The following is a 63,034-nucleotide window of genomic DNA, read 5'->3' as shown; positions in this document are numbered from 1 at the left end:
TGTAAACAAATAGTTTTTAACAATAACCGACGTTATAAATCTGTAACACGATGATGTACTGACGTCACGTGTGGTATACTTAATTGACTTAGAATAAACAACCGATGCTACATATCGAAAATAATTTAAAAGTGAGGGAGAACGGGCGAACTTTAGATTTTATCAATAGCAAACTGATCTAGAGTCAAAACTTAATAGTCAACAAATTATTCCGACATATTGTCACTCGCTCTTGCACCAATTTATTTGAACAATTTGAAGGGCTGTACGGATATTATTTCTGCGTTGACAGTATTATAAGTTTAAAGTTCCTGTAGGGATTATTTCTCGGATACTACACAAGATCATATAATTTCATTTCATGTGGATACCAACGTAGTTGATTTATAACACTTTTATAGGGGAATTTGCTGTCAAATTCATGTTCACCGATTTGACTCAAATTCTCATATTTAACATTCTAAAACGCATAAAGTTTAGAATAAACAATTTATAAGAAAGATGGGCACGATAATATGTATTATTATTTCGTGTGTATATTAGTCTATACACCATCGAATTAACCATTGTGTTGACCTCAGAAGACTGTCGGCGGTCATATAACCCGATAATAATAGGAAGAAATTGTTGCGCCAAAAATGCGTCCTTTCGCGCCATACCTTTTTTTTCTCTAATGCTATACACTTGCGCCACTTGTTTTAAAATTACACAGTATCATTTGCGCCAAAAATAAAATATACGATTGCGCCAATTGATAAAAAAATTACTTCCTTCTTCCTTCATTTTAAGTCATTTAATAGAATACTTTTCACAGTCGGACAACATATACATTAAAGGCTGGAACTTGTAACTTATTGCACACACAACGTCTATGCAGCTGAGTTCTCCTACATATTGTGAAACTTTTGAACGGCAAATGTTTCCTTTACGAAACGCCCTCTTCTAACGGCTGCTGCATGGGTACTGTATTTTATTATGTAGTAGCTTGTAGCTTCAATAGTTTGTCAAAAAACATATGCGCTGAAGGATGGGATGTATAAAACAGTTCATTGTAAATTTTTTTGGAATGCCTTTGCTCCATTATTTATTGGTATTTATATGTATGATAGATATGTCTACAGGTAAATTGGCGCAAATGAGTTCCCGAATATTGGCGCAATTGATACACTTGATGATATCTGACCGTTTAATTTTTAATTGTCAATTTTAGCACAGGAGAATATTTTTATATTAAAAAAAATCCCTAAAATTGAGTTTGTTCATTATGGTTGCTTAGGACATTTTTCGGTTGCTAAGGAATATTTTTTGGGCAAAAACAATTGACAACACTTGTATATGACCAGCTTAAATAATTAATATTGAGTCCATTTATATGCATTTTGACTAATACATTGAATACATTTGTTACAATTTGATTTTTAGCTTTTTTGCTATAGGGTTAACTTTGTTGTTATGGTTACTCAATTTTGGGAAAATTCCCCCGAGCTTTTATGAAATAATGAAAATATGACTCCTTCGAGTTCCATAATTACCGAGTAACACCATTTATGTGCTGTTCTGGTAATAGGAAATATTTGAACTTGATGTTTTGCCTTTTATGGCCTTTTTTCGGACATAATGGTCCATGGAGACTATCCTTGCCCAAAAATTTCTAGAATTAAATAGAATTTCATCAATACAATTGTTCTTGAAGAATATTTCATAGTTGAAAAAGTACAATGATGAAATACTACATTTTATAATAACAGCAGTTTTCATGGGACTAAAATAGTGAAAAACTGTTACTTTTGTTCTAATCTCAATAACTTGTTCAATGGAAAAATCAAATGGCTCCGTTTCCATAGCAGCCATATGTTATTCAGATGATTTATGCAAATTTTCATGAAAATCTGAGTCTATCATGTTTTTGTCACTGTCTGATCCTTAGGAAGACTGGCACTTAATTACTGAACACGCCAAATCTGGTCGCAATGATCAATGATCGAAGTCGAAATATTTACTTGCAAGTGAATAATTCACCTGCACTGTTTCTTAGATTATTTTAACAAAATTGAAAAAAACTGGCTTCTAAAAGTAACGAGTTTTTATTTGAGTATTTCACATTCATTAATAATTGAACCCCAAAAGATACATATTTTTTATATCTCGTAGCTAACCTAAATTCAATAGTAATTTGCAGACGTTTAAATTCAACGATAGTTACTTGGACATTTACTTATTGCATTCACCTCGAAGTTTGGTTATATAACTCACACTCTAACAGCTAAAACTGAAACTTCTATAAGACTTATATTAGTATTCTCAGGCTAAAATTAACCTTAATAACTATTTCTATTAGTTTATTGACATCTGTATCAGTCAAATCACAATTCTATATTGCCATTCTTAGCGAAAGGTCAATGTATCAAATTTATACAATAGGAGTTGGTTAATTTGGTTTCGTGTCATTTACCTTGCCTGAAATATAGGACACACTGCGGCATTGTTATTCTGTGACCAAACTGACAGAGACCTCGACAGAGACAAGGTTCATTCACACTGAAATGTATAATGATTGCCCCATTCCGCCAGTGTCCAACAATCTACCTACCCGACACAGAGAGGTATAAAAATTGCACCCTTCTGCCAATGTCCAACAATCTACCTGCCCGGCACAGAAATGTACGAAAATTGCTGTCTTCTGCCTTTGTCCAACAATCTACATAACACTGTGGCCGCATTTCTTTCTAACACAAGTTTTGTAAACGTTGTGTCGCGTTTGTTGCTATTTTCTAAACGCTGTATACTTAAAAGTAGCAACACATACAACGTTTAATAAGTCTTTAATGACCCTGTTTGAACTTTCAATAAAGCATGCACATGCTGGTGGTAAACAGACATTTTAACAAACGTAGAAACAAATACTTCGTTTAATCAGGTTGAAGTCGGAAACAAATACAGCGTTTGTACTAACGAACGACAAACGACAAACGACAAACAACAAACTGCAAACGCATTTTGAGCGTTTGCATAGACTAAGTGTGTCAAAGTCATAAACTTTGCAAACGTATTTTTGAAAGAAATGATCAAAACACGTGCATGCGCGCTTAGCCGTTTGCATCGTTTGTGTTAGAAAGAAATGCACCCTGTGTTTGTTCGAAATAAGTTGACAAAGTAACGTTACAAACCAATTAGTTTCGTATCTCGTACCAGAGACATAAATATGTTGTGTTCAAAGTTATCATTTTGTACAAACGGTATTTGTACAAAAAAATTGTACAAATTATAATTTGTATTTTGACTTTGTACAAATTATAATTTGTACAAAAAGTGCCTGTACAAATTAATTACAATTTGTACAATATTTGTCGAAAATTCACTTATAACTTGTACAATCATTCTTAATATGGATTTTGATGAAAAAAGCATTGATACACACCATTGGTATTAAATGACCATACAGTACATCTTATTTACAAAATATATAAAATTGTTCTTTATGATTCGTTTGGGCAGGTGATTGAATTCTGGCATCAGAAATTGCATCATTTGACTTTCACATTTATCTCTTCTTAAACACTTTGCAACAGCTTACTTCTTATGGAGTCAATTGTTTCAATAAGTTGCTAAAGCTCTATATCCTAGAATTTATCATTTACACTATTTTACATGTTCAATCATTCACTCAATTGATGAAATAGTGTAAACATGGATGGCATTGTTGATCACAGGCAGAAATTTGTGTGAAACGTTCAAACCTAACAGGGAATGATAGAAAAAAGAACAATTCCAGCTTACATCAAGGATAAGCAAAATGGACTCAGTTAAATTGTAAACGATACTGATATTGATACACCGATCATTCTTGCAAGAAATGTGAACTGTGTGGACAATAGATCCAAGACTAATATCTTACCATGAAAACAACCAGTAACTATCACAACTTGTAGTTTGGGGTTAATGTCATTATGCATATTCAGCCTTTAAAAGATAGATTGTCAGGGATTTCTTTCATATAAATGCATAGGCGGGAACTTTTAAATGTAAAAATGTGAAAGTCAAAAGATATTGTGATGCATTCCTGATGCCATCTCACACGAAAGATACATAATTATTTTAGTATTTGATAAGTATGGTGAATTATGTAGTCAGCAATTCTGTCATTGTGTGTATCTATGCCTTTTTCATCAAAATATATATCATAAAATACTGTTCAAGTTATAAGTGATTTTCATCAAATTTTGTACAAATTGTTATTTGTACAGAACTTTTTTTTTACAATAGGCAATATATATAGGCAATAGTCATGATTTTTGCTTACATATAGTAATGGCATAAAAAACACGTAAGAAAATTTACAGCATTTTATAATTCTATTGGTGTTGTCACGGAATAGAAGTTCCTTCATAATGAAAGTTCCAAATGGAAAAAATATTGTGGAATATTATTTCCACAAAAATAAATATTACAGTAGATGTTCCTAACGGAATAAATAGTATAGAATATTTGTTCCAACAGGTACTGAGGTATTATGACATTGTTTATAATAAAGTTTCCACTGGAACTTCTGTTAGGTGGAACAAATATATGTTGACATAGTGACATTTATGAAACGTCTGTATATTCAGAAGTCAACAATAATCTTTTTTGATTATATGTTGGATCGTTACATGTACACAATTTTTACGTACGTTTCATTGTGGACTGAAAACTTTCTTCGGTATTTGGTTGTACCATGTTTGACTCTTCACTTTAAAAAACACGTAATTGAAAATCAGCGGGTAATTTTCACGTGTTAAATTTTGTTTTCCTTAAAAAGTAGTATCATACTATAAATGTTTTGAGATAAGATCAGGTAACATATATTTTTGGTTAAACATTTTTCTAGTCGACGTTTGCCTTCACATATTTCGGTAAGTCTGTCATGGCTGTTGATGTGGTAAAACAAAAAACAAAATCAAAAACAAAAATCTCCGACACTCTCTGCACTCAGCAAGGGACACATAGAACAATAACAAACCTGCTTTAACTTTCATCTCATTTAATTAGAATGCGTGATTAAAAAAGTCCTCAACGGAAGCAAGACTAATCGCCCGCTGGCAATAGCCTCCAACTTTAAAAAAAAATGAATGCTATAGTCGTTTTGTAACATGGTCGCTTTGTATCTGGTCGATTCGTAACTACGCTGTGTGTCTGTGATCATAACTTTTACATTCTAATTAAAATATGTGTATAGTATAACGAAATCGGGGACCAATATTTTAATTAGATTTTACTTTTACTGCTTACAATTACCTCATACCCAACCGTGACAACGTAAACCATTTAATTAATCTAAAGTTTTAATGAATGAAAATTATTTGAAAGTTATAATGACAAGCAATCTGTTCTATTCACATGTGTTCAAAACTGTACTTGTAAAGTGTAAACTAATATGCATGTCCTTAAAATAAACTATCGGATTGTACATGTTAAACACGTGCTCAATATCCATGCTTTTTTGTTGATTGTTGATCATGACAAACAGGTGACAATCGTAAAACTTCGGCTTCAAATCTTTAATAACCTGCCATATTTTCACAACGACACTGACCGATTTAATGAAATTTATGCCAAAAAAATGATAAAATCATGCACAGAAGACTAAGTTTATGATGTTTGTATGCATTGGTTCAAGAATTGGAAAAACATTTTTTTACTGGTCACATTTTTCATATGACTTTAACTTAAAGTTTTACAAAAAAAATCAAACCCTATTTTGTTTATTTTAGATTGGAGAATGGTTGTAGTGAAGTATTACAGAGAATCACCATGTACAGGACGTTTCTACCATGTGGCTCAAACAAAAATACAAAACATCTTGAGAGAAAATCTAAAGGACTTAAAAATGGAGCAGTGTTTCTATGTGGATATTGACGAAGATGATGGTAAAGTATATACATAAACACAAATACAAATATATACACAAATGAGGCCACACTTAAAAATATTTTGGTTTGCCCAAAACCCTACTCAAAGGTTGTGACAGTGGGTAAGGCATTTTCTTTTTTTTTTTTTTCAAAAAAAGAAATTGAAGTATCAGATGTTTATTAGTCTTCATGCCTATTTGATTAAAAAAAAACTTCAAATCAGGGCAATACAAGAGTTTGAGTAGGGAGCTTTTTTCTGGGTAGGTAGCGTTTGGGCAAACAAACTTATTATTTATTATGGCCTGATATACAGTGTAACCTGCTTAATCTGACACCTGAGTATCCAATAACCTGCTTTAACCAACACATTTGCATAGTCCCCAAATATGCATATTCTTGCAAAATAAACCTTAGTATTCAGACACCCTGCTTAATCCAACTTTATCTGGTCCCCAAGTGTGTTGGATAAGACGGGTTACGCTGTAGATATATTTTAAATTATTTTTCCAGCAAAAAAATTGTATGGACTGAATTTTTTTTTGAAACCATAGCCAGTGCCATTTTCCCCCATATACATGATATTATAGAAATGACCATTGTCTATAGATTAATATGTACAAGCCATAATGGGTAAGTCAGAGCAGACCTGCTATTTAGAAAAGCAAGTAAAATCTACCTTAATGTATTGAAGCAGTTGAAGACTGTTGCAGACTGTTGCAGACTGTTGCAGACTCTATTTACTTCTATATCATTTCTATTTACTACTTGGAACCTTCAACTAGAAGCTAACTTATAGGTCTATAAATTAAAGGATGCATACAATCATATCATTTGTAAGTTTGTGCTTACTTTCTGAGAAGTGCTGGAATAACAAAATGGTTTTAATATGCAAACATGACAAAATGAAACTAAAATATCTTTGAACAGTCATAATTCTAATAAATACTTGGAGAATGCATATCAAAACTCACTGTGCCAAATGTCAGTTTAACATCGATTTTGAATGCCCTTTATTCAAACTCTCTAGTACAACTGTATCACATTGGCATATGGTAATGTCTTTAGCACAAGTCAAGGTGATTGTGGAAGGTCAATAAGTATGTCAAGGATTGAATCAGAGAAATGTTGATAGTACTGGTCAGTGGAAAGTTTACAAAGTCAGATAAATTGATGGCCATATATAAGACATTTATGTAAATGATAAACTCTCAAACAGTCAGAACAAAATTATAAAATGTAGTTTGTGAGTCAGCTCTAGAAAAATGTGTCTAATCCTTCATTCTCAATCAAAACATTTACTATTTCTGATTTTTATTAAGATTTTCATTGAACCCAAGGATTCCATTAAAGCATGGCGATATGACAGGACAATAAACAATTAAATAAAGGCTTAAAAAGCAGAAAAGGAGAACATAGTCTATCAAAGTTAAAATTTCTGCATTTCTCTTTATACAATTTGTTTTTCTAGACTTGGTAAATAGTAAAGAGGTTTTACTATTTTTCCTAAGACCTCCTTAATAATAGCTTGTTTTCTATAACACAGAGTATAATATTGTAAGTACGAAGGAATTAACATTATCTTTCTTGCTACTGAACATATAAACATTGAATGTTTGAAAACTTAATGATAAATATATATTAATAACAGGTTTGGAATTTGAAGAAGAAAGTAAACTAATGTGGATTTTAGAGACACCATTTCAAAAGACGTCACTTTCAAGGAAGCCATATCTTAAAACAGAAGATTCAACCAAATGTTTACTTGTAGAGATTGGTCCAAGGTAAGGTATTAAAGACAAAAAAATATATATGGATGTTAACTTTCACAGATATTTATATAAAAATATGATCGTTTATCAAACAATTTTTATTATATTTTTGAAAATAGCATAAAAAAATCTTCATTTTGGAAAAGAAAGAGAAAATTCTATCTCAAAATATATAAACCTATCATCTACCTAAAAAAATTGCTTTTGTTGTTCTGGAATAAAAACCAATAAACAAAAGTAGAAATGCATAAAGGCAAGAATGTATCTTTGAAAACCAATGTTTAATTCTTGTGTTTTAGTCTAAGGTTGAAACGAATGCTCAGAAAATGATTTTCATCTAGGAATCATTCACCATTGGTTTAAAAGTACATCTCTGATTGAAAAAAAATATTAAAACATCATTCAAATGGCAAAATATATACCCCATCAAATAGAATACATGTTCAACTCTAGGGATAATTGTAGCCTGTTTGATATAAGTAACATTTAGGAGGCTGGAAATTATACCTCCGGTTTGATGTCTCCCCACATGTGACTGAGAAACAACAACTTCATAAACTGCATTGTATATATATATATATAAATAAAATAAATAGAATTACTGAATAGGAGTTAATATAAAGATCAGACTTAAGTAATGAAAGTTAATATTAGTGGCTTGATAGTTAAACACACACAAATTAATAGTTATTGCAGACTTGTTGTAGCAGCCAGAATAATGTTTCTGGGTATAGTGACGCATCTTCCTACAAAATTATACATTGTCAGACAGTAATCAAGATAATTTTTTCTGCAGATTGAATTTCTCGACCCCTTTCTCAACAAATGCTGTTTCAATGTGTAAGTCAGCTGGTTTAAAGATGGTAACTAGATTAGAATACTCCACACGCTACCTTCTTCAGTTTGAATCAACCTTTGACCTGAATGCTGATTCTGAGAGTGCTATTGTAAACACATTACACGATAGAATGACAGAATGCAGATACAGCAGTCCTGTAGATGGCTTTAATTTAGAACACAAAACAGAGGACATCTATGAAGTTGATGTGATGAAGGAGGGAAGAGAAGCTTTAGAAAAAGCTAATATAGAAATGGGTAGGTTATATGGTGTGAAGAGAGGTTTGAGGGAGCCAATATAGAAATGGGTCTGTTATATGGTGTGAAGATAGGTTTTAGGGAGCCAGTGTAGAAATTGGTAGGTAATACAGTGTGAAGAGAGGTTTTAGGGAGCCAATATAGAAATGGTGTGAAGAGAGGTTTTAGGGAGCCAAGTTAGAAATGGGTAGGTTATGATGTGAAGAGAGGTTTTAGGGAGCCAATATAGAAAGGGGTAGGTTATATGGTGTGAAGAGAGGTTTTAGGGAGCCAATATAGAAATGGGTAGGTTGTATGGCATGTATGGTGTGAAGAGAGGTTTAAGGGAGCCAATATAGTGTGAAGAGAAGTTTTAGGGAGCCAATATAGAAATGGGTAGGTTATATGGTGTGAAGAGAGGTTTTAGGGAGCCAATATAGAAATGGGTAGGTTATATGGTGGGAAGAGAGGTTTTAGGGAGTCAATATAGAAACGGGTAGGTTGAATGGTGTGAAGAGAAGCTTTAGAAAAAGCTAATATAGAAATGGGTAGGTTATATGGTGTGAAGAGAGGTTTTAGGGAGCCGATATAGAAATGGGTAGGTTATATGGTGTAAAGAGAGGCTATAGGGAGCAGATATAGAAATGGGTAGGTTATATGGTGGGAAGAGAGGTTTTAGGGAGTCAAGTTAAAAATGGGTAGGTTATGATGTGAAGAGAAGCTTTAGAAAAAGCTAATATAGAAATGGGTAGGTTATATGGTGTGAAGAGAGGGTTTAGGGAGCCAGTATATAAATGGGTAGGTTATATGGTGGGAAGAGAGGTTTTTGGGAGCCAGTATATAAATGGGTAAGTTATATGGTGTGAAGAGAGGTTTAAGGGAGTCAATATAGAAATGGTTAGGTTATATGGTGTGAAGAAAGGTTTTAGGGAGCCAGTATAGAAATGGGTAGGTTATATGGTGTAAAGAGAGGCTATATGGTGTGTAGATAGGTTATATGGTGTGAAGAGAGGTTTAAGCTAGCCAATACACCTAATCGCTATTTAGTCCATTCCAGATAAGTTTTAAAATTACACAACTTTTTCATCCAGTCGAAGCTATCTGGGACCCTGTTTAAACAATTCACCATGCATAATTCTTTTTCATGAGACCTGTTTAAACTACCGTAAATACTTCAAACAGAATATTTTTTTACTTCAATTTTAATTTTGAAAAAAGTGGATCATACTATATCAAAGTTTCTTGATGATCACTTTCTAAAGTTTTTCCTCCCTGAGCTCACTGCTGATGATCTCCATTTTTGGCCCGCATGACCTAAACAGGAAGTTGTATAAATGACTGTTTTTCCAGGAATGGACTAAATAGCGATAAGGTGTATGTAGAAATGGGTAGGTTATATGGTGTGAAGAGAAGGTGTAGGGAGCCAATGTAGATATGGGTAGGTTATATGGTGTGTAGAGAGGTAATATGGTGTGTAGAGAGGTTATATGGTGTGTAGAGAGGTTATATGGTGTGTAGAGAGGTTATATGGTGTGTAGAGAGGTTATATGGTGTGTAGATAGGTTATATGATAACAAGAGAGGTTTAAGGGAGCCAGTATAGAAATGGGTAGGTGATATGGTGTAAAAAGAGGTTTTAGAGAGCCAATATAGAAATATATATATGGTGTGAAGAGAGATTTTAGGGAGCCAATATAGAAAAATATGGTGTTAAGAGAGGTTTTAGGGAGCCAATGTAGGTGGGAAGATATGGGAGCTGATGTAGAAATGAGTAGTTTATATGTTGTGGTCAGTTGAGCTTTTGCCATCTCTTGGCTTACGCTGTAGTCCATTATTTGGCATACCCAGTAGCCATCACTTGGCATACAATTGAATAAATATCCTTTTCTAAAACTAGAGGTAATCTTACTTATATGATCCATAGAGAATCTACTTTATTGAATTAAATATCTGTGGTGATCAGTAATTATGTTATAGCAGACAAAAAGAAATAACAAGTTTCAATATAGCAATATTGTCCCAAAATGTTTGTAACTAATCCATATGTTCTTGGTCAGTGACATAAAGTGATTCAAATTGGATATTTATTTCAGATTTATTTACAAAAATTGATTTTCAGGTGTCTTTTTATTTTGATATTCATAAGTTAGTATCAGAGGTGGATTTTGGTCCTCCTTTGTTTGGGCCTCATTTATGATAAATTCCTAGACTTTTTACAAGTATTTTAAAATCCCAAAATTGGCTTGTAATGTCCCCCCTTCCCTGTTTTTCAAAATCCTGGATCTGCAACTGAATATTCATCACCTGAATATTCATGTCTTTAACCTCAAGTTTATAAACTGTGAAAAATTAAGTTCTAATTCACAAACACCTATTGCCTTAACCATCACTTACATTTGTCATGTTTGTAATATATCTTTTAAAGAATTTGAACATCATTTGTGATTTTCAAAAAATTATTTGAAAGGAGGGGTATGTAAATGTAGTTTCTTTATTTGTTAAACTTGTTAAACTTGTACTTCATTTTAAAACGGGTATGGAATACTTTTTAAAGGCAGTGCTTTAAGGCCTGACTTTTAAGTCATGAGGTTCATCTTTTCATACGCAATCTTTGCAGGGGGTCTTTTGGCCAGAAATAGATCCGGAAATGTTCGAATTTTTCCTCTTCTTTTTATGGTATGATATGGTTTTTATTTCTTTCATTTACATTGGGGACTAAAGAAACGATCAGTGTGTTTTGTTTGTTTTATAGAACTTGTTATGAGTGTGTATTTTGCATTATAAGCAGTCAACCTGACTACAAACTATCATTATGTGTATTCCGTGCGGAAAGAGGTCGGGTCAATTTCGAGTGTTATCTGACATCTTTTAAAGATTCTTTAATTAGTTCAGACGTTGATATAACAATGAAAAGTCGACTGAACATGATTAATATTGCATCTTCTATAATTCAAAGCGGAATTCGGTTTATGAACGAGAAACTGTAAAGCGTTTTCAATTTCGGTATTAGTTATGTATGTTGTCTACGTATTATCCTGGTTCCCGGTACTACGTTCCGTGTACTAGCTTTTTGTGTATGTGATGTGTAACATTACGATCGGGTACCAGCCAATCTACGTGTGTATGTGTACATGATTTCCCGCCAAAATGACCGTTTTACAGCTATGGAAAAAATAGTCCACAAACGTTCCGTATAATGATATCAAATTCATAATTAATCGTAACTTTTTTTTATCTTTGTATAATAAATATAACAAAATGGATTCCACAAAATTGAAAATAGCATTATTTTACGAGGATTTCTCATATTTTTCTCACTTCCGGCGCAGTAATACGTATGTTTCGAAGAAGCTCGAAGAATTTGACAAAGTGAATTGAGAAGGAAACGGATAGAATTACGTCCTTGCTATCAGGTAAAACAATTTAAATGTACAGAACAAACACATTTACTTCACACAAATAGTACAGGCTTAAGCTTTTTGTTGTCTTATACACGACTGTAGTCTAGTCGACGGCGGTGACCTACAAGGTACGGGTCATACTGGGTCAAGTCTAAATATGTAAACATATCCACGTGCTATTAGGTAGAAAGCATCGTAATGCAATATCTACAATTTTTCCTCCTTTATACATCGTTTAACCAGATATATTTCTCCTTTATAAATCGTTTAACCCGATATATTTCTCTCAAATACACTTAAACACGGGTTGTATGTACGTATCTTTTCTAGTGTTTTCTTGTCCTTATTAAAGTTCATTTGTTGATGTTTAAATATTTTTGAACGACTGAACACAGGAGTGAATGAATGCAACAATTATATATACTGAAGACTTGGGATGTACAATGATAGTGTACGTATATCATACTGATAATTATTCTAGCTAGCTAGCAGTAATTATGTTAATTTAGGATGTAATGACAGGAATTCATGAGCTATGCCTCAGGCTTTCTGAAAAAAATATCAATGACAATGTAAACAGGAACAAAACTAGTCCAAATAATTATGACGTCTGGCAAGGCTATTTTAATTTTTTTCTGGGACGCCTTCCTACGACGTCATAACGCCGAAGCCATTTTTTACGTCTGGAGTTTGAGAGCAAATTTTGGGGGGAACTTTGAAACCTAATTTTGACAAGAAATTTTTATTGCTTGTAGGAAGGCGTCCCAGAAAAAAAATAAAAATAGCCTTGCCAAACGTCATAATTATTTGGACTAGAACAAAACATCGGACACGAATGCTGCTCTCTTCTATATTATAGTTATTTAGGTATGTGTGTTGCACAAGTTTCAAAAAAATTAAGTTATAAAACTTTTTTTCAGGGCACAAACCCACTTTAAAGACACTTGTCTACTGCCATACCCATCCTAATTTCATGCACCATTTGCAAGCAAGAGACTGAATGGTTTGCAAAATTAAAAATCAGGACGGTGTCCAATTAAAACAAAAGAAATAAACTGGATGAATATTGTAGGAGAAATCTAGAGGAAAGTTTTGATTTGTGAAATTGGTTTTCCTGAAAAGTCATTCATCCTAGCCTGCAGAAAGGAACTATAACTGTCCACCACCAACTGACGAGCTAATGTTGAGCTTCACATATGGAATTAATCAAATACCATCAATGTTTGTGTTTTCAGCACAGATTTCACAAGTTATGACACAGCTGTGTTTTTTTATACCTGTTTATAGAGTTGTATACTAAATTTTATTTTTTTTATCAATAAATATATATTGTGTCATTTAAGAACTTGTATTTTGCCAAAAGATGCATACTAGTGAATGAAAGTGGTGCAGATCATTTTGCTTTGGTATATAGAATTGAATTACAATTGTTCATGTTATTGGAATGCTTATAAAAATAAGGAGATGTGGTACAATGTATATGATATTTAGTGAGTTAATCAAGCAAAAGTGAATAAGAAATTGGTATAAGCAGTTACAGGTACATGTACTACTGTACAATCTCAAACAATGAGAAAAACTCATACCGTAAAGAGAATTTCATATTTCCTTAAATACAAGTAAGTTTTGTTTTTGCGTTGAATAATTTTCTTCTATTGTTTTATTTGCAAATATTGGAAGTGGTTAAAATGCTAATGAGACAGCTGTTATGGCCACAGAGCCTTAATTGAAAACTTCTTTTTCATTCATACCAGTAGATTTTGCCTGGAGTTAGAAACATATCTGCCAACTTTTCAAAATGCACATGGGGGTTTTACATGAAAGATGGTTCATATAGTCATACATAACCTTCAAGGGGGCCTTCAAATGGAAGCAGGACAAGTCGCCCCACTGGCTAATCGCCCCACTTTTTAAAAAAACGCCACAAACTGATTTATCAAATCGCCCCACATGTGAAATTGGTTAAATCATGTTTAATATTACTCCTGCCAACTTGCCCTACTTATAAAAAAACGGTAATATTTAGATTAATAATATATATATAATTAAAAATAAAAACTCGCACCACTTTAATGAAAACTAATGTACACAGAATACAAACAAACCGAAAATTAATTTACTTACTATTATTGATATATACTGAAATTATAATTCTAAAAAAACCCTGATTGTTAAAGAATAACTAAGTTTTGAAGCTCTAAGTTATTTGCATAACAATTGAAAAGAAACCTGTTAAATGTATCATAATGCAATATATGGAATTGAACTTATATTCCATGGGATAACATCTTTTTCCATAAGTGGGGTGAGTTGGCATTACTAAATTCATCCTGGTTATTAATATATTTATCTAGATTTCACCGATTTCCATTAGGTGGGACCAGTTGGCAGGGGTAATATTAACGGGATTTAACACGGTTCACAAGTGGGGGGCGATTTGGTAATCCAGGTTGGGGCAGTTTTTTTGTCGAGCCTGCAACTTTTGTCGCAGAAAGCTCGACATAGGGATAGTGATCCGGGGGCGGCGGCGATGTTAGCTCAGTTCTTAAAAGCTTTATATTTTAGAAGGTGGGAGACCTGGATGCTTCATACTTTGTATATATGGTTGCCTCATGTTATGAAGTTTCCGTCAGTCACATGTCCAATGTCCTTGACCTCATTTGCATGGTTCAGTGACTACTTGAAAAAAAAAGTTAAATTTTTTGTAATGTTAAATTCTCTCTTATTAAAAGTAATAGGATAACTATATTTGGTATGTGCGTAGCTTGCAAGGTCCTCTTGCCCGTCAGACAGTTTTCACTTGACCTCGACCTCATTTCATGGATCAGCGAACAAGGTTAAGTTTTGGTGGTCAAGTCCATATCTGAGATACTATTAGCAATAGGTCTAGTAAATTCGGTGTATGGAAGCACTGTAAGGTGTACATGTCCAACTGGCAGGTGTCATCTGACCTTGACCTCATTTTCATGGTTTAGTGGTTATAGTTAAGTTTTGTGTTTTGGTCTGTTTTTCTTATACTGTTTGCAATAGGTCTTCTATATTTTGTGTATAGAATGGTTGTAAGGTGTACAGGTCTACCTGGCAGGTTTCATATGACCTTGACCTCATTTTCATGGTTCAGTGGTCAAAGTTACGTTTTTGAGTTTTGGCCTTTTTTTCTAATACTATATGCAATAGGTCAACTATATTTGGTGTATGGAAATATTTCATGATCTACATGTCAGTCGCGCAGGTTTTATTTGACCTTGATCTCATTTTTTACAATTCATTGCTCAGTGTTAAGCTTTTGTGTTTTGGTCTGTTTTTCTTAAACTATAAGCAATAAGTCAATTTTATTTGTTGTATGGAAGAATTGTTAGCTGTACTTGCCTACCTGGCATGGTTTATCTAACCTTGACCTCATTTTCATGGTTCAATTGTCAATGTTTAGTTTTCTTGGTTTATGTTAAGATTATGTGACAGTTGTAATAAAGCTTTATTATGAGAATAATCAACATAATATCAATGATTAGTAAAGAAGGCGAGACATTTCAGTGTGTGCACTCTTGTTTTTAAAGTGGGACGATTTGTCATGGATTCCCTTCAAATATATTCTAATGTGGTTTTTGGCTTCTTCGTGCATTAACAAGCTCATAGCCATTGTTGAATTAATTGTTTTCTTTAAAATAGTCGACAAAATTGCTCTTACAAAATTTCCATTTGGGAGCCTTGAGCTCGATGGGGGAAATACTCTGCAAATACTGACAGTTGCCAGGTATGGTCATCAAAAAAGTTGACATGTTACTATGTACATTTACCATTATGTTACTTGATGTTCTTGCTATAAACACAGTACAGAGACTAGTCAATCTTTGTGAACTATTTTTTATGAGAGTCGTAGAATATGTGTATACAATCAATAATTACGAATAGTCTATTTATATTGAAAAGGAAAAGTTCTTATATGTCTAAAGAAGAGGGACGAAAGACACCAAAGGGACAGTCAAACTCATAAATTTAAAGCAAACTGACAAGGCCATGGCTAAAAATGCATTTCATGGGAGGCACATAAAATATACTGTAAACATAGACTATAGATATAGGTGAACTAGGTACAAAAGAACTCTGAATCTTAAATTCTACAAACCACCTCTGTTCTATGGAAGATAATGGTATAACTGGACTAGAAATACACACAACCTGTAATTAACTGCCTTTACAGCGCTTTCGCGCTTTGATTTTGTTTGTAGCCTGATTTTCTCCTGGAGAACAAACCCTCTTAAAATCCATGTTACAATGTTAAAGAAGAATTCAAAATATGTAAGAACAAATGATGACAATTTAAATTAAAAAAGTTTTTTTTCTGACCTGCAATATAGCGACAAGAGTCTGTATTTCCCATCGTCAAGAGTAACTTGATAAACTGGTTTGAGGCTTGCCCATTAAAGAATCTTGAGGAAGTAAATCAATTTATTAGCTGTATCACATGCGTACATTTAAAGTGTTAATTGAAAGACGGACCATAAACAGTTTCAGACTAGGTTAAGAAGGAGGCGTTGACTTTTCACAGTTTTCTCATCAACTCAGTGATTATTTTTTCAGTTGAGACAGACAATATCTTGATTTAGCGTCAAGTAAGAGGTATTATCAACAATTAATTGTTACAAGAGTAAAATACAGAAATAAATATGTGTGGGTGGGTGATAGCATGTCTTGTAAGTTATGATGTACTTCTGTTCCCTTCCTTGAATTTGCATCAACCAAATGCTATGAAATTTTTACACAATGCTTGTTACCAAAAAAAACCGCAGATCAAGTATGATAAAGAAATGTGGGTTGCATCACTTTTACCATTCTTGATTTATGTGCCTTTATAATGCTGAAAGCAGGTCATCATTTTGTATATACTATATATAACTACCATGTCATTTATTTAATTGTGATTGTAGTCCTGTTAGATCAACCAAAATGGGCATCGTAACTAAAAATAGAACAAAGGGTCGAACTGCAATTATGATTAAAAAAAAACAATGGTAAAGAGTGACAGTAAAACAAGCTCATGTTTACCATATGAAATGCTTTTAATATGTATATTATTCATTTACCACGTAGAATGCATATAATATGCATATATTTCACATTTACCATGTAGATTGCATATACTATCTATATTTCACATTTACCATGTAGAATGCATATTACCTGTATATATTATAGGTTTACCATATGGAATGCATATAATTTGTATATATTTCAGGTTTACCATGTAGAATTTATGTAACCTGTATATATTTCAGGTTTACCATATAGAATGCATATTACATAGAGAATAATACATGGCAAAATCCGTATCATATGTCGTATCATCCCGAGACATCAATATCAGCCCGAGGGCCTTTAGGCCCGAGGGATGATATTGGTCGAGGGTGATACGGCATGTGATATGGATTTTGCCATGTATTATACGCTTTATCATATATTTCAACAGAAGAGTTTTATATTATATGAACTGTTTTCTGATCCATAGCACTGGGTTACCTTCAGTTCTGCTTTTGTCTTGTTTCATAGCTTTAAAATAACTGCTCAATTATTTATACGAAGCACCTAGGTTACCTTACAATCTGTTGTTTTGAAAATACTTTGTTTATTATTGTATTATTGAGTGTTTTGTATTTTTTATAGTTGCATTTCAGTTGTTTAGTGTGCCAAAAAAATTGTTGTAAAAACTTGATGTTCGTGACGTCACATACAATATGAAAACTTGATGTTCGTGACGTTACATACCAAACAATGATGTCATTCCAAAAATTGACCTATTTTTAGAAAAAAAATCTTTTTTTTTTTTTAATATTTTTTTTTTTTTTTTTTTTTTTTTTTTTTTTAATAGAAAAACAATTCTTTTAAAAGCAAAAAAAACCCAAAAGAACTGACTTAAGTTTAAAAAAAAAAAAGAAAAAAAAAAGAGGTATGCGATACGGGTTTTACCATGCGATACGGGGTATGCGATACGGGTTTAGCCATGCGATACGGGGTATGCGATACAGGGTAGGTGATACAGACTGGAAAAAAGAACCTTTATTAGATATACAAAATAGCTGTATTTTGTACTAAATATATGATAACTGTATATATTTCAGGTTACCATATAGAATGCATATTACCTGTATATATTTCAGGTTTACCATGTAGAATTAATGTAACCTGTATATATTTCAGGTTTACCATATAGAATGCATATTACCTGTATTTATCATATGTTTAGTAGTAAATACAGTAGTTTTGCATATGTGATAAATAGCCTGCTGTTTGGCCATATCGCGCAACTTTGATGCGCACCCTTTATCGCATACCCTTTATCACACCCCTACCCTTTATCGCATACCCTTTATCGCACCCCTACCCTTTATCACACCCCTACTTTTTTTTTTTTTTTTTTTTTTACATAAAGTCAGTTTTTGTTTTTTTTGCTTATGAAAAATTTTCCTCAATTTTTTTTATGACGTCATTGTTTGGTATGTGACGTCACGAACGTCGTTTTCATATTGTATGTGACGTCAAGAACGTCAATTTTTTTTTCTTAATTTTTGGCACACTAAATGCAACTATAAAAAATACAAAAATAAACAAAATATTTTTAAAACAACAGCACGTAAATTGTAAGTTAACCAAGGTGCTTCGGATTAGTAATTGAGCAGTTCTTTTTTAAGGCCTTTAAAACAAGACAAAAGTAGAACTGAAGGTAACCCAGTGCTATGAACCAGAAAACAGTTCATATAATACTCTTCTGTAAAAACATATGATAAAGCGTATAATACATGGCAAAATCCGTATCACATGCCGTATCACCCTCGACCAATATCATCCCTCGGGCCTAAAGGCCCTTGGGCTGATATTGATGTCTCGGGATGATACGACATATGATACGGATTTTGCCATGTATTATTCTCTATATATTTCAAGTTTACCATTTAGTATGAATATTACCTGTATATATTTCAGGTTTACCATATAGAATGCATATAACCTGTATATATTTCGAGTTTACCATATAGAATGCATATAACCTGTATATATTTCAGGTTTACCATATAGAATGCACATTTCCTGTATATATTTCGGGTTTACCATATAGAATGCATATTACCTGTATATATTTCGGGTTTACCATTTAGAATGCATATTACCTGTATATATTTCAGGTTTACTATATAGAATGCATATAACCTGTATATATTTCAGGTTTACTATATAGAATGCATATAATTTGTATATATTTCAGGTTTACCATATAGAATGCATATTACCTGTATATATTTCCGGTTTACCATATAGAATGCATATTACCTGTATATAGTTGTTTAACTATTAACAATCAAGTGATACAATCTTCCACATGCGAAAGTCTTTTAGGCATTAAAATTGACCCTTCCCTCACATGGACAACCCAAATTGACTTGATCTGCTCAAAAATATCATCTAGACTATATCTACTATTAAAGATTAAAAAATTTCTAAATCTAGACTGCAGAAAATTATTCTATAATGGTTATATCTTGCCACTTATTGATTATTGTTGTATAGTGTGGAGTAGTTGTAGCAGTGAGGGTTTAAAAAGGATATTAAAATTACAAAAGAGGGCTGCTAGATTAATACTAGAAACAGACCCATTCGCTCCTTCTGCACCCTTATTCAAACACTTAAACTGGATGACAGTTGAACAGAGAATAAAATATCATAAGTTAGTGATGACATTTAAGTGTATTAATAATGATGCCCCATCATATCTTACTAACAAGTTTCATTATGTTTCAGACAGAAATCCGTACCCTTTGAGAAATGCTGTTCAAGGAAACCTCATACTCCCTAAACCAAAAACAGAATTATTCAAAAAATCTTTTATGTATTCTGGACCATTCTTGTGGAATAATTTGCCAATACCGTTAAGAAATATTACAAATATTAATTCTTTCAAATACAAAATAACAGATCATTTATTGAAATCAACCTAGCTGTATAAATAATATTGAAACTGATCATGTCATCATGTTTATTTTTTCATCACATTTTATCAAGTTGTATTGAACATTATTATCACACTTGACTTTTTATGCTAATGTATGTATGCAATGTACTAGTGTATGTTTGTGTTTTGTTTGATTTTTCATTACGAGGGCCTCAGGGAAGATTAGTTATATAGCTAACTGTGTAACCCTCTTAAAATAAAGTATTGTTGTTGTTGTTGTTGTTGTTGTTGTTGTTGTTGTTATATATTTCAGGTTTACCATATAGAATGCACATTTCCTGTATATATTTCAGGTTTACCATATAGAATGCATATAACCTGTATATATTTCGGCTTTACCATATAGAATGCATATTACCTGTATATATTTCAGGTTTACTATATAGAATGCATATTACCTGTATATATTTCAGGTTTAGCCTTTGATAACTGGGATCTAGATTACTATACCAAGCTGTTTAAAGAAACTATCCAAAGAAATCCTACAAATGTGGAATGTTTTGATCTGGCTCAGTCAAACAGGTAAATGCCTTAATGTTTTGATTTGTTTTAGCCAAATAGGAAATGCCTGAATGTTTAAATTTTATGAGGCAGTCTGCACAAAGCTGCACCCTTACTTAGAACAATAGTGTAACATCACAACATAAAAAGACACGCTATAAAATACCAATTGAAATGACTTAACTCAATCAAAAGACATATTTACACAAATGAACATACACTAAAACAGATACATTTGACTAGTATGATTATCGTCTCCTCGTAGACAATATATTAAGAATTGAATGATGGACAGTCAGTGCGTGAATGCTTCTTACTACCTGATTGGAAGATAATACAAGACGTGAATAATCAAAGTTTATTGATTGGTTAGGACAATCTAAACCTAATAATTGTCTTCAATCGCGTAGAGTATCGGATTTGTCCTCTCTATTTTAGTAATTAGATTTTGCATGGTCATTAATCATGCATATTCATGATATTGGTACACAGGTAACTTTTATCTATAAATAGTCGATTCATTTGGAGTTTCGTAAACAACAACGTTAAATGATATACTACTGCATAATGTGTGTGGTAAAATTTGTTGATTGATGCACGTGGCTATTCTAAATGAATTGATCGACAAAGCGAGAAAACTTTCCATTTTCATCAGCTAAGAGACAGCTAGTCCTTTTTTGAAAAGCTAATACTTGTTTATTCTGTAATGGAATTGGTTGAAATGTATCAAAATGTTATTTTTTAACATTCAAAAATTGCTGCTCATTGAATCATTTATCTTTTTTTTTTATTGTCTACCAAGGCTTTAAGTTTCTGGGTGTTGGATTAGATATTTGTCTCTCAAGGCTTGTTTTAATCAATGTAGGATTCCAATCTAATTTTCAGAAATCTTCTAAATATGTTGATTCACTATTAACTTGTGGTTAGCCCTACTTAAAAAAATCACCCATAAGTTCATATGTCTACTAGCAGGTCATAGTGTTAGTTGGATAGAAACATTCTTGTATGATTTTCATAGCATTAATGGTATCTCTTGTATATTTTCAGTGAGCACAGTCGACATTGGTTTTTCCGAGGACGATTGGTGGTAGACAATGAGGAGGTTCCAACATCGTTATTTAAAATGATAATGTCAACACAAGAGAACTCAAATAAAAATAATGTCATCCAATTTTCAGACAACAGCAGGTATTCTATATAATGCTAGTACAAACACCAACAAAAACTAAGGTTTTCAGAGAACTCCTTATAAGCATTGAAAGAGAAACCAAATAAGATTGAAATAGAAATAATTGCATGCATTTGTTATTGAAATTTTAGAAGAATGAACTAGATTGTGAGTTTAATGATTGATATTGTTGTAAAAGCTGCATACAGAAATATGTATCAGATAGCCAAATGCAAGCTCTTATTATAGGGATTCTCAAGAAGTCGCATGTTTGCATTACAATCTACTACTTAATAAAATCACTTAAAATCAAACATAATTTGAAAGTTTAATGAACACCATTTGGATATATACTATGAATTAAAGCAGCTTTACATACCGGTAATTTTCATCTCAGTACAAACCTCGTTTAAAAGGTTGTATTTTTACCAGGAACTTCATTTGTGGGCACTGGACTGATATTCTGTAACTATTTAATGTGAACCTGTCCGTCAAAACAAGATATCTATACATTAGAAATTCACATGACAAACAAATTATACATATTTTTAGTAGTTGTTTAATTTTCATAAAATTTTCTAAGCACAATATCTGAAATAACCTGAAAAATATGTCAGCTAAAACTAAATTTAAATTATCATTTATATTAAAATAAGAATCAGAAAAATCATATCTATGTCTGCTTGTGTAAGCAAAACATCAGCACAACTTTTTGATTTCTTAAGGATAAAAATGTAGAGGGAGTGATATGGTCGACACCAACAAATGTTAATTTTATTTCCTTCTTAGTTTATGGGCATTATGTTTTGTGGTCTCTACGTCCATTTTTAGCTCACCGGGCCCAAAGGGCCAAGTGAGCTTTTCTCATCACTTGGCGTCCGGTGTCCGGCGTCCGGCGTTAACTTTTACAAAAATCTTCTTCTCTGAAACTACTGGGCCAAATTAAACCAATCTTGGCCACAATCATCATTGATGTATCTAGTTTAAAATTTGTGTTTTATTACCCGGCCAACCAACCAAGATGGCCGCCATGGCTAAAAATAGAACATAGGGGTAAAATACAGTTTTTGGCTTATAACTCAAAAACCAAAGCATTTAGAGCAAATCTGACATGGGGGTGAAATTGTTTATCAGGTCACGATCTATCTGCTCTAAAATTTGCAGATGAATCAGACAACCCATTGTTGGGTTGCTGCCCCTAAATTGGTAATTTTAAGGAAATTTTACTGTTTTTGGTTATCTTGAATATTATTATAGATGGAGATAAACTGTAAACAGCAATAATGTTCAGCAAAGTAAGATTTACAAATAAGTCAACATGACCAAAATGGTCAGTTGACCCCTTTAGGAGTTATTACCCTTTATAGTCAATTTTTTACCATTTTACGTAAATCTTAGTTTACTTTTACAAAAATCTTCTCCTCTGAAACTACTGGGCCAAATTTTACCAAATATAGCCAGAATCATTATTGGGCTACCTAGTTTTAAATTTGTGTTTTGTGGCCAGGCAAACCAACCAAGATGGCCGCTACAGCTAAAAATTGAACATAGGGGTAAAATGCAGTTTTTGGCTTATAACTCAAAAACGAAAGCATTTAGAGCAAATCTGACATGGGGTGAAATTGTTTATCAGGTCAACATCTATCTGCCCTGAAATTTGCAGATGAATCAGACAACCCATTGTTGGGTTGCTGCCCCTAAATTGGTAATTTTAAGGAAATTTTACTGTTTTTGGTTATTATCTTGAATATTATTATAGATGGAGATAAACTGTAAACAGCAATCATGTTCAGCAAAGTAAGATTTACAAATAAGTTAACATGACCAAAATGGTCAGTTGACCCCTTTAGGAGTTATTGCCCTTTATAGTCAATTTTTAACCATTTTTCGTAAATTTTAGTTAACTTTTACAAAAATCTTCTATTCTGAAACTACTGGGCCAAATTTTACCAAACATAGACAAAATCATTTTTAGGCTATCTAGTTTATAAAATGGTGTTTTGTGACCAGGCAAACCAACCAAGATGACCGCTATGGCTAAAAATAGAACATAGGGGTAATATGCAGTTTTTGGCTCATAACTCAAAAACCAAAGCATTTAGAGCAAATCTGACATTGGGTGAAATTGTTTATCAGGTCAAGATCTATCTGCTCTAAAGTTTTCAGATGAATCAGACAACCCATTGTTGGGTTGCTGCCCCTAAATTGGTAATTTTAAGGAAATTTTACTGTTTTTGGTTATTATCTTGAATATTATTATAGATGGAGATAAACTGTAAACAGCAATCATGTTCAGCAAAGTAAGATTTACAAATAAGTTAACATGACCAAAATGGTCAGTTGACCCCTTAAGGAGTTATTGCCCTTTATAGTCAATTTTTAACCATTTTTCGTAAATTTTAGTTAACTTTTACAAAAATCTTCTATTCTGAAACTACTGGGCCAAATTTTACCAAACATAGACAAAATCATTATTAGGCTATCAAGTTTATAAAATGGTGTTTTGTGACCAGGCAAACCAACCAAGATGACCGCTATGGCTAAAAATAGAACATAGGGGTAATATGCAGTTTTTGGCTCATAACTCAAAAACCAAAGCATTTAGAGCAAATCTGACATGGGATAAAATATTTATCTGGTCAAAATCTATCTGCCCTGAAAATTTTAGATGAATCAGACAACTCGTTGTTAGGTTGCTGCCCCTAAATTGGTAATTTTAAGGAAATTTTGCTGTTTTGGGTTATTATCTTGAATATTATTATAGATGGAGATAAACTGTAAACAGCAATAATGTACAGCAATTTAAGACTAAAAAATAAGTCAAAATGACCAAAATGGTCAATTGACCCCCTAAGAAGTAATTGTCCTTTATAATCATGATAATCAATTTTTAACAATTTTCATAAAAATTTTCCACTGAAACTACACGGACAAGTTCATTATAGATAGGGATAATTGTAAGCAGCAAGAATGTTCAGTAAAGTAAGATGTACAAACACATCACAATCACCTAAACACAATTTTGTCATGAACTGTCTACTTCCTTTGTTCACATATACCAAGGTGAGTGACACAGGCTCTTAAGAGCCTCTAGTTTGGTTGTCTATCAGTCTGTCCATTCATCAGCCTGTCCCACTTAAAGGGAAACTTCGCAAAAAAAATCAAAAATTGATATTATGTCCATTCTGTATAAAAATGCTCAAATTTATAAATATTAAAGTTTTATTCCGCTAGATAAGAGATCACCATCGATTTTAAATTTTGAGTATCAGTTCTCTGCCTTCCGCCATTTTGTTATCTTGTCCAAATAAAAATCACGATATGTCTATAAACCACAAAGAAACAAAACTACAGTAACCGATGTAGTCTTAATTACGTGGAGATATCTTGTCAATCGTACGGTTGTTTTATCTGACTAACTAACTTGATACGGAAAATGTTCTTATCTTTTTAATAACCATATAGTCTGTTATTTTTAAACTGTTCATATTGGAATTAGTTAAAAAGTCAAAGTTCAAATCATAAATAAGTGTTCCGTGAAAATTGTTTTCGAAAATCTAATTCGTTCATAATTCTTTAAAGTAATATACTTTATTCAAATGAATTAGGATCTTCGCTCCACTGATCACCCGCATGACTTAAGGTATTACTCCCAAAGGTATTGTGAGGGGTGTAAGGTGACACGTCCAGGTATTCAAGTGGTTTCCTGTCGGGCTTGCAAGTTCATGCATCGTTTCACTTCTGTAGGTATTGATCAGTGTACACGGCCGATAACTTATAACTTTCCATTTTGAACTATCAGGTGCATGTATAATATACATCTCTGTCTTGCGTGTACGAAAGTGATATAATATACTAGTCATTACTTAACTCATACGCTTGTTTATAAATAAATTTTCTGGTGTAAATTATTTATAAAAAAAAAATGATACAAAAAAAAAAAAAATAAAAAAAATTGAAGATATACAAATATACGTATTTTTTCCAAGGGTTAATTTGGGAAAATCAGAGACATATAATTGTATTATATGGAGACATATAATTGTATTATATGTCTCTGGGAAAATGTAATATTTACTCGTACTCAATAGTAAAGGACATAGTTGGATCATTCCAGAAATGTTGATTAAAAAATGTGCGCACTTGTCGACGATTCGTTTATACGCCCGGATAGAAGGTTACGGAACTACAGTGCAATTTAAAATATATACATGTATACATTGAACATAAGAAAGAAACATACATTTTGTGCAAATTAGGGTAAAAGTTTTGTAAATAGACTAGTCCACGTATACCAACAGTATGTAATCATCCAATTCGATAGACTATTGTATACCAAAAGAAGAAGAAGAAGAGGACCAATTTGATTTAAATACAGGTCGATCTATAACTTGCTTTGGTTCATCGAAGTTATGAACATAGTAAAATCACAGATTTATATATCTATTAGATTGTTCTCGAATAAGAAAGAAATTCATCACCACAATTGTTCCGACATATGCAACTGGACGTACACTAATAATCCCTGAGGGATGTGAATATTTTCTAGGAAAGCTATTGAGTATTAAAGTTTCAAATCATTTTCGGGATTTATTTTCTTTCTTGATATTCAATGACAGCAAATTTAAAGAATAAACTGCTTGTCAGATATTTGTCCGCTTTAGGGGTATTCTTGCCAGTTGAACAGACTTATAATTACATTCAAAAATAGGGAAGGATGACATTAAATTCGTTGTCTTTTGTTTTTAAACATCTTTGGTCAAATAGTACGTTGTGAGACGAAGACTATTTTAATAAGGACGTCCCCGATTATGATTAAATTTGGTTGACGTTTTTCACACTTGATAAAGAATATCTATTCGTAATTTTTCGATTCCATTCCAAGAAGACCTTAAATTTGCTGTCAATTTTTTTAAAACTTCTCAAGTAGAAAAATATTTTTTTTTTATTCGTTCATATTATATTCCGCTTCGGTAGAGTTATCTTCAGTGAGTTCCAGTTATTAATGTATACGTGGCTTTTAAAAAGTCTAAATCTAAGTGTTCTCATTCATTTATTTGCCTAATAAAGACAAATAAAAATACTTTGGTAAAGCTATTTATAATTTCTAAGTTCTCCTTTTTATTAGACATCAATCAAGGACAAAAGGTTTAAATCATTTCAATCGGACATATGATTTAAGTTTCCCGTCTTTAACCGAAAATTGTGTATTTCTCAGTAAATTAACTTATTTGAATTCAAATAAATAATAGCACCAAACATAATTAAATAATTCCACGGCGATCAATTTTTATTTGTCACCAACTTGAATATATATTTTAAATATGTGTATTGAATGCTCCCTTGTCTTATAATTCACTGATCCGAAATAGACAGTTACACCTGGCAAGGTGTGCCCGAGAGGCGTGGTTAAATACCGAAGTGCAAATAACAATTTACCTTTCAACAAGCCATCTACGAGTATTGCCACAGAACCGTGAATACACACATCGTATCAACCAAGTCATAGCAGAGATAGTAAAAGGTCAATAAGAGTACACCAACATATTGTCTTTACAGATTATTATACTTTACTTTGTTCACCTTATCAGTCCGAAAATATATTAATTAAAAATGAATTTATAACTTTTTGTGTTGTCTACAAAAATAATTCGAATATATTTGTTTAACATAGAAAATTTTTCTCATGAATATGTACAATTGAACGCCTGTGCGTTTTATCTTCTTATTATCGGATGGTTACTTAGATAAAGCATAAGTCATCGGCGCGCTTACGATTATGTTAAAATATGATTAAAAACCAAGACTTTTAATGATTGTATTTTAAATCCCGGCATGCAAAACCAGGAGAAAACGTCACGACCTACAGGAAATAGTTAATATTTTTTCATTAAATATTGAATTTCTCCTTTATTACTGCACATATAGCGATAAAACTTTGTGTTTCATAATGAACATATTTAAACCATAAGTAAAAAATCGTGAATTTTCCCTTTAAGGTTTAAGTTTTTGGTCGAGGATGTTTTTGATGAAGTTGAAGTCCAATCAACTTAAAACTTAGTACACATGTTCTCTATGATATGATCTTTTTAAATTTAATGCCAAATTAGAGTATTTGACCCTAATGTCAGGGTTCACTGAACATAGAAAATGATTATGGGAGTGTGGCATCCATGTTCTATGAACATATTCTTGTTTTGTAGTGCATTGGGATTTGATGTTGTTTTGCTGTAGTACTATCATAGGATTTGATGTTATTTTATTGTAGTGCTTTAAAGGGATTTGATGTTATTTTATTGTAGTGCTATAAAAGGATTTTATGTTATTTTATTGTAGTGCTATAAAGGGATTTGATGTTATTTTATTGTAGTGCTATAAAGGAATTTGATATTATTTTATTGTAGTGCTTTAAAGGGATTTGATGTTATTTTATTCTAGTGCTATAAAAGGAATTTGATATTATTTTATTGTAGTGCTTTAAAGGGATTTGATGTTATTTTATTGTAGTGCTATAAAAGGATTTGATGTTATTTTATTTTAGTGCTATAAAAGGATTTGATGTTATTTTATTGTAGTGCTATAAAAGGATTTGATGTTATTTTATTGTAGTGCTATAAAAGGATTTGATGTTATTTTATTGTAGTGCTATAAAAGGATTTGATGTTATTTTATTGTAGTGCTATAAAAGGATTTGATGTTATTTTATTGTAGTGCTGTAAAAGGATTTGATGTTATTTTATTGTAGTGCTATAAAAGGATTTGATGTTATTTTATTGTAGTGCTATAAAAGGATTTGATGTTATTTTATTGTAGTGCTGTAAAAGGATTTGATGTTATTTTATTGTAGTGCTATAAAAGGATTTGATGTTAAAGTTATACAGCCTGTTAATACAACAGAAGTCAGTAAAATGGAGGAGATTGATGCTGGGAGACATATTATATTTACTGCTGAAACTCACAACTTTCCCACAGGTTTGTCTTTAGTGCTTACTTTAAGACAGTATGTCATATATATGTTAACTATGGTCGGGTTGCTGTCTCTTTGACACATTCTCCATTTTATTATATGTAAACTATGGTCGGGTTGCTGTCTCTTTGACACATTCCCCATTTCCATTCTCAATTTTACTTCAGGTTTGTCCTTCTCTTATGCCTTATGTCATTCTTGTTTACTTGTAGACATAGATATAGGAAGATGTGGTGTGAGTGCCAATGAGACAACTCTCCATCCAAATAACAATTTAAAAATTAAACCATTATAGGTTAAAGTACGGCCTTCAACACGGAATGTATGATTTCTTTGTTTAGTTTCCTACATGTATCTCATCATATTTAACATTACATTTTTCACAAATCTATAAGGTACTGTTAGCATATAATACTCAATTCAGTGATTGTTGATCGTTTAAATTTTAAACTTGTTGTCAAATTCAAAAGATTGTGACAGTTAGTGAACGACAAGTCGTGACTAATTAATTACAATTGGGTAAACTCTCTAAGATGCTTTTTGAAGAAACAGATGACTTTATTTAAAAATATCGTAAATCGTCAAGGAGTGGGAAATTCCAGAAATGTTGGATAAATCTTACCGATATGTGGCTCCCACTGAGATCGAGAGAGTTGACACCAATGAAAAATGTTAAAAAATATTGTGAGGCCCCACTTAGATTGAGAGAGTTGACACCTATGAAAAATGTTGGAAAAATATTATGAGGCCCCCACTTAGATTGAGAGGGTTGACACCTATGAAGAATGTTGGAAAAATATTTTGAGGCCCCACTGAGAGAGTTGACACCTATGAAAAATGTTGGAAAAATATTATGAGGCCCTACTGAGATCAAGGGAGTTGACACCCTCATGTATGATATACATTAATACAGTAATCTTTGTGATAAACACATGTGAGACAATGTCACATTGACATGATGTCATGAGGGACCTCTCTAATATGATATCTCCCAGGAGAGACCATTGCCACTTTTCCTTTCCAGCTACAGCAGCCTTATAAAGGAGTGTGAACTGTTTTACAAAAAAAACACATTTCTTTTCATATAACATCGTGATAATATTAGAATATAACCCAGTAGTAATCATCACAGAATGACAATAACAGAATCCTGATTAACACCTATCCTTTTGAAGTAGCAGTTTGTGTTTTATTCCTGCATAACATTTACGTATGAATGTATGAATAATGATCTTAATTCGAAGATAAGAAGCTTATATAATATGCACCAGAATAATATTTTGTATATTTTTTCGTCTAGCACATTATATGATTAGCTTATATAATGCACCAGAATAATATTTTGTATATTTTTTCGTCTAGCACATTAGCTTATATAATGCACCAGAATAATATTTTGAACATTTTTTCGTCTAGCACATTATATGATTAGCTTATATAATGCACCAGAATAATATTTTGTATATTTTTTCGTCTAGCACATTAGCTTATATAATATGCACCAGAATAATGTTTTGAATATTTTTTCGTCTAGCACATCACAAAACTAGTCATGCTAGTGTTATAAACAGTTGATAGTTAGTCTTTATTTTACAAAACAAAGTTGGAAGATAGTTAATAACAATTATTCAGAACATTCAACCATAAACAGTAGAAATAATCAGTAAATTAAATTCAAGATCTACAAAAAAATGTTTATATGAATCCATTGTTTTATATGTCATGTATGTGCTATTATGTATTGTTTCTCTTTTTCATTTTTTTATACTGTTGAATACTGTATTATTGTCTAAATATCTACAGATATTGTTTGAAAATATCCATCCGGTTTTGTTTTTGTGTCATTGTGAATTCATCATAAGCTTTTAATTCTTAAAAGTTGAGGAATAAATATGCAATTAGTTATTATTATTATTAGATAGACAACTTGGACTATGACACAATATTTTATATTAAGTCCTTTAACAATTGATAAATCACAGGTTTTAAGAACTAAATCATATAGAGTTAAACACTTGATGGATACAGATACAATAATAAAATAATAAGAGTTATTGAGTAATTGTGTAATTGAGTAATTGAGTAATTGAGTAAGCCAATATAGTGAGAACCTTGTTATGTTCAGTTATCCCTTTCTTTTAAATCATGTTGAAGTGGCCTTAGATCTTTTTCTTCAGTATAATTAGATAGTATGTACAATTTGTGAACTTAGTTTTAAGTATTTAAGTAAATATAAAAAAAAGAAGATGTGGTATCATATGATTGCCAATGAGACAGCTCTTCACCCGAGACCAAAAGTTCTTTCATCAAACAACCCTATTTGGCTGCTTTGTCAGCAGGTAAAAATACAAAATGCTATTTGAGAATTTTAAAATTATTTTTTCAAGCTAGTAGAAATCTATGTTAACCATGTCTCTAAGTTCAGGCTCAAAGTTAAAAAGCGGTGGAATTCTAAAAAAGGGTATCATTATCTCTACCATACCCATAGCCAGGGGTTTGGGGGGTTTGGATGACCCCACCCCCCTTGAAAACAAATAAGCACTGTTAAAGTCAACATTCTGTTCGAATTGTGACTGTTACAGTCGAGTTTGTGAGTCTGTTAATTCCTGGCTACGGGCCTGCTCTACGGTCTAGGAAATAATAATGTTTAACCTTAAAAATAACTAACTATATCTACAAAACATGAGATATACAGGAGATAGGTTACAGACATTCCTGGAAACGTGTGTTAAAATATCTGACTGTTTAACTTTTTTAAGAATAAGAGGTCATTTCTGTTATTGACCTCTGAATTATCTTTAACATATAAATGGCATATCAAATATAATTTAGGCACAGTAGGACAAAATTTGAGTGATAAATGTATTTACTCAAGTTTTAGCTTTATTTAAGAAATATTTAAGTCTATTAGTACTGAAGAAATTGAAATATTAGGGAATGACAAAACAACTAAAGTTTAAAGGCCACACCAATTTAATTTCTTGTTCTACGGATTTTTGGACTCCAAAAATTGGGGCGAGCGAGCGATTTGAAAATTTTAATAAAAAAATATTTAATTTGCAAATTTTTGAGGCGAAGCTTAAAAAGTAAAGGCGAGCGATTATAATTTTTAGCTCACCTGGCCCGAAGGGCCAAGTGAGGTTTTCCCATCACTTTGCGTCCGTCGTCCGTCGTCGTCCGTCGTCTGTCGTCCGTCGTCCGTCGTCGTTGTTAACTTTTACAAAAATCTTCTCCTCTGAAACTACTGGGCCAAATTGAACCAAACTTGACCACAATCATCATTGAGGTATCTAGTTTAAAAAATGTGTGGCGTGACCCGGTCAACCAACCAAGATGGCCGCCACGGCTAAAAATAGAACATAGGGGTAAAATGCAGTTTTTGGCTTATAACTCAAAAACCAAAGCATTTAGAGGAAATCTGACATGGGGTAAAAATGTTTAGCAGGTCAAGATCTATCTGCCCTGAAATTTTCAGATGAATCGGTCAACCCGTTGTTGGGTTGCTGCCCCTGAATTGGTAATTTTGTGGATATTTTGCAGTTTTTGGTTATAATCTTGAATATTATTATAGATAGAGATAAACTGTAAACAGCAATTATGTTCAGCAAAGTAAGATTTACAAATAAGTGAACATAACGTAAATGGTCAATTGACCCCCTAAGGAGTTATTGTCCTTTATAGTCAATTTTTAACAAATTTCATAAAATTTGTAAATTTTTATTAACATTTTCCACTGAAACTACTGGGCCAAGTTCATTATAGATAGAGATAAATGTAAGCAGCAAGACTGTTTAGTAAAGTAAGATTTACAAACACATCACCATCACCAAAACACAATTTTGTCATGAATCCATCTGCTTCCTTTGTTTAATATTCACATAGACCAAGGTGAGCGACACAGGCTCTTTGGAGCCTCTAGTTTTTTTGTAAACATAAAATAGTAGGTTTTGACTATATTAAAACTTGATTTATCACTTGTACCTTGACATTTCTTTAATTTATCAAGTATTTTTTCCCTGTTCAACAAGAAATAATTGAATAATTAAATCTGGTCTATGTATGTGTGCCTGACAATGAGACAATTCTCCATCCAAGTCATAATCAGGTTCAGAACAACCCCTTAATGTTATGAATATCCCTTTTATGAGGGGTCAAAATAAGTTATAATATATTTTTTTTGTAAAAACACTTCAAGTACAAAAGGGCTAATATTTTCCCAAAGAACTATAATATTTTGTATTAAATGGTCAAAACATGTCCAAGAATTTTGTAATATTCCTGGACTTTAACCATGTTAACACATTTACTTTAACAGTTTAATATTATTCAAAATAAGTGAACCCATCCCTCCTTTAGAAAAGTTGTTTAAAATATAATGTATTTCTCCTCTTTTTGAGTAAAAAATTCTAAGTTGTCAAAGGTTTTGTATAGTAGCACTGTACAAATCCTTAGTATTTCTATTTTCTTTTCTACAACAGTAAACATGGTAAAATGACCCCTTCGAGGCCCTTGTCTGAGGGAGGGTTGGTCCCAACCTGATAATAACAAACATGGGTCAAAGTACGGCCTTTTACACAGAGCTTTGATCAAGGCCAACCAGCAAGCTATAAGGGACCACAACTTAGTATTGTACACAATTCGAACAGGAAAACCAACGATCTAAATTATATTTCCAAACGGGAAAATACCAATGAACCACATCAACAAACGATAACTGCTGAACGACAGGTCCGTGAATCAACAATGACAGGTGCACAAACCTGCAGCGGGTATGACCGTAACCATACATTATAATTGCAGTTGAAGGCAAATCCTTCAGAAGTTCTTTGTACTTTATTTTAACAACGAACATTTATTTAAAGGGAATATAAGTTAGGGGGAAAGAAACCAACGTTTTGTTCTGTACTGGTATTTCTATTTATATCGGAGCACTCCCGCTTGGAATAAATTGGTTTCATGCTGAAACAAATACTCTCGCAGATATTTACAGTATTGTGGGGTGCTGAAAGCTTTAAAATCGTTATATAAAGGCTAGACTGTGATTTAAAAAAAACAAATGTTGACATCTTTATATAATATTTACCAAAAAACGGTGCGGGAAATGGACATGATTTCATTTCCGGATGCGGGAAGCGGGAATATAATAAAAATAAAAAAAATCTGTTTTGAAAAAAATAGGTGCGGGCGGGTCCGTCGAACAAGGAATCAAATTGGTGTGGCCTAAGATATATACTAAAACACACTACAAGTATTCATGCTTTTATTACACAAAACAGGTATTCTACTAATACACAAATATATTTCTTCTAAAACACTAAACAAGTTTTCTACTAATACACAAATATGTATTCTTCTAAAACACAAAACAAGTTTTCTACTTATACACAAATATGCATTCTTCTAAAACACAAAACAAGTATTCTACTAATACACAAAACATTGTTAAATACATAAGCAGAGAGGAAAAGGACAAACCTATAGAAAATATATTGTACTGATAATACCAGACTTATATCTAAGAGTGTATTGGAGTCCATCATTGTTATTATAAACAGACCAATGAACTGTCTATGACATATATATAATATTTCCAAGATACTTGACGTATCAATTTTTGTGGTTTGAGGAAAACTTACATTTTCAATAAAATTTTATTTTGTGGTTTTACCAATCTCTGTATTAAAACCTATTAGAAATTTGTTATTCATTGAACATTCTAATGCAATCTTTATGTAACAACATTTTTCATTGGTTAAAAGTTGCCGTCAAATCCACAGTTGACCAGGCGTAACTAAGGAGAGCCCCACCATTTTGAATTGATGAATCAACAAATGTTCGATTATTACTATATAATCGAAAAATAAAACAACACCTACCTCGAAACCGCCGTTTTAATGTAATTTTATCTGAATATGAAGCGTACAGGTAACGTAAGAACCTCCAGTTTGTAAGTTTTCATTTTTATGATGTCACGTTTAGCCATGACGTCTTTGTGCCAAAATCATTTATAAATTTTCCCGGATTTTTTATTATTTAACAAATTTAGACATTTTTTCAAGTTTTATCGTATTTTTTCTTTTTGTAGTGCATTAGAATCGGAATAACAGTACTGTAGTTGAAGAGTTGCCACTGTCAATTTTGATTTGACGGTCGCAAATCTCCGTTTTACTGTCTCCGCTACGCGTCGCCAGTAAAACTGCATTTGCGACTGTCAAATCTACAATTGACGGTGGCAACTCTTCAACTTCAGTACTGTTATTCCTTAATTTGAAATTGTGTTTACCTGTTCCCACGAAACCCACAAAAATTGGTATCAAACTAATAAATAATAATGATTCCACAGAACATAACTTAAGCACAATAGAAAAATTAACAATATTATGATCAATACCAACCTATGACACATTTCAGTGTGTATTTTTGTTGCCTTATTATCCTAATTATGATTAAAATCCCCACCTCTAAACCATATGAAATTTTAAATTGCTTTTATTTAAAGACTTTGTGATCCCACTCTATACCTATGGCTTGAATAAAAATTGCTACAGCATATATAAACCACAATGGCATATATGTATTGAAATCAACATTCATTAATTGCCTGCTATAATGTCCAAGCAAAGACAACTACAATAACAACATAAGACAACTACAATAACAACCTAGGACAACTACTGGGTACAAGAAACATGTTTGATAACTTGGTATCTCATGCTACTTGAGTGGTATGGTTTATCTCTTCAGTGGAATAGAAGGAGAATGTATGATGTCATCAACATTGCCAAGGAATACAGATAATCTGTGCATTATATTTCAAACTATTTTTCCATGGCTGAATCTCACCTAAGGGCTCTAGCCCAAACACCCTCTATTTGATAATTATCTTTTGTTAACTTGATCCTGACTGCCTTAAAGCTCATTGTCATGGCTGCCTGACATATGTAAATTATTGTAATGACTGTCAGTTTACATAACACAGACCTTTAGTAGGTAAGGTTTGTTTGACTATTTTTAGGTGTGGCCCCATTTCCTGGAGCAACAACAGGTACTGGGGGTAGGATCAGGGATGTACAAGCCACAGGTCGTGGAGCACATGTTGTGGCTGGCACTGCAGGTTATAGCTTTGGTAATCTACATATACCAGGTAAGAGTAACAACAGGTACAGGGGGTAGGATCAGGGATGTACAAGCCACAGGTCGTGGAGCACATGTTGTGGCTGGCACTGCAGGTTATAGCTTTGGTAATCTACATATACCAGGTAAGAGTTACAACAGGTACTGGGGGAAGGATCAGAGATGTACAAGCCACAGGTCGTGGAGCACATGTTGTGGCTGGCACTGCAGGTTATAGCTTTGGTAATCTACATATACCAGGTAAGAGTAACAACAGGTACGGGAGTAGGATCAGGGATGTACAAGCCACAGGTCGTGGAGCACATGTTGTGGCTGGCACTGCAGGTTATAGCTTTGGTAATCTACATATACCAGGTAAGAGTAACAACAGGTACGGGAGTAGGATCAGGGATGTACAAGCCACAGGTCGTGGAGCACATGTTGTGGCTGGCACTGCAGGTTATAGCTTTGGTAATCTACATATACCAGGTAAGAGTAACAACAGGTACGGGAGTAGGATCAGGGATGTACAAGCCACAGGTCGTGGAGCACATGTTGTGGCTGGCACTGCAGGTCAAGCTTTGGTAATCTACATATACCAGGTAAGAGTAACAACAGGTACGGGAGTAGGATCAGGGATGTACAAGCCACAGGTCGTGGAGCACATGTTGTGGCTGGCACTGCAGGTTATAGCTTTGGTAATTTACATATACCAGGTGAGAGTTACAACAGGTACCTGGGGAAGGATCAGGGATGTACAAGCCACAGGTCGTGGAGCACATGTGGCTGGCACTGCAGGTTATAGCTTTGGTAGTCTACATATACCAGGTAAGAGTTACAACAGGTACGGGGGGGGTAGGATCAGGGATGTACAAGCCACAGGTCGTGGAGCACATGTTGTGGCTGGCACTGCAGGTTATAGCTTTGGTAATTTACATATACCAGGTAAGAGTAACAACAGGTACAGGGGGTAGGATCAGGGATGTACAAGCCACAGGTCGTGGAGCTCATGTTGTGGCTGGCACTGCAGGTTATAGCTTTGGTAATCTACATATACCAGGTAAGAGTTACAACAGGTACTGGGGGAAGGATCAGAGATGTACAAGCCACAGGTCGTGGAGCACATGTTGTGGCTGGCACTGCAGGTTATAGCTTTGGTAGTCTACATATACCAGGTAAGAGTAACAACAGGTACGGGAGTAGGATCAGAGATGTACAAGCCACAGGTCGTGGAGCACATGTTGTGGCTGGCACTGCAGGTTATAGCTTTGGTAATCTACATATACCAGGTAAGAGTAACAACAGGTACAGGGGGAAGGATCAAAGATGTACAAGCCACAGGTCGTGGAGCACATGTTGTGGCTGGCACTGCAGGTTATAGCTTTGGTAGTCTACATATACCAGGTAAGAGCAACAACAGGTACTGGGGGAAGGATCAGAGATGTACAAGCCACAGGTCGTGGAGCACATGTTGTGGCTGGCACTGCAGGTTATAGCTTTGGTAGTCTACATATACCAGGTAAGAGTAACAACAGGTACAGGGGGAAGGATCAGAGATGTACAAGCCACAGGTCGTGGAGCACATGTTGTCACTGGCACTGCAGGTTATAGCTTTGGTAATCTACATATACCAGGTAAGAGTAACAACAGGTACGGGGGGTAGGATCAGGGATGTACAAGCCACAGGTCCTGGAGCACATGTTGTGGCTGGCACTGCAGGTTATTGCTTTGGTAGTCTACATATACCAGGTAAGAGTAACAACAGGTACAGGGGGTAGGATCAAGGATGTACAAGCCACAGGTCGTGGAGCACATGTTGTGGCTGGCACTGCAGGTTATAGCTTTGGTAATCTACATATACCAGGTAAGAGTAACAACAGGTACGGGAGTAGGATCAGGGATGTACAAGCCACAGGTCGTGGAGCTCATGTTGTGGCTGGCACTGCAGGTTATAGCTTTGGTAATCTACATATACCAGGTAAGAGTAACAACTGGTACTGGGGGTAGGATCAGGGATGTACAAGCCACAGGTCGTGGAGCACATGTTGTGGCTGGCACTGCAGGTTATAGCTTTTGGTAATCGACATATACCAGGTGAGGGTAAAATAACATTTGTGTCATACTTGGGACCAGTAAATACATGACTTGGATTGCTGACTATTTAGTTGATATCCTACATATACCAGGTGAGAGTAAAATAATATTTGTGTCATACTTGCCAACCCATCCTATATGAGAGGGAGGTCCCCCAGCAAATGAGGAAATTCCTAAAATATCCTGCTTTCAGATATTTTTGTCTGAAATGACCACCAATTTTAATTCTCTGGCTTTTTCATTAACTTCAATAAAAAGGAATAAACATTTGGTGATCTTTAAATCTTTATTCAGTAGTTTTATGTTTGATTTATAAGTTATCCAAATTCATTTTTGCTATATATACTCCTACGAGATAGAGGTCTTTGTTGGGACCAAGACATGCAAGAGGCAGTGTAAACAAGAAGAAATGGAAAACTGCAAATCAAAATGTTGCTATGGGTGTGAAAGACTATCTCCAACAAATAATAAAAAAAAACAGATCCCAACATATATATCATTTAAGGCACATGAAAGAAAATGAACTTTAGAATAGCAAATTAAGTTAGAAATTCCATCTAATAATATTTTTAGTACAATATAAGCTCAGTTGTAGAATCTGTATATAAAATGTAATTTTAGGTTATTCATTACCTTGGGAAGACCCATCCAGTATCTATCCATCAAACTTTGCCTCACCATTAGATATAGCTATAGAGGCTAGTAATGGGGCATCAGATTATGGAAACAAGTTTGGGGAACCAGTTCTGGCTGGTTTTGCAAGGTCATTTGGTTTGACATTGGCAGATGGTGAAAGAAGGGAGTACATCAAACCTATTATGTTTAGTGGAGGAATAGGACAGTTAGAAGGATGTCATGTGACAAAGGCTGTACCACAGAAAGGTTTGATATTAAATAAAAAATAGTAGTGAAATTGTTATTTGATATCTTTGTCAAGTTTCTGGAATGCAGGAGGTCTTGAGTTCAAACCTAAGCCAGATTAAACCAAGGTCTTTTAAATTGGTATTTGCTGCTTTTCCACTAAGCAAGCTGCATTAAGAAGAAGTTTAATTTGCTGCTGGACGTTTAGGAGCCTTTCATCATCATCGTTAACCACCTGCCAAGTTGAATCAAACTTTGTCTCAATTATATTAAAAAAAAAAATTAGAATTCTGAAATTATGTGTTTGTTATTATATTTAATCTTGTGTTCAAAAACAGTTGGCAAGTAAACATTGTTGATCATTCCATATTTAAGAAAGATTTAAATATTACCATTCCTTATTTACAGGTATGGAAGTAGTGAAGTTAGGGGGACCAATCTACAGGATAGGAGTTGGTGGGGGAGCGGCATCATCAGTACAAGTGCAAGGGGACAACAAGGAGGAATTAGATTTTGGGGCCGTCCAAAGGGGTGACTCAGAAATGGAACAGAAATTGAATCGTTTGATTAGAGCCTGTATAGAGATGAGACAGAAGAACCCTATAGCTAGCATACACGATCAGGGAGCAGGAGGGAACGGTAAGAGCCTGTATAGAGATGAGACAGAAGAACCCTATAGCTAGCATACATGATCAGGGAGCAGGAGGGAACGGTAAGAGCCTGTATAGAGATGAGACAGATAAACACTATAGCTAGCATACACGATCAGGGAGCAGGAGGGAACGGTAAGATCCTGTATAGAGATGAGACAGAAGAACCCTATAGCTAGCATACACGATCAGGGAGCAGGAGGGAACGGTAAGAGCCTGTTTAGAGATGAGACAGAAGAACCCTATAGCTAGCATACACGATCAGGGAGCAGGAGGGAACGGTAAGAGTCTGTATAGAGATGAGACAGAAGAACCCTATAGCTAGCATACACGATCAGGGAGCAGGAGGGAACGGTAAGAGTCTGTATAGAGATGAGACAGAAGAACCCTATAGCTAGCATACACGATCAGGGAGCAGGAGGGAACGGTAAGAGCCTGTATAGAGATGAGACAGAAGAACCCTATAGCTAGCATACACGATCAGGGAGCAGGAGGGAATGGTAAGAGCCTGTTTAGAGATGAGACAGAAGAACCCTATAGCTAGCATACACGATCAGGGAGCAGGAGGGAACGGTAAGAGCCTGATTAGAGATGAGACAGAAGAACCCTATAGCTAGCATACACGATCAGGGAGCAGGAGGGAATGGTAAGAGCCTGTATAGAGATGAGACAGAAGAACCCTATAGCTATAAGATTTCAGTAACTTCAGCAGGTCTAGATACCATTTTACTATCTCTGTAAGTCATGTGGTCAGTTCTCCAGTCTGTCTGAAACACATCAATGATATTTAGGAAAAACTCTTTTAAGCAATAAACTCTTTATATTTAGTGTATTGAATGATTGTAAAGGGTAAACATCAAATTTTGACGGGTTCAGGCCGTTAATTTTCTAGTTTCAATTGTTTTACATTGTCTCATCGGGGCCTTTTATAGCTAACTATGCAGTATGGGCTTTGCTCATTGTTGAAGACCGTACGGTGACCTATAGTTGTTAATGTTTGTGTCATTTTGGTCTTTTGTGGATAGTTGTCTCATTGGCAACCATACCACATCTTTTTTATATCAACTGACCTTGACTTCATTTTCATAGATTACTGATGATGATATTTTTTTTAAGAAATTTAAACCTAAGCCAATTTGGCACAACTTTTTGATATTTAATGTTTTCAATGTTCAGCTTCCTTATTGATTTGTTTGATAAGAGTGCCACTGATGAGTCACAAACAGATGATGAAACACCTAGTATATAAGAAATCATATGTAAACAAAAGTGTTCAGCACAATAAGATCTACAAATATGTAAACTCAGCTTAAACTTTTGAATTCACTTCTATTACGGGTAGTAGCCCATGAATTATTGTTAAATTTATTACTATACAACAGATTGCAATGACAGAAAAAATAATTATGGAAGTGGCATATTTTTTTAACAATTCAGGCTCTAGGGAGCATTTTTGCAATTTATTAGACTTGACTCTATTCTTTATTTCACTGGATAATCTTTGTGTTGTTATTAAAATCTAAACTTTTTTATTCTGTTTGTGTCTGAATTATGTCATTTTTGACACTATCAGATGTGTATAATGTTAAACCTTTAGTGACTTTTAGTTGTGTATGATAAATAAGTATGCACTGATTTACATACTTAATTTGAATTGAAACTTATACTGCTATTTATGTTACGTGAAAAATGGCACAAATAGATTTATGATATACTGCATTTTTGAAAAATCTTTGCAAATGTAATGTGTCTGAAAAAAAATATGTAGGGTTACTAAAAAATACCAGTACTTTTTATGCCCCACCTAGGATGGTAGAGGGGCATTATGTTTTCTGGTCTGTGTGTCCGTTTGTTCGTTCGTCCGTCTGTTACACTTCAGGTTAAAGTTTTTGGTCAAGGTAGTTTTTGATGAAGTTGAAGTCCAATCAACTTGAAACTTAGTATACATGTTCCCTTTGATAAGATAATTCTAATTTTAATGCCAAATTAGAGAATTTATTCCAATTTCACGGTCCAGTAAACATAGAAAATGATAGTGCGAGTGGGGCATACATGTACTGTGGACACATTCTTGTTTGTCTGTAGTACTGGCTTTCAAATTAAATTTGAAATTGAATTTGCAATATGACTCACAAATTTGAAATTGAAAGAACAATCTTTTCAATCGTTTGTGCTCTTTTAGGAATGGATGGGAATATTAAACATTTTGTTGTTAATGTCAAAATATTTTATATATGTTCTAACCTTGGAATGTTCTTCTTATAGATACAAATCAAGAAATAAAAACAAACAGATATTTCTAGTAAACTTTAATTTAGATGATTGACAAAGAAAAAAAACTTGAGTAGAACAGCTGTAAGGTTTTGAATGGTTATCTCTATCATTCAAAGTCAGATGTTTCTTTCCTATTAATAGTAAAAATGATGTATATGAACTTTGAATGTGTTAATTAGGACCACTTCCAAGTATTGACATGTCTCTATTGATCCTGAATTCGAATTTTAAAATGTACCCCAAAACAAAACATTTCTGTAACAATATTTATTACCAAAACAGCATGTAAAAATATGTTTACATTTGTAAGTTTAACATATAGCTTCCAGTTTGTTGATTGCAAATAGAAGTGAGTCAAAATCTCCCAATTTTTAAAGCCCTCTTCAGTTTATAATTCAAATCTTTTGGATTTCACAAATTTGTTGTCAGTCTCCATTTTATGTAACCTTTGATGCCAAATCTCTAATATTGTCCATTTTGTGACCTTGATGAAATTAAACGACTTAAGATTCAGTGACATATATTAGAGACCATGTTTTTAATTTGGTATGGGTTAGAAGTTTGACAATTGTATCATTAGGATATGGTATGGGTTGGAGTTAGTTAAAGCTCCTACTGCCAAATTTGTATTTTGATAATTTTTTGTTTTTGCATTTTATTTGGAAGTTTTATGGTCAATGATTTTACTTTTTGTTTCATTATTTACTAGTCAAAGGAATCGAAGCCAGATAAATCATTTTAACGACTTGGGAGATGGAAGTTGTTGAAAGTCATTAGTGTCTGAGTAATAAAAGAGTGAGGGAGGGTTTGTCAGAAAACATTCTAAAGTGCCAAAACCTAAGAAATAAATATGCTTTTATGTTAAGTTGACAATGAAGTACCATTATTTTGATATTATTTGTAGACAGCTGAACAAAAACAAACTTTTTATTTTTCTAGTCTACTCAGACAATCTTGTTGACAAAGTAAATTATTTTGATAAGTTATGTTGTAGACCACTTCTGGGTCCTCGGCCAAAAAACTTTTCTAGGATCTTGGAGTACAAAATTTGTGCTCAAAACATAAAATCCAGTATTTTGATAAAGTTTTATGACCGCGTCATCACTGTATGGGGGTCTCATCCCAGATTTTGCTTACTGTTTTGTCAGATTCCTGTATCACACTTACAAAAAATCAGCAATCCTGCGTCACGTTTAGACCCCAATGAGTCCCACTGCATGGTTCTGACATATTATGTGATAATTGTTTGACTTCACATTGAAAGAAGGATGATTTTCTTTGATATAATTAATCATGAAGAACCTTGAAAAATTGTCAGATACAACCTCCATATCAACATGCTTAATTTTTTTTATTAATTCAAACTTCATAATACACCAGAAATTGAAAATTTATTTTGCAAAATTTTAATGGAAATATGATGAAAAAGGTCTATTGAATCTTTTGTTTGTCCAACAACAAGTTTGATGAGATAAGGTTTTAAATGATTCACTTTCTTTGACAGGAGGATCAGTTTATTTCTCAAAACTTATTATACCCCATGCAACGGGTTATACCCAACGCAATGGGTTGCAGAGGGTATAATGTTTTTGACCCATCCGTCTGTCTGTCTGTCAGTCCGTCAGTTCGTCTGTCTGTCCTGTTTCTTGTCACCACAACTCCTCTCAAACCACACAACAGAACTTCACAAAACCTTTTTAGATATTAAGGACATACTATGAATGTGTGCGTATCGACAGGAAATTGCGATTTAATTTTTTTTCTAGGAGTTATGCCCCTTTGAACTCATTTACTTTAATGTACTACTGCAACAGTTTGTCATGGCAACTCCTCTCAAACCACACAACAGAACTTCACAAAACCTTTTGTAGATAATAAGGACATACTATGTAGTTGTGCATATCGACAGGAAATTACGATTCAATGTTTTATCTAGAAAGACAATTTTCAAGGTTCTTCATGATTAATTAGATCAAAGATAAACCTCTTTGATCTATTTACTTTATGATGAGTTTACAGGTAAATCAAGTTTGATTTGCATTAACTAGTTAGAAACGTTTTACGTCCTAACATCAATTCTAATTTGAATTACAATGCACATCAAATTCCCTTTACTGTCCAAACAACATTAACATTTAATGTGTATTAACAAAAACGTATTTCTAATTTGAATTAGGTAATTCGAATTAGCCAATTTAAATCAATTTGAATTAAAAAAGATGTTTGTGTAAACAGGATTAGCGAATTCGATTCGCATTCAATTCCATTTCAATTTGAATTAAATGTCCGTATGAACGAGGCATTAATGTACTTCTGCAACAGTTAGACATCGCAACTCCTCTTAAACCACACAACAGAATTTTATGAAACAGAAAATAAGGACATACTACGTAGATATGCATATCAATAGAAAATTTCAATTCAATTTTTTTTCCAGGAGTTACTCCCCTTTGAACTTTATGCCAATATACTACTGCAACCTTTTGTCATCTCAACTCCTCTCAAACCATACAGCAGAATTTCATGAAACCTTTTCAGATAATAAGGACATACTATGTAGATGTGCATATGGACAGGAAATTACGATTCAATTTTTTTTCCAGGAGTTACACCCCTTTGAAGTTATTTGCCCAATATACTACTGCAACCTTTTGTCATCGCAACTCCTCTCAAATCACACCAAAGAATTTCATGAAACTGTGTAGATAATAAGGACATACTATGTAGATGTGCATATTGACAAGAAATTATGATTGAATTTTTTTTTCTTACACTTTTTTTATTTCTCAAATGACAATGTGGGGACGTGGGGTATGTGAGCGCACTCACTAAGGTTCTATAATTTTTGTATGGTTAACCAGACTTATATTTATAGGTGTAGAAAAAAAGAGGAAATTCTCATTTAAAATCTCGTCAAAGGGCAAATGACTGTGGTAAGATGTACCTGATGTTTCCGTTGGTATAGATCATCTGGTTATCACCATTTTCCTAGACAACGTCAGTGACCTTGGCTTATAACGTCATCACTCAAGAAAATCTGTTCTCAGTTTACTAACTTCAGACGATTATCAATTAACACACAAAAAGTTCAAAGCACAATTTAAGAAAATGGCAATAAACAGTCTGACCATGGGAAATGGAAGACATTGTAAAATTTGACATTTCTGATTTTAAATGTGCGAAAATAGTGAAAATAATAATCACCTTTATCAGTTAGTGTTATAGTGTTATGAAATATGTGTTTTCCAATTGTTCTAGTATTCGGCCCAAGTACAGTGTCATTAGGTCAAGGTTAGCAGTTTTGGCTTGAGGTGAAGCTTTCGGCCAATACAACTGATTCAGACCCAATACAACATTCAAAGACATAATCATGATAATATATTATAAATATAAAACACACATTTAATCACAAAGTAATGACATAAAATAACCACCTTTTTAGCTCACCTGGCCCAAAGGGCCAAGTGAGCTTTTCTCATCAGTTTGCGTCTGGCGTCCCGCGTCGTCGTCCGTGGTCGTTAACTTTTACAAAAATCTTCTCCTCTAAAACTACTAGGCCAAATTAAACCAATCTTGGCCACAATCATCATTAGGGTATCTAAACAACCGGTTGTTGGGTTGCTGCCCCTAAATTGGTAATTTTAAGGAAATTTTGCTGTTTTTGGTTATTATCTTGAATTATATTATAGATAGAGATAAACTGTAAACAGCAATAATGTTCAGCAAAGTAAGATCTACAAATGATTCAACATGTCAGACCAAAATGGTCGGTTGACCCCGTAAGGAGTTATTGCCCTTTATAGTCAATTTTTAACCATTTTTCGTAAATCTTAGTAATCTTTGACAAAAATCTTCTCCTCTGAAACTACTGGGCCAAATTTATCCAAACTTGGCCACAACCATCATTGGGGTATCTTGTTTAAAAATTGTGTCCAGTGACTTGGTCAACTATTCAAGATGGCCTCCATGGCTAAAAATAGAACATAGGGGTAAAATGCAGTTTTTGGCTTATAACTCGAAAACCAAAGCATCAAGAGCAAATCTGAAAAGGGTAAAATTGTTTATCAGGTCAAGATCTATCTGCCCTGAAAATTTCAGATGAATCGAAACAAACCGTTGTTGGGTTGCTGCCCTTGAATTGGTATTTTTAAAGAAATTTTGCTGTCTTGGGTTATTATTTTGAATAGTATTATAGATAGAGATAAACAGTATACAGCAATAATGTTCAGCAAAGTAAGATTTACAAATAAGGCAACACGACCGATTTGGTCAGTTAACCCCTTTAGGAGTTACTGCCCTTTATAGTCAATTTTCAACATTTTTCATAAATTTTTGTAGATTTTTCGAAAATATTTTCCACTGTAATTACTGGGCCAAGTTCATTATATATAGAGATAATTGTAGCAACAAACATGTTCAGTAAAGTAAGATCTGCAAACACATCACCATCATCAAAACACAATTTTGTTATGAATTTATCTGTGTCCATTGTTTAATATGCGCATAGACCAAGGTGAGCGACACAGGCTCTTGAGAGCCTCTAGTTTGTTCTATTTACAATTTAGATATAAAAATGGTGTAGTGAAGATAATATAATTATATAAATATAAATGCCACATATTCTATTCCTTTTGAATCTCTATGAGTTCTTTATTACAAATCATGTGTACCATCTGAATAATAAGTGAAACATTTATTAAGTGTCAGTCTGCTGTAATTTGTTGTATAAAATCTCTCATTTACCTCTGTCAGTTTGTAAAAAAGAATGGCAATCAGGACTCGGGTGAAAACCTGGAATCTGAAAAAAACAAAAACCTGGAATCTGAAAAAAAAAACAAAAACCTGAAATCTGAAAAACTTTAGTGTTGTTTCAAGTCATCTCAGACAGCCTTGTTGGCAGACAAAAATATTACCTCTTTTGATTATTATTGTTGTGTTGATCCGAACAGTTAGTTATATTTATTGTTTTTGTATACCATTTCAGAATGTTTTTATCAGAACACCATTTCGAAATAACGCCAAACTTGTTATTTGGGTTCTCCAATCACAGAGGTGTGAAGATAAATAGTTTTTGTATCTTTTTTTTGGAAAATGATGCTGTCAATTTTTTTATACCGTTGTCAGACCAGCTTCCAACCCACTTTCCAAACTTGGTTCTGTAATTTACATACTCGTGTCGTATTTTACATACTTGTGTACAGAATTTAATTCTTAACCTGTCCATATGTTCATTGTAACTAAATGGTATTATGAGCTATCTCTTTGGTTTATTTTTCATATTTTACAAGAACTTGCTTTTAGGTGCATGTCTTTACAATTCATAAAAAATCAGATAGATCCGTTTTGTTATGGTTTTGCACTTTTTACATACCAGTCATAATTCAAAATAATTCTTGAAAGAATGTCAATCTTTCTTGTCAGCTGTACTGAAAATCATTAAAAATATTTTTATCAGAATTATCTTGATAAAAAGCAAATTGAGGGCAAGGGTTCAAAGAAAAGAAGATAAAGTTAAATGTCAGTAGTTTATGCTAATGGATTAGAACTATACAAACCCAAACTGATAATCGTTCACACTTACACTAGACATTTATTCTGCGACTACACAGAACATGGTAAATCTAAACTGTAAAACCTCAATATCACCTAATTTGTTTTTTTATCCATTGATAGTGTGAAAATGGTCCAGATTGTATAAAGTTTTTATATATTTGGTTGTATGACATTCTTGCTTTCAAAAAACAATTTTTAAAAATTATTTATTTGTTTCATTTCATTGCTAATTAATAAATCTTATTATTTTGTGATTTTTGGACAAATATGATTTAATTCTCCAGCCTAGTATCTTTGTTCTTTTATAAACTTGAAACTCTGAGAATATGAAGTTTTTTTTTCTTCTGGAACTAGCACATGATTAATGCCCATAATTTAGTATGAAGTATAAAGATGGCAAAATATTCATCTAGTTTTTCTTTGTTAATTAGAATGGTGATAAGATGGACCTCATTCATATTATGTAGGAATACTATCAGATATGCAAAAAAAGTTAGGTATTGCATGCCTTCTGTGTGTTCTCACAGGAAAACAAACTTTTTTATTGGACCTGAAAGAACTTCAACTGTAAAACAGTTAAAAACAGAGAAAAAAACAAACATTTGCATATATCAGGAAAAAATAAAGCCATATGTTTCCAAGTACTATTGTTCACACAAGTTGTCACAGTAACCAATCCATTCATTTTGACTGGCAGTGTATAAAAAACATTGTCTTTCTTAGGATTTTTTTATATGATTTCTATGATTATATAAATGACCATTTGTGTTTTACAGGTAATGTTCTGAAAGAGATCGTAGAGCCAGCTGGTGCCATTATTAAAGCTTCCCAATTCCAGTTAGGTGATCCCACAATAAGTTTGTTAGAATTATGGGGTGCTGAATATCAGGAGAGTAATGCTATCCTTGTCAGACCTGAAGATAAGGAAGTACTTAAAAAGATTGGTGAACGGGAGAGATGTCCTGTATCTTTTGTGGGCAAGATAACTGGTGATGGCAAGGTAAGAAGTATTGTACTGAATTCCAAAATGTATATGATTTATATTGTATGTATTAAAATTTCCAATTATATTTTTGGAATAAAAAACTATAGTGTTTACATATTATTTTGCTATCTCAGTAAATGGGATAAATGATTATTATATAGACTGTCAGAATTTAGACAAATCTAGGTGATCATTTTTTTTTACCTTTGACTTCACATTCTATTCATTTTTCCTCCCTATTATAATGCAGATACGTACAAAGAGAGACAACTATTATCTTCCTTCTTTTCTATGTACAATATAGAAAAGAAGATGTGGTATGATTGCCAATGAGACAACTATCCACAAAAGACCAAAATGACACAAACATTAACAACTATAGGTCACCGTACGGCCTTCAACAACAACCCTTACATTATTAAACCCATAATTATTTAGATACTTTCATCTTTATTTTCTCATTTATTATTAAACACAACTGATATATTGAAACTACATTGTATCTAATAAAAGATATTTAATAAGTATTAATATGATTTTTTACTTTTTTTTATATTATTGTTCGTACATAAATAACAGTGCCTTTAAAGGCTGGTTGGTATAAATATACATGTTAATTGACTGCATATGTTGGAAATTTTAATACATTTTATTTCATGTATATGTACCAAGTTTAAAATGAAAGTATCTATCTATCTATCTAAAATTCAGTCAACATTCCTTTCAAAATCATTGACAATAGTAAAAAATCTGTTAATGCAGTAAAAGGATTATTGTCGAGCCTGCAACTTTTGTTGCAGAAAGCTCGACTAAGGGATAGTGAACTGGCGGGGGCTGTGGCAGTGTTAGCTCACTTCTTAAAAAGTCTATATTTTAGAAAGTGAAAGATCTGGATATTTCATTCTTTGTATATAGATGCCTTATGTTACGAAGTTTCCGTCAGTCACATGCCCAATGTCCTTGACCTCATTTTAATGGTTCAGTGACCAATTGAAAAAAAAGTTCAGAATTTTTGTAATGTTGAATTCTCTATTATTATAAGTAATAGGATAACTATATTTGGTATGTGCGTACCTTGCAAGGTTCTCATGCCCGTCAGACAGTTTTCACTTGACCTTGACCTCATTTCATGGATCAGTGAACAAGGTTAAGTTTTGGTGGTCAAGTCCATATCTCAGATACTATAAGCAATAGGGCTAGTATATTTGGTGTATGGAAGGACTGTAAGGTGTACATGTCCAACTGGCAGATGTCATCTGACCTTGACCTCATTTTCATGGTTCAGTGGTTATAGTTTAGTTTTGGTGTTTGGTCTGTTTTTCTCATACTTTATGCAATAGGTCTACTATATTTGTTGTATAGAATGATTGTAAGGTGTACATGTCTAGCGGGAAGATGTCATCTGACCTTGACCTCATTTTCATGGTTCAGCGATCAGAGTTGAGTTTTTAAGTTTTGGTCTTTTTATCTAATATTATATGCCAAAGGTCAACTATATTTGGTGTATAGAAATACATTATGATCTATATGTCAGTCCCACAGGTTTTATTTGTCCATGACCTCAATTTCACGGTTCATTGCACAGTGTTAAGTTTTTGTGTTTTGGTCTATTTTTCTTAAACTATATGTAATAGGTCAACTATATTTGTTGTATGGAAGCATTGTTAGCTGTACATGTCTGCTTGGCATAGTTCATCTGACCTTGACCTCATTTTCATGGTTTATTTTCATTGGTCTTTGTTTAGCTATCTTGATTATTGTTAAGTTTATGTGACATTTGTAATAAAGCTTTATACTTAGGACTATCAACATAATATCAATGATTAGTAAAAAAGGCGAGACATTTCAGTGTGTGCACTCTTGTAGATCTAAATTATAATCCTGGTACCTTTGATAACTATTTAATTGTTTGAAATTATCAAAGTACCTTTCAGACATTCTTTATTTAAAAAAAAATGTATGAACAAGGTATACCTTATTTCAGCTTATGGGTTATTTCCATACACCCCCCTTAGAATAAGCACCCTTTTATTTAACAGTGATATAGTTATCAACTTTAATCTTGTAATATTCTCATCAACACATATATATATATTATTATAAATTAAGGAATGTATCTCCCTCACGCAAAGCTCTGATTCCTTTCACGAATTTGGTAATACTTTTTGGACCTTTTGGATTGTAGCTCTTCATCTTTTATATATGCTTTGGATTTCAAATATTTTGGCCACGAGCATCACTGAAGAGACATGTATTGTCGAAATGCGCATCTGGTGCAACAAAATTGGTACCGTTGATTTTATTACTACCACTGGGTCGATGCCTCTGCTGGTGGACTATTAGTCCCCGAGGGTATCACCAGCCCAGTAGCCAGTACTTCGGTACTGGCATGAAAATACGGATTTTTTGTGTTATTAAAATTTGCTGTTACAAAATATATAAAATTATTATTATAAATTAAGGAATGTATCTCCCTCACGCAAAGCTCTGATTCCTTTCACGAATTTGGTAATACTTTTTGGACCTTTTGGATTATAGCTCTTCATCTTTTATATATGCTTTGGATTTCAAATATTTTGGCCACGAGCATCACTGAAGAGACATGTATTGTCGAAATGCGCATCTGGTGCAAAAAAATTGGTACCGTTGATTTTTTTATTACTTGACTTTCAATTTTGTAGATAAAAGTGGAAAATTTTCATCAGTTAGAAGGAGATGGCAGCCCCGCAAAAAAAAGGACAAAACAGAACTTTCCTTTTCCTGTAGACCTAGAATTGGAACATGTGTTAGGGTCCATGCCTAGAAAGGTAAAATAAAACATGTTTTGGGGTCCATGCCTAGGGGGTAAAATAAAACATGTGTTAGGGTCTTATGTCTAGAAAGCTGAATTCAAACATGTGTTAGGGTCCATACCTAGAAAGGTAAAATAAAACATGTGTTAGGGTCCATACCTAGAAAGGTAAAATAAAACATGTGTTAGGGTCTATGCCTAGAAAGGTAAAATAAAACATGTGTTAGGGTCCATACCTAGAAAGGTAAAATAAAACATGTGTTAGGGTCTATGCCTAGAAAGGTAAAATAAACATGTGTTAGGGTCTTATGTCTAGAAAGGTAAAATAAAACATGTTTTAGGGTCTATACCTAAAAAGGTAAAATAAAACATGTGTTAGGGTCTTTACCTAGAAAGGTAAAATAAAACATGTGTTAGGGTCTATACCTAGAAAGGTAAAATAAAACATGTGTTAGGGTCTATACCTAGAAAGGTAAAATAAAAATGTGTTAGGGTCTATACCTAGAAAGGTAAAATAAACATGTGTTAGGGTCTATACCTAGAAAGGTAAAATAAAACATGTGTTAGGGCCTATACCTAGAAAGGTAAAATAAAACATGTGTTAGGGTCTATACCTAGAAAGGTAAAATAAAACATGTGTTAGGGTCTATACCTAGAAAGGTAAAATAAACATGTGTTAGGGTCCATGCCTAGAAAGGTAAAATAAATGGTTAGGGCCTATACCTAGAAAGATAAAATAAAACATGTGTTAGGGTCTATACCTAGAAAGGTAAAATAAACATGTGTTAGGGCCTATACCTAGAAAGGTAAAATAAACATGTTTTTGGGTCTATACCTAGAAAGGTAAAATAAAACATGTGTTAGGGCCTATACCTAGAAAGGTAAAATAAACATGTGTTAGGGCCTATACCTAGAAAGGTAAAATAAAACATGTGTTAGGGTCCATGCCTAGAAAGGTAAAATAAACATGTGTTAGGGTCCATGCCTAGAAAGGTAAAATAAAACATGTTAGGGTCTATGCATAGAAAGGTAAAATAAAACATGTGTTAGGGCCTATACCTAGAAAGGTAAAATAAACATGTGTTAGGGCCTATACCTAGAAAGGTAAAATAAACATGTGTTAGGGCCTATACCTAGAAAGGTAAAATAAAACATGTGTTAGGGTCTATGCCTAGAAAGGTAAAATAAAACATGTGTTAGGGCCTATACCTAGAAAGGTAAAATAAAACATGTGTTAGGGTCCATGCCTAGAAAGGTAAAATAAACATGTGTTAGGGTCCATACCTAGAAAGGTAAAATAAACATGTGTTAGGGTCCATGCCTAGAAAGGTAAAATAAAACATGTTAACCTATAATGGTTTACTTTTTAAATTGTTATTTGGATGGAGAGTTGTCTCATTGGCACTCACACCACATCTTCTTATATCTAGTTAGGGTCTTATGCCTAGAAAGGTGAATTACACATGTGTTATGGTCTATGCCTAGAAAGGTAAACTAAACATGTGTTAGGGTAAATATCTAGAAAGGTAAAATAAACATGTGTTAGGGTCTTATGTCTAGAAAGGTAAAATAAGCATGTGTTAGGGCCTATACCTAGAAAGGTAAAATAAACATGTTTTTGGGCCTATACCTAGAAAGGTAAAATAAAACATGTGTTAGGGTCTATATCTAGAAAGGTAAAATAAACATGTGTAAGGGTCTATGCCTAGAAAGGTAAAATAAAACATGTGTTAGGGTCTATGTCTAGAAAGGTAAAATAAAACATGTGTTAGGGTAAATATCTAGAAAGGTAAAATAAACATGTGTTAGGGTCTATATCTAGAAAGGTAAAATAAACATGTGTTAGGGTCTATGCCTAGAAAGGTAGAATACAAAATGTGTTAGGGTCTATGCCTAGAAAGGTAAAATAAAACATGTGGTAGGGTCTATGCCTAGAAAGGTAAAATAAAACATGTGTTAGGGTCTATGCCTAGAAAGGTAAAATAAACATGTGTTAGGGTCCATGCCTAGAAAGGTAAAATAAAACATGTGTTAGGGTAAATATCTAGAAAGGTAAAATAAACATGTGTTAGGGTCTATGCCTAGAATGGTAGAATAAAAAATGTGTTAGGGTCTATGCCTAAAATTAAGGTGCAATCAACTTGAAACTTAGTACACATGTTCCCTTTGATATGACTCTAATTTTTATGCCAAATTAGAGTTTATATCCAAATTTCAGGGTTTGCTGAAAATGATAGTGGGAGTGGGGACTCATTCTGGAAAAACTGTACATGCCAAAAAATTTCATTTTCAGATCATTTAACCAAATTTATTTTGTATTAAATGACTTTTTCAAGAAAAAATGGTCAATTTCAGGGGCCAAATTATGGCTGATATCAGAGTTTTCACAATTTGTTTGTGTTATCGCTCTTTGACTTGTTCTAAATCAGTAAGATTTGAACAACTGTTTTTTTTACACATTCTATTTTTATTGGTTTTGTGATATATAAAAGCCAGTGGCAGGATGCAGGTGTTGTATAACTATTATTATCTTTCAGGAATTTATATTAGAAAGATGTAAACCTGATTTAAAGCCATTGACTTTGGAGATGAATCTGACCTTAAAAGATGCCCTTGATAGAGTATTACGTTTACCTTCAGTGGCCAGTAAGCGTTACCTAACAAACAAGGTAAGTTAATCTGACCTTGAAAGATGCCCTTGATAGAGTATTACGTTTACCATCAGTGGCCAGTAAGCGTTACCTAACAAACAAGGTAAGTTAATCTGACCTTGAAAGATGCCCTTGATAGAGTATTACGTTTACCTTCAGTGGCCAGTAAGCGTTACCTAACAAACAAGGTAAGTTAATCTGACCTTGAAAGATGCCCTTGATAGAGTATTACGTTTACCATCAGTGGCCAGTAAGCGTTACCTAACTAACAAGGTAAGTTAATCTGACCTTGAAAGATGCCCTTGATAGAGTATTACGTTTACCATCAGTGGCTAGTAAGCGTTACCTAACAAACAAGGTAAGTTAATCTGACCTTGAAAGATGCCCTTGATAGAGTATTACGTTTACCATCAGTGGCTAGTAAGCGTTACCTAACAAACAAGGTAAGTTAATCTGACCTTGAAAGATGCCCTTGATAGAGTATTACGTTTACCTTCAGTGGCCAGTAAGCGTTACCTAACAAACAAGGTAAGTTAATCTGACCTTGAAAGATGCCCTTGATAGAGTATTACGTTTACCATCAGTGGCTAGTAAGCGTTACCTTACAAACAAGGTAAGTTAATCTGACCTTAAAAGATGCCCTTGATAGAGTATTACGTTTACCATCAGTGGCTAGTAAACGTTACCTAACAAACAAGGTAAGTTAATCTGACCTTGAAAGATGCCCTTGATAGAGTATTACGTTTACCATCAGTGGCTAGTAAGCGTTACCTTACAAACAAGGTAAGTTAATCTGACCTTGAAAGATGCCCTTGATAGAGTATTACGTTTACCTTCAGTGGCCAGTAAGCGTTACCTAACAAACAAGGTAAGTTAATCTGACCTTAAAAGATGCCCTTGATAGAGTATTACGTTTACCATCAGTGGCTAGTAAGCGTTACCTAACAAACAAGGTAAGTTAATCTGACCTTAAAAGATGCCCTTGATAGAGTATTACGTTTACCATCAGTGGCCAGTAAGCGTTACCTAACAAACAAGGTAAGTTAAACCTTAAAAGATGCCCTTGATAGAGTATTACGTTTACCATCAGTGGCTAGTAAACGTTACCTAACAAACAAGGTAGGTTAATCTGACCTTGAAAGATGCCCTTGATAGAGTATTACGTTTACCATCAGTGGCCAGTAAGCGTTACCTAACAAACAAGGTAAGTTAATCTGACCTTGAAAGATGCCCTTGATAGAGTATTACGTTTACCATCAGTGGCCAGTAAGCGTTACCTAACAAACAAGGTAAGTCAATCTGACCTTGAAAGATGCCCTTGATAGAGTATTACGTTTACCTTCAGTGGCCAGTAAGCGTTACCTAACAAACAAGGTAAGTTAATCTGACCTTGAAAGATGCCCTTGATAGAGTATTACGTTTACCATCAGTGGCTAGTAAGCGTTACCTAACAAACAAGGTAAGTTAATCTGACCTTAAAAGATGCCCTTGATAGAGTATTACGTTTACCATCAGTGGCTAGTAAACGTTACCTAACAAACAAGGTAAGTTAATCTGACCTTGAAAGATGCCCTTGATAGAGTATTACGTTTACCATCAGTGGCTAGTAAGCGTTACCTAACAAACAAGGTAAGTTAATCTGACCTTAAAAGATGCCCTTGATAGAGTATTACGTTTACCATCAGTGGCCAGTAAGCATTACCTAACAAACAAGGTAAGTTAATCTGACCTTGAAAGATGCCCTTGATAGAGTATTACGTTTACCATCAGTGGCCAGTAAGCGTTACCTAACAAACAAGGTAAGTTAATCTGACCTTGAAAGATGCCCTTGATAGAGTATTATGTTTACCATCAGTAGCTAGTAAGCGTTACCTAACAAACAAGGTAAGTTAATCTGACCTTAAAAGATGCCCTTGATAGAGTATTACGTTTACCATCAGTGGCTAGTAAGCGTTACCTAACAAACAAGGTAAGTTAATCTGACCTTGAAAGATGCCCTTGATAGAGTATTACGTTTACCATCAGTGGCTAGTAAATGTTACCTAACAAACAAGGTAAGTCAATCTGACCTTGAAAGATGTCCTTGATAGAGTATTACGTTTACCTTCAGTGGCCAGTAAGCGTTACCTAACAAACAAGGTAAGTCAATCTGACCTTGAAAGATGCCCTTGATAGAGTATTACGTTTACCTTCAGTGGCCAGTAAGCGTTACCTAACAAACAAGGTAAGTTAATCTGACCTTGAAAGATGCCCTTGATAGAGTATTACGTTTACCATCAGTGGCCAGTTAGCGTTACCTAACAAACAAGGTAAGTCAATCTGACCTTGAAAGATGCCCTTGATAGAGTATTACGTTTACCATCAGTGGCCAGTAAGCATTACCTAACAAACAAGGTAAGTTAATCTGACCTTGAAAGATGCCCTTGATAGAGTATTACGTTTACCTTCAGTGGCCAGTAAGCGTTACCTAACAAACAAGGTAAGTTAATCTGACCTTGAAAGATGCCCTTGATAGAGTATTACGTTTACCTTCAGTGGCCAGTAAGCGTTACCTAACAAACAAGGTAAGTCAATCTGACCTTGAAAGATGCCCTTGATAGAGTATTACGTTTACCTTCAGTGGCCAGTAAGCGTTACCTAACAAACAAGGTAAGTTAATCTGACCTTGAAAGATGCCCTTGATAGAGTATTACGTTTACCTTCAGTGGCCAGTAAGCGTTACCTAACAAACAAGGTAAGTCAATCTGACCTTAAAAGATGCCCTTGATAGAGTATTACGTTTACCATCAGTGGCCAGTAAGCGTTACCTAACAAACAAGGTAAGTCAATCTGACCTTGAAAGATGCCCTTGATAGAGTATTACGTTTACCTTCAGTGGCCAGTAAACGTTACCTAACAAACAAGGTAAGTTAATCTGACCTTGAAAGATGCCCTTGATAGAGTATTACGTTTACCTTCAGTGGCCAGTTAGCGTTACCTAACAAACAAGGTAAGTTAATCTGACCTTGAAAGATGCCCTTGATAGAGTATTACGTTTACCTTCAGTGGCCAGTAAGCGTTACCTAACAAACAAGGTAAGTCAATCTGACCTTGAAAGATGCCCTTGATAGAGTATTACGTTTACCTTCAGTGGCCAGTAAGCGTTACCTAACAAACAAGGTAAGTTAATCTGACCTTGAAAGATGCCCTTGATAGAGTATTACGTTTACCATCAGTGGCCAGTAAGCGTTACCTAACAAACAAGGTAAGTTAATCTGACCTTGAAAGATGCCCTTGATAGAGTATTACGTTTACCATCAGTGGCCAGTAAGCGTTACCTAACAAACAAGGTAAGTCAATCTGACCTTGAAAGATGCCCTTGATAGAGTATTACGTTTACCTTCAGTGGCCAGTAAGCGTTACCTAACAAACAAGGTAAGTTAATCTGACCTTGAAAGATGCCCTTGATAGAGTATAACGTTTACCATCAGTGGCTAGTAAGCGTTACCTAACAAACAAGGTAAGTCAATCTGACCTTGAAAGATGCCCTTGATAGAGTATTACGTTTACCTTCAGTGGCCAGTAAGCGTTACCTAACAAACAAGGTAGGTTAATCTGACCTTGAAAGATGCCCTTGATAGAGTATTACGTTTACCTTCAGTGGCCAGTAAGCGTTACCTAACAAACAAGGTAAGTCAATCTGACCTTGAAAGATGCCCTTGATAGAGTGTTACGTTTACCATCAGTGGCCAGTAAGCGTTACCTAACAAACAAGGTAAGTTAATCTGACCTTGAAAGATGCCCTTGATAGAGTATTACGTTTACCATCAGTGGCTAGTAAGCGTTACCTAACAAACAAGGTAAGTCAATCTGACCTTGAAAGATGCCCTTGATAGAGTATTACGTTTACCTTCAGTGGCCAGTAAGCGTTACCTAACAAACAAGGTAGGTTAATCTGACCTTGAAAGATGCCCTTGATAGAGTATTACGTTTACCTTCCGTGGCCAGTAAGCGTTACCTAACAAACAAGGTAAGTTAATCTGACCTTGAAAGATGCCCTTGATAGAGTATTACGTTTACCATCAGTGGCCAGTAAGCGTTACCTAACAAACAAGGTAAGTTAATCTGACCTTGAAAGATGCCCTTGATAGAGTATTACGTTTACCTTCAGTGGCTAGTAAGCATTACCTAACAAACAAGGTAAGTTAATCTGACCTTGAAAGATGCCCTTGATAGAGTATTACGTTTACCTTCAGTGGCCAGTAAGCGTTACCTAACAAACAAGGTAAGTTAATCTGACCTTGAAAGATGCCCTTGATAGAGTATTACGTTTACCTTCAGTGGCCAGTAAGCGTTACCTAACAAACAAGGTAGGTCAATCTGACCTTGAAAGATGCCCTTGATAGAGTATTACGTTTACCTTCAGTGGCCAGTAAGCGTTACCTAACAAACAAGGTAAGTTAATCTGACCTTGAAAGATGCCCTTGATAGAGTATTACGTTTACCATCAGTGGCTAGTAAGCATTACCTAACAAACAAGGTAAGTTAATCTGACCTTGAAAGATGCCCTTGATAGAGTATTACGTTTACCTTCAGTGGCCAGTAAGCGTTACCTAACAAACAAGGTAAGTCAATCTGACCTTGAAAGATGCCCTTGATAGAGTATTACGTTTACCTTCAGTGGCCAGTAAGCGTTACCTAACAAACAAGGTAAGTCAATCTGACCTTGAAAGATGCCCTTGATAGAGTATTACGTTTACCTTCAGTGGCCAGTAAACGTTACCTAACAAACAAGGTAAGTTAATCTGACCTTGAAAGATGCCCTTGATAGAGTATTACGTTTACCATCAGTGGCCAGTAAGCGTTACCTAACAAACAAGGTAAGTTAATCTGACCTTGAAAGATGCCCTTGATAGAGTATTACGTTTACCATCAGTGGCCAGTAAGCGTTACCTAACAAACAAGGTAAGTTAATCTGACCTTGAAAGATGCCCTTGATAGAGTATTATGTTTACCATCAGTAGCTAGTAAGCGTTACCTAACAAACAAGGTAAGTTAATCTGACCTTAAAAGATGCCCTTGATAGAGTATTACGTTTACCATCAGTGGCTAGTAAGCGTTACCTAACAAACAAGGTAAGTTAATCTGACCTTGAAAGATGCCCTTGATAGAGTATTACGTTTACCATCAGTGGCTAGTAAATGTTACCTAACAAACAAGGTAAGTCAATCTGACCTTGAAAGATGTCCTTGATAGAGTATTACGTTTACCTTCAGTGGCCAGTAAGCGTTACCTAACAAACAAGGTAAGTCAATCTGACCTTGAAAGATGCCCTTGATAGAGTATTACGTTTACCTTCAGTGGCCAGTAAGCGTTACCTAACAAACAAGGTAAGTTAATCTGACCTTGAAAGATGCCCTTGATAGAGTATTACGTTTACCATCAGTGGCCAGTTAGCGTTACCTAACAAACAAGGTAAGTCAATCTGACCTTGAAAGATGCCCTTGATAGAGTATTACGTTTACCATCAGTGGCCAGTAAGCATTACCTAACAAACAAGGTAAGTTAATCTGACCTTGAAAGATGCCCTTGATAGAGTATTACGTTTACCTTCAGTGGCCAGTAAGCGTTACCTAACAAACAAGGTAAGTTAATCTGACCTTGAAAGATGCCCTTGATAGAGTATTACGTTTACCTTCAGTGGCCAGTAAGCGTTACCTAACAAACAAGGTAAGTCAATCTGACCTTGAAAGATGCCCTTGATAGAGTATTACGTTTACCTTCAGTGGCCAGTAAGCGTTACCTAACAAACAAGGTAAGTTAATCTGACCTTGAAAGATGCCCTTGATAGAGTATTACGTTTACCTTCAGTGGCCAGTAAGCGTTACCTAACAAACAAGGTAAGTCAATCTGACCTTAAAAGATGCCCTTGATAGAGTATTACGTTTACCATCAGTGGCCAGTAAGCGTTACCTAACAAACAAGGTAAGTCAATCTGACCTTGAAAGATGCCCTTGATAGAGTATTACGTTTACCTTCAGTGGCCAGTAAACGTTACCTAACAAACAAGGTAAGTTAATCTGACCTTGAAAGATGCCCTTGATAGAGTATTACGTTTACCTTCAGTGGCCAGTTAGCGTTACCTAACAAACAAGGTAAGTTAATCTGACCTTGAAAGATGCCCTTGATAGAGTATTACGTTTACCTTCAGTGGCCAGTAAGCGTTACCTAACAAACAAGGTAAGTCAATCTGACCTTGAAAGATGCCCTTGATAGAGTATTACGTTTACCTTCAGTGGCCAGTAAGCGTTACCTAACAAACAAGGTAAGTTAATCTGACCTTGAAAGATGCCCTTGATAGAGTATTACGTTTACCATCAGTGGCCAGTAAGCGTTACCTAACAAACAAGGTAAGTTAATCTGACCTTGAAAGATGCCCTTGATAGAGTATTACGTTTACCATCAGTGGCCAGTAAGCGTTACCTAACAAACAAGGTAAGTCAATCTGACCTTGAAAGATGCCCTTGATAGAGTATTACGTTTACCTTCAGTGGCCAGTAAGCGTTACCTAACAAACAAGGTAAGTTAATCTGACCTTGAAAGATGCCCTTGATAGAGTATAACGTTTACCATCAGTGGCTAGTAAGCGTTACCTAACAAACAAGGTAAGTCAATCTGACCTTGAAAGATGCCCTTGATAGAGTATTACGTTTACCTTCAGTGGCCAGTAAGCGTTACCTAACAAACAAGGTAGGTTAATCTGACCTTGAAAGATGCCCTTGATAGAGTATTACGTTTACCTTCAGTGGCCAGTAAGCGTTACCTAACAAACAAGGTAAGTCAATCTGACCTTGAAAGATGCCCTTGATAGAGTGTTACGTTTACCATCAGTGGCCAGTAAGCGTTACCTAACAAACAAGGTAAGTTAATCTGACCTTGAAAGATGCCCTTGATAGAGTATTACGTTTACCATCAGTGGCTAGTAAGCGTTACCTAACAAACAAGGTAAGTCAATCTGACCTTGAAAGATGCCCTTGATAGAGTATTACGTTTACCTTCAGTGGCCAGTAAGCGTTACCTAACAAACAAGGTAGGTTAATCTGACCTTGAAAGATGCCCTTGATAGAGTATTACGTTTACCTTCCGTGGCCAGTAAGCGTTACCTAACAAACAAGGTAAGTTAATCTGACCTTGAAAGATGCCCTTGATAGAGTATTACGTTTACCATCAGTGGCCAGTAAGCGTTACCTAACAAACAAGGTAAGTTAATCTGACCTTGAAAGATGCCCTTGATAGAGTATTACGTTTACCTTCAGTGGCTAGTAAGCATTACCTAACAAACAAGGTAAGTTAATCTGACCTTGAAAGATGCCCTTGATAGAGTATTACGTTTACCTTCAGTGGCCAGTAAGCGTTACCTAACAAACAAGGTAAGTTAATCTGACCTTGAAAGATGCCCTTGATAGAGTATTACGTTTACCTTCAGTGGCCAGTAAGCGTTACCTAACAAACAAGGTAGGTCAATCTGACCTTGAAAGATGCCCTTGATAGAGTATTACGTTTACCTTCAGTGGCCAGTAAGCGTTACCTAACAAACAAGGTAAGTTAATCTGACCTTGAAAGATGCCCTTGATAGAGTATTACGTTTACCATCAGTGGCTAGTAAGCATTACCTAACAAACAAGGTAAGTTAATCTGACCTTGAAAGATGCCCTTGATAGAGTATTACGTTTACCTTCAGTGGCCAGTAAGCGTTACCTAACAAACAAGGTAAGTCAATCTGACCTTGAAAGATGCCCTTGATAGAGTATTACGTTTACCTTCAGTGGCCAGTAAGCGTTACCTAACAAACAAGGTAAGTCAATCTGACCTTGAAAGATGCCCTTGATAGAGTATTACGTTTACCTTCAGTGGCCAGTAAACGTTACCTAACAAACAAGGTAAGTTAATCTGACCTTGAAAGATGCCCTTGATAGAGTATTACGTTTACCATCAGTGGCCAGTAAGCGTTACCTAACAAACAAGGTAAGTTAATCTGACCTTAAAAGATGCCCTTGATAGAGTATTACGTTTACCTTCAGTGGCCAGTAAGCGTTACCTAACAAACAAGGTAAGTCAATCTGACCTTGAAAGATGCCCTTGATAGAGTATTACGTTTACCTTCAGTGGCCAGTTAACGTTACCTAACAAACAAGGTAAGTCAATCTGACCTTGAAAGATGCCCTTGATAGAGTATTACGTTTACCATCAGTGGCCAGTAAGCGTTACCTAACAAACAAGGTAAGTCAATCTGACCTTGAAAGATGCCCTTGATAGAGTATTACGTTTACCTTCAGTGGCCAGTAAGCGTTACCTATCAAACAAGGTAAGTCAATCTGACCTTGAAAGATTCCCTTGATAGAGTGTTACGTTTACCTTCAGTGGCCAGTAAGCGTTACCTAACAAACAAGGTAAGTCAATCTGACCTTGAAAGATGCCCTTGATAGAGTGTTACGTTTACCATCAGTGGCCAGTAAGCGTTACCTAACAAACAAGGTAAGTCAATCTGACCTTGAAAGATGCCCTTGATAGAGTATTACGTTTACCATCAGTGGCCAGTAAACGTTACCTAACAAACAAGGTAAGTCAATCTGACCTTGAAAGATGCCCTTGATAGAGTATTACGTTTACCTTCAGTGGCCAGTAAATGTTACCTAATAAACAAGGTAAGTTAATCTGACCTTGAAAGATGCCCTTGATAGAGTATTACGTTTACCTTCAGTGGCCAGTAAGCGTTACCTAACAAACAAGGTAAGTTAATCTGACCTTGAAAGATGCCCTTGATAGAGTATTACGTTTACCATCAGTGGCCAGTAAGCGTTACCTAACAAACAAGGTAAGTTAATCTGACCTTGAAAGATGCCCTTGATAGAGTATTACGTTTACCATCAGTGGCCAGTAAGCGTTACCTAACAAACAAGGTAAGTCAATCTGACCTTGAAAGATGCCCTTGATAGAGTATTACGTTTACCATCAGTGGCCAGTAAGCGTTACCTAACAAACAAGGTAAGTTAATCTGACCTTGAAAGATGCCCTTGATAGAGTATTACGTTTACCTTCAGTGGCCAGTAAGCGTTACCTAACAAACAAGGTAAGTTAATCTGACCTTGAAAGATGCCCTTGATAGAGTGTTACGTTTACCATCAGTGGCCAGTAAGCGTTACCTAACGAACAAGGTAAGTAAGTCAATCTGACCTTGAAAGATGCCCTTGATAGAGTATTATGTTTACCATCAGTGGCCAGTAAGCGTTACCTAACGAACAAGGTAAGTAAGT

The 63,034-nt window shown here is 34.2% G+C and overlaps 1 protein-coding gene across 1 annotated transcript; it reads left to right on the top strand.

The window, feature by feature from the left end:
* Positions 1-4,741: 4,741 nt before the first annotated feature.
* On the top strand, positions 4,742-53,756 carry LOC134697277 (phosphoribosylformylglycinamidine synthase-like; the record flags this gene model as incomplete). The annotated part of the gene is made up of 13 exons (XM_063559450.1): positions 4,742-4,834; positions 5,751-5,906; positions 7,537-7,669; positions 8,454-8,752; positions 20,547-20,655; positions 21,682-21,822; positions 28,650-28,774; positions 35,785-35,913; positions 38,598-38,858; positions 39,246-39,476; positions 48,091-48,314; positions 50,981-51,106; positions 53,628-53,756. Coding segments are annotated over exons 2-13 (2,055 nt in total), but the record flags the coding sequence as incomplete, so codon positions are not given.
* Positions 53,757-63,034: the final 9,278 nt, after the last annotated feature.

This window comes from Mytilus trossulus, chromosome 14 (assembly GCF_036588685.1).
Source record: "Mytilus trossulus isolate FHL-02 chromosome 14, PNRI_Mtr1.1.1.hap1, whole genome shotgun sequence".
Lineage (NCBI taxonomy): Eukaryota > Metazoa > Mollusca > Bivalvia > Mytilida > Mytilidae > Mytilus > Mytilus trossulus.
Note: the sequence above shows the minus strand (reverse complement) of the source record. Positions and strands in the feature narration are given on the sequence as shown.